Source organism: Salvia splendens, chromosome 4, assembly GCF_004379255.2.
Source record: "Salvia splendens isolate huo1 chromosome 4, SspV2, whole genome shotgun sequence".
Lineage (NCBI taxonomy): Eukaryota > Viridiplantae > Streptophyta > Magnoliopsida > Lamiales > Lamiaceae > Salvia > Salvia splendens.
In genome coordinates, this window is record NC_056035.1 from 16,078,540 (window position 1) to 16,150,628 (window position 72,089).

At 36.1% G+C, this 72,089-nt stretch overlaps 5 protein-coding genes and 1 pseudogene across 21 annotated transcripts; 2 read left to right on the forward strand and 4 right to left on the reverse strand.

Annotated features, from left to right (window-relative positions):
• Positions 1 to 11,596: 11,596 nt before the first annotated feature.
• On the reverse strand, positions 11,597 to 13,806 carry LOC121801191 (cytochrome P450 78A9-like). Its single transcript, XM_042200641.1, has 2 exons — positions 12,795 to 13,806; positions 11,597 to 12,356 (listed from the first exon to the last, which is right to left on the reverse strand). The coding sequence occupies exons 1-2, from the start codon at positions 13,749 to 13,751 to the stop codon at positions 11,724 to 11,726; spliced, it is 1,590 nt and encodes a 529-aa protein (XP_042056575.1). The 5' UTR covers positions 13,752 to 13,806; the 3' UTR covers positions 11,597 to 11,723.
• Positions 13,807 to 24,409: 10,603 nt separating this feature from the next.
• LOC121798855 (ubiquitin-60S ribosomal protein L40) lies at positions 24,410 to 26,166 on the forward strand. Its single transcript, XM_042198086.1, has 5 exons — positions 24,410 to 24,568; positions 24,652 to 24,738; positions 24,815 to 24,917; positions 25,790 to 25,856; positions 25,937 to 26,166. Exons 1-5 carry the CDS (start codon positions 24,466 to 24,468, stop codon positions 25,961 to 25,963), a joined length of 387 nt encoding a protein of 128 aa, XP_042054020.1. The 5' UTR covers positions 24,410 to 24,465; the 3' UTR covers positions 25,964 to 26,166.
• A 1,133-nt stretch (positions 26,167 to 27,299) lies between these two features.
• On the reverse strand, positions 27,300 to 27,772 carry LOC121798856 (annotated as a pseudogene).
• Positions 27,773 to 31,466: 3,694 nt separating this feature from the next.
• LOC121798852 (glucan endo-1,3-beta-glucosidase-like) lies at positions 31,467 to 33,199 on the reverse strand. Its single transcript, XM_042198075.1, has 3 exons — positions 32,100 to 33,199; positions 31,726 to 31,984; positions 31,467 to 31,652 (listed from the first exon to the last, which is right to left on the reverse strand). Exons 1-3 carry the CDS (start codon positions 33,165 to 33,167, stop codon positions 31,624 to 31,626), a joined length of 1,356 nt encoding a protein of 451 aa, XP_042054009.1. The 5' UTR covers positions 33,168 to 33,199; the 3' UTR covers positions 31,467 to 31,623.
• Positions 33,200 to 36,300: 3,101 nt separating this feature from the next.
• Positions 36,301 to 45,161, forward strand: LOC121798851 (putative lysine-specific demethylase JMJ16). Of its 8 annotated transcripts, none has more exons than XM_042198069.1 (14): positions 36,302 to 36,448; positions 36,989 to 37,046; positions 37,888 to 37,924; positions 38,005 to 38,431; positions 38,519 to 38,593; positions 39,096 to 39,173; positions 39,346 to 39,873; positions 39,990 to 40,214; positions 40,661 to 40,822; positions 41,412 to 41,780; positions 42,521 to 43,919; positions 44,012 to 44,115; positions 44,260 to 44,457; positions 44,623 to 45,161. In XM_042198069.1, the coding sequence occupies exons 4-14, from the start codon at positions 38,144 to 38,146 to the stop codon at positions 44,923 to 44,925; spliced, it is 3,729 nt and encodes a 1,242-aa protein (XP_042054003.1). In that variant the 5' UTR covers positions 36,302 to 36,448; positions 36,989 to 37,046; positions 37,888 to 37,924; positions 38,005 to 38,143; the 3' UTR covers positions 44,926 to 45,161. The 8 variants fall into 8 exon arrangements, with proteins under 8 accessions (XP_042054006.1, XP_042054003.1, XP_042054007.1 ...); XM_042198070.1 differs by having other exon boundaries at positions 36,337 to 36,448; positions 36,992 to 37,046; XM_042198066.1 differs by adding an exon at positions 36,557 to 36,612 and having other exon boundaries at positions 36,342 to 36,448; positions 37,888 to 38,431.
• A 179-nt stretch (positions 45,162 to 45,340) lies between these two features.
• On the reverse strand, positions 45,341 to 48,706 carry LOC121798853 (probable low-specificity L-threonine aldolase 1). 10 transcript variants are annotated; one of them, XM_042198082.1, is made up of 11 exons: positions 48,461 to 48,706; positions 47,555 to 47,631; positions 47,184 to 47,401; positions 46,703 to 46,814; positions 46,574 to 46,624; positions 46,330 to 46,401; positions 46,105 to 46,237; positions 45,949 to 46,025; positions 45,751 to 45,851; positions 45,571 to 45,637; positions 45,341 to 45,490 (listed from the first exon to the last, which is right to left on the reverse strand). In XM_042198082.1, coding segments are annotated over exons 1-11 (951 nt in total). In that variant the 5' UTR covers positions 48,462 to 48,706; the 3' UTR covers positions 45,341 to 45,448. The 10 variants fall into 10 exon arrangements, with proteins under 10 accessions (XP_042054016.1, XP_042054017.1, XP_042054018.1 ...); XM_042198083.1 differs by lacking the exon at positions 48,461 to 48,706 and adding an exon at positions 48,157 to 48,289; XM_042198084.1 differs by lacking the exon at positions 48,461 to 48,706 and adding an exon at positions 48,049 to 48,200.
• Between the last annotated feature and the right edge of the window lie 23,383 nt (positions 48,707 to 72,089).

Consider the following 72,089-nt stretch of genomic DNA (forward strand, 5'->3'; position numbering starts at 1 on the left):
TACGAGCAACCCAAGCAAGGAACATTGGAAAGCTCTGCGTAGGGTTTTGAGATACTTGAAGTATACTCTTAACTTTGAGCTACAGTACACAAGATATCCCCAAGTACTTGAAGGGTACTGTGATGCAAATTGGATCTCTGATTCAAAAGACTCGTTCTCGACGAGTGGTTATGTGTTCACTGTGAGGGGTGGTGCTGTTTCGTGGAAGTCGACGAAACAAACGTGTATAGCTCGATCCACCATGGAATATGAGTTTATCGCATTGGATAAAGCAGGGGAAGAAGCCGAGTGGCTCATAAATTTCCTAGAATGTATTCCATGTTGGAAGAAGCCAGTGCCGACAGTAGCGATATACTGTGATAGCCAAGCAGCTATAGGGAGAGCACATAGTGGCCTATACAACGGTAAGTCTCGACATATTCGTCGGAGACATAATACCGTCAGACAATTGATCACAAGTGGTGTTATCACAGTTGACTATGTAAGGTCAGCTGATAACTTAGCGGATCCGTTAACGAAAGGTTTAAACCGTGATCAATTGCATAAATTGCTAAAAGGAATGGGACTGAAAACCACATCTTAAAAGATGATTATAGTGGTAACCCAACCATACGATTGGAGATCCCATGGGCTTGGTTCAATGGGAAAACGAAGCTATATGAATCTAGTTATAACACTCGGAAGATTTTTTATCTTCGCCCATTCTTTAGAAAGCATTGAGTGTTGTAACCTGCATGTGGTAAGAGGCTAAGTTTTGACTTTTAATGATTCTTAGAAACCTCGAGGAGGTGGGTATTGCAGGATATCTGGAAAAGAATTACCTATATAAGTGAAGAAGTGTGGGCCGCTTCAACATGTGAATCACTTATGAATCCAAAGTGGTGTTCCATGGCCAGTAAAGGACACAAACGTGAGAACTGATGAGTTTGTAAATAATATTGTGTCAATATTATTGTCTCGGTATACACCAAGGAGGAATGGTTCAAGGCATCACGTCCACCAGGCCGCCGGTATGCCCGATAGTGTTGACTATGGAAAGTTCAAAGCCCCAAGCTACTATTCCAAATGCAATATTGTTTCTCGAGAATTGAGCATAGAGTCTGCATGCATGCATTTGTGTCTGGTGTTGGTTTGAGCTTGCAGCGCTCTAACCAATGTGGGGGATTATTAGAAACATGTGGAAAATGTGGGAAACCTTTGATGTGGCCAAGACCTATGGCCTTTCATCTTAGGTAACCCCCAAATGCATAATGAGGTACCTTAATGCCGAGACCTCTCGTGTGGTCACTCCTATCCTATAAATAGGTGTGAGTTTGAGAGATGAAGTACACACTACAACAAGCATTCTCTCTTCTCTAGCTCTCTACATCCTAGTTCACATTCTAGGAGCATTGCATAGCTCGATTCTCGGAACTCCATCAAGTTCGCCGGTGCCTAGCGGGTTTGAGGTGCTTCTACACGCTAGGAGGAAGTCGTTTTATCTTTGGGGGCAATACGCCATTCCGTGAGCACTAGTCGGGGCGTAATTTGTCTTGCGGAAAGAGGGCTTTCCTCGACTCGACTTATAAATTTGGTTTGCTTTATTTCCATTGTAATTTTCATTCCTCTTTTTGTTGCAAAGTTTCCTTTCGATTGTAATAGTTAGAGTACCGCCTGTACACGGCTTGGGAATTTCTTCCCATTATTTCTAACATCTTTTTCGGCTTGCTTTGTTTGCGGTGGTTGTAGGTTATGCTAGGTATGTTGTTTTTGTGGCATTTCTTTGCTTTTGGGGAGCTTTAGCTTTTTATCAAACTTTTCTACTCTTTTGCTCACCATGTTTGAATGGTTTGAGCATTTCTATTTATCAAAAAAAAAACAATTTGCTAATTATATCAATTTTATTCCATGGTGCGTCCTTAGTTGGTATCGGGGACAAATAATTTGTTTCCATCTAAGGTTCTAACAAATTCTTATATTTCTCAACAACCAAAAACAATACAAATTTGTTTGACTATTAGTAGAATAATAGAAATAAAATATGATAAGGTATTTTTGGAATTTCCATGACGTTATGATATCAATAATTTCAATCAACTTAGTAAATTTCGTTCTTTAATTATAACTGAATCATACTTAAAAATACAAATTCCATTATGTTTTAAATGCATCTTCATGGAGAAAGTAGAAGTAAAATACCAAGCTAGACTAATCTCATTGTAGATATATTCAAGGGGACACATATAAACATCATTATCTATATGCATTAATTGTATGTAATGTTAATTAATATGATGAGGTAGCAATTTAAAAAATACAGTCCACAAGTTCTGCAAGTAGATATTTGGGCTGGTCCCCGTTGTACTTGTACTACAAAGTAATCCAACATTTACAATTAAAGAATTAAATATTTATATTTGGGGCCCAAACCAGGTTCTAATTGCGCCTCATATAAGAGTTGAAGAGGCATTGTAATGTAATTACACCCTTTTAAAATTAGAGTATATCTCAAAATATTCCCTCCGAAATTAATTGACAGATTCTGAGTGTATTCGAAACCTACAAATAACAAGTCATTTTCCCAGCTGCAATTACAGCTTCAAGTTTTAGGAATTTGACTAACTGAAATGGCCTAAACTGAATTACCTACAAAGTCACAATAATTGGCCACCATCAAGATATAAGGTCACACTTTGGATATATATACCAGTAAATGCATTTCATAGTTAAAAGAGGGAAATATAAATATAGTTCATATCATCATATGTCCTATGTTTGGTTCATATGCATACCAACAAATATATGAGTTTTACTTCTGTTGTCCCTATACTAATTTATTGACATTAGATTTAGAAGTACTTATACTTGTGGAAAATATATTTTCAGATCATTTTGTATGTTTTTTACTTTTTTAGACGAAAATCAAATACGACCTCGTCCACAAAAAAATAGTTTTGGTTGTAAACAACACGGATTTTAATGCAAAACTAGTATCACCCCCGTGCGATGCACGGGTCATTTTAATTTCTTCATATTTATTTCATTATAATAAAATTTTTGAAATGATAAACAAAAGAATATTCGACGTCCTCTTACTTTGGATTATACTTTTTCAATCACATTAACCCCACATGACACAAGAGTGCGCTTAAAGGCTAACTTTTCTTAAAAATGTCAATACGGTCACATTAAAATTTCAACACATATTTGTGTTGACATTTTAATAAATTGTCTTGACATTTAAATATCCGACTTAAAATTAAAAATCATTTTAATTCTGTAAAAATATGAATTAACCGTTGAGTTATAACTGCAGGAGCAAGTTTACATTGCAATAATTTAAGATTGCACTGGTGAGACACTTCCTAGTCGTGCTTCATTTCATTGCAATATAGTGACCCTATACACTAAAAACTCAAACCTTGAAACCTAAATCATAAACCCTTAACTTTAAAATATACTCATCATGACCAACAAATGAGCCAAATATCAATAAAATTCTCCCTCTGCCCCAGTCCAATTTTACTTTGTTGATCACTTATTCAAAATATACTCATCATGACCAACAAATGAGCCAAATATCAATAAAATTTTCCCTCCGTTCCAGTTCAATTGTAATTTGTTGATCACTTATTCTATTTTGGGGGTTTTAGATCTGTATTTTATATCTTACATTGAGTCAGCCCACTTGATAATCCTTACTGATAGTGGAGGTTTTTTACCTGAATTTTGTCTGTAAATTTGTTTATATGCTCATATCAGCTTTTGGCTTGTCATTTTAAACAAATACTAATAATATTGTAACTGAAGAAATATTTTAAATAAATTTACTATCACTTCTAATATTTAATGTTTGATATTTCAATAGCCATTTATGTTATTTGATTTAAAAACCTTTTCATTTTAAAAATTTAAATCCTAAACCCTAAACTCTAAACATATATCATAACAATTGGGAAAACATTTGACTTTCCTCACTAAGACATAGCCGTATTTTATAGCAATTATATGCACGACCCATTGTATTTCCTTCAAAATTATATCATGAAATTATTATGCGTAAAAGTAAGAATATAAAAAAATCATTCATTAAATATAACCTATAAATAGTGACTAAAATATTTTTTATATCTAATGAAAAAACTACAAACACAACAATATATAATCAAGAACATGTGTACTTCAATAGTGAAACAACATTAATAAGAAATATGTGTCTCATTAATTTTTTCGGTACTAACTTCACATTATTGATTAATTAATTGAAATGGAAAATGATATAATTATACAAAATCTAAAACTATGAAAATGTATAAGAATTTAAAAAAAACATAAAACTCAATCAATTTGACATTTAAATAACGCAAATACATACTCCGGTATATTTTGACTATAATACTTTTGGATCTCTATTACAACTTTAAAAAGATCATGAAAAATCATGATCCCTAACTCATATATAGTGTACACTTTATCGTTTTATTTGCAAGTGAGTGAGAATGAGTTAGTGGGAAATTCATGATCCCTAAATTACTTAATAAAATAAATAGAATAGAGGTTATAATTTGTGTATCAGTAAATCACTCATAGAAAATGGATTTATGTATCGTTATTAAAGATTTTATTGTAACGCGTTATCATAATGTCACACATTTATTTAGCTTTTAATCGCAGTTACTTTACATTTATACTTTGCGCCAATTAGTCGGGATCTTATTGCCACTTTAGCATTTTGAGGTGATTTTCAATTAACTAATTTTGAATTCTTTATTTTTGTTCTCATAATTTCAACCGCCCCCTATTTTAGGGCGAATCATTATTTTCCCATTTAAATTCTCTGTTTCGTTATTTGATTCCCATTTAAATTCTCTAAGTTTGTTCTCATAATTTCGACCGCCCCCTATTTTAGGGCGTATCCTAAGTTAAACAATTTTTAATTATTGTATAGCCGTTACATTTTTTATTAATGGCTTCCTTTTTAATGGATGTCTGAATGAAATAAATTTAATTAGTGTATAACTGTTCAAAAATGTTGATTGGCCATTGAATCTTTCAAAATATTCACGTAAACTAATTATCTTGTCAATAAAAACCAATGACATCAATTACGAAGCAATCTTAATTATGTTGAAATTCTAATCTTATACTTATGTTTGATTTAATTACATTGTTCATCAATCCGTTTAATTATTAACATTCAATAATTTCACTAATAGAAAAAAATCGATTGACAATAAAAAAAATAATCAACTTCATTAATAAGATCTATATCAGAATGCAACCAAAAAATGAAGAAATCGGTAAAAAAAATAGTAGAATTCAGAATCATTTAGGCTCATGCAGCTCTGGCCCACCGCCCATCAGCCTCCATCTATCTCCAATAGCTTTCATCTTCTCCACTCATCGTCTCCAACACTTTTATTGTCCTGCGTCGACACCATCTTCTCCATCAGGTTAGTATGCTCTCATATGTAGATGAGAACTTCAAACAAAAGTCAACTAAATACCCCATATTACAATTCGATAAATATTTCATTCATGAACAATGCAAATACAACTTTGCGTTTTGTACTATAAAATTTTATAGATACTATACCAATTTCAAAACCAAATTTGGCAAGGGGAATGCTTCCATGATTTCAACATTTGATTGATAAAGATGTGGTAGTTTGTAGATCACTAAGAGAGATTAGTTCCATTTCCATAGTTTCAACCATCCTCTATGGTAGGAACACAACAACAAATATTAGTAACATAATAATCACACAAAAATAATGCATAAAGTGGTTAAATATAAAAAGATATTGTTGACAAAGAGCAAGAACCATACCGAAAATATTTTTTTTTTAGAAAATTCAATGATGCAATAGATTATAGGTGAAGGTAATATGAAAGTGGATAATAAGCTAGCAATGACACAAATATATAGACAAAAAATATAGGGAGTTTATAGTGTGTTATAATTTTCATTAAATTATTATTAACACAATTACTAATAATGTGTAATAATGTGGCGGTTATAAAGTTAATCTCTAGTTCGTGTAACCCCAATTCCATGGCTGATTGATATGTGGTGCTTATTATTGAAATTTGAAATTAAATCATAATTATTAAAAATTTGCAACTGCCAAAATCTTTTAAACCTGTATGAAGAAATTGCATGCCACGTTTATCACTCTAATTAGTGTAACCGCCTATTCTATTTTATGGACGAAATATTATTAGTGTAAGATTGAGATGAATTGATTCAAATGATGTTTATGATTGGTGAATTGTAACAGCTATATTAAATAATTGAATTATTTTTTTATGGACCAACCAAAATATCTAACGTTTACAATATAATCCAAAACTTATATATTTTTACAATTAAGGATAAAACTTTTCCACTTCCACTTCCCTAAATTATTAATTTATTATAATAACAATAAAAATCGTACACATTATAATTTCATTTAAATATTTATAATGGCACATTATAATCTCAAATCAAAATTTTTAATTTCCAAAATGCCCCAAAACTCAACTTTTATATATGTATAGATTGGTAAACTATGGAAGGAACAAAGAGAAAAAGTAGTTATAGTGTTGTTAGTGAAAAATAAGACACCTTATTAGAAAAAAAAAACTTAATATAAATAGATAGAGAGACTAATTTTGGTAGACAGCCTAAAATAAAAAAAATATGATATTTTTCATAGTATTAATTTTCAATTTTTTTATCTCATCATTTGTTATTCTAACATCATCCTACTCCTTGACATTCTTTCTCCATCTCTCTTTGTGATCTCATTTGCTTGTTATTTTTCTTCTTTCAACTCTATGCCCAAAGCCATCTATATTGAGAGAGTGGAGAGAGGAGGAAAAAAATTAAGTAGTGTAAATTAAAGATAATGAAAAAGGAAGATAAAAAAGAAATAAAAGGGCAATTTAGTCTAAAAAGCAACAAATGAACTCCAACGGTATTATATGTTACATTTGGACTTCCTCATGTGACTAAATTAAGATCGCAGAAGTGATCTCATGTTACTAAATTAATATAATAATTGCAGAAGTGATAAGCTAAAATATAGGGAGTATTTATTTTTATCATTCACTCTTTAAAAAAATACATATATTTTACTACTTGATGTTAATTCGCTAAACATCACTATTCACAAGTGTTTGATAGGAAAAGGCAAAAAAAATCTTAAATTATCGACTTATCCAATACTTGGCACATAAGAGAGTAAAAGGATATTAACTTCATTTCACTATTTTATCATTTCTTAGTTTAAGTATCAATCGGCCAAGCTGCAATCGAATTCATATCCTCTATTTTTTATTAACATATCGTACGCATCCTATGTTGGCTAATTTTATAATAGAGTCAAATACATTTTTATCCACACACATATCTAAAGTTTGATATAGTATCGCTAAAAGGCCTTTTGCAGTTTTTATCTATCTAAAATACCCTAAAGCTTCTAAAGGATATTTTAGTCTTTTTCGGTCTAACATAAAATTTTAATATGAACTTCATTTACCAAAAATAAAATAAAAAAATAAAATGGACAACATTTTATGGACGGACAGAAATGACAAAAGTGAACAACATTTCACAAACGAAGCGAGTACTTTCTTATATAGTTTAAGTGAACTATATTTTTTGTAGTACCTAAATTTTGCCATAATATCAAAAGCTTGATATGGACCTGATAGAGGGAAAAGATGAGACTATGACTGTGTGTGTGTGTGTGTCAACTGGCCAGGAGGGTACCTAGACCTAGCTGTGTCGTTGGGTCTGTGTCTATCTTCCCTATCAACAAAAAAATACCTCAACCCACTTCTATTGGCTAATATAGTGGAGTAAGGGTCGAATCCCATAGAGATGGATGTAGGCGAGATACACTTGCGATGACATTCTGGGAGCGGTTGGTTAGCTACCACGCTTTTTTGAGGTTGAGTTTTATCTAGTCGAAAAATGAAATGGAACCTATACCCCTCCTGACCAGTAGGTCAGGGTGGGCTCTAAATGCTGCGTGCTAAAAGAAATTAAAGTGCGTGTGTAAATTAGGGTACGAGTGTACATGTGAGAAGCTACTAGACGAAACTTACTAAAAATGGCTAGACAAAAGGTAAAGAGAATCAAAGGACATGCTGGCAGACTGTCTCATGGGTGTGCAGAAAAGCTGAAAAAGTGCAAGTACAAAAGCAAAAAGCAACCAAAGCAACACAAGTGGTCCCATTCTTTGATTGTGACATTATCTTCTTCACCAAGCTAAACAAATAAGATCTAACAAACTCCATTGATGAATGATCAAGCTTGAAAATTCGTAAATGCAATATTTAACTTGAAATCTAGAACGAAAGCTAAGAAAACTGAGATCTACGCAAACTGGTCAGCGGGACAAGGTGACAGAAGCAAGCAGAAACGATTCCCATGCATTTTTTGAGGAACTTAACTCGATTAAAACTTGTAAACACTCCAAGAAAACCTAGATCTAACTAAGCAAAGCAGATTCAAGCACTTAAACAACAGAAATCAACGTAAAACTACCAGATCTAGCTACTAGGCAGAAAGAAATAATAAGCAAGCTGAAACACAAAATAAAACCACAATAAACTTCATTGCATTCAAGATTATCACCCAAAAGATGTTCCAACTAAGTAGCTACTGGAATCCAAGTCAAAGGCAAGCAAAAAAAACAAGTACTTAAACTAAGAAATCTTAAAAAACAAAGCAAGTAAAAGATTGTTTGGCTCATTGGAAACTGAAACTAGAGGAATTTCTGGAACTACGGCGGCTGGAATGAATCAGGTATGATGCTCCTCGCCGGCAGGTGGCCGGAATCTTCAGGCTGCTGGATTTAGATGGAACTAAGAGCTAGTGGTGCTATTCTCCTCAAAAGTGATGTAGTAGTGATGATAAGTCCTAAGTGAAGTGGTGTCAAAATTTCCCCCTTTTCTTTATGTTCAGCTCCTATTTATAGGGTGGCTTGCCCTAATTTCTAGGGCTTTCTCTTCATGTGGAATGACAATTTTGTCCTTCTTTAGATAGGTGATTATTCCAAGCAAGTCCTTCCTTCTCGTGTCCAGTTCTGTAGCATCCATCCTTACCAGTTTGCGTATTTTCTGCTCATGCTAACCAGTTTGCACACTTTTCGCAGTTTTTTCACTCGAATTCCTTCTGAACCTTTCCTCCTGATTTAGTACTTCAACCTGCACACTTTAGGAGCTATTTTGCAGATATTATTCCAATTATGCATGTTATACTGACCAGTAACCAAGGCCGAGAACGAGACTCATCAGGACCAAAAGAGACAAATACTTATTTAGACCAAAAAAGAGTTCAAATAATGTAAAAGTCATTTAAATGATCCAAGTTTAGAGACATATAGAGACATATGATGATATTTTTAAAGAATGGTGGTCGTGATTGATTATGCCAAAGTTTATATGGAGTACTAATAATTTCTCTTTTTGTCCCAAGGTAGTTGAGTCGTATTCATTTTTTATTTTTTCTAAGATAGTTTAGTCATTTCATTTTTTGGTAAAAGTTTTATTTTTCATCTTACTTTACCACTTTATTCTTTAACAAATTAATCATGTGTACAAAAGAAATGTTTCAACTACCTTAAGACGGACGGAGTAATATTTTTGTCATTGAGACAACATTTAATTTGTAGGTATACAAAAGCTCAGTAGACCAAACAATTTTATTTTTGGAAAAATGAAAATTCTACTCATTAAATTAACAGTTGCCTACCATTAAATTAACATCAACCTAAGTTACCTTTTGTTTTATTCTTAGAAATGAGAAGTAGGAGTGTATGAAATAAAAACCAGGATTGGTTTCCAATTCAATCAAAGGCGACACGTTGACATGCACCTAATGAGCATGACAAGACAACATATATTAAGGTTCATTAAATTAATCATGCAAAATTAAATTCGGTAGATCTTCGTAATAATGTTATGGTTATAGTGAAAGAAAGTGCCTAAGTTCTTCTCCCTTCCCACAAAATTAAATTCCACATAAAAGTTAAGCTAATCTAATCTTGAATACGAAATATCAGAAAAGCACAATCACTAGGCTACAATCACCGGTGTTTATATACTTTATTAGACCCTTGCAACAATTGAATCCTCCAATCAAATTCAATCCAAAAATTGGATCTGATTAATGTAATCGTGCATATTGCGCACTTGATAAATTAATGATTTCATTAATCCCCTTGCGTAAAGTGACAAATCCATGAATGAGACACACAAATATATATGTTGGCAATCAATTAATAAATCCTTAAATCTCATTTTTTTTCTTGCCTTATCCGAACATGAAATTGTTTTTTGTATGTTTGTTTAGGTTTGAATCTAGTGTTAGGGTCGCAATCTTTCAACACAAACATCCAGAAATTAAGAGTAGTGTTTTTATTTCTCTTGCAGGTACCATGTCTCTTTCCAATGTCACACACTGGTGAGTGTACATGGTGATTGATCCACTAATTTTAAAATGCTTGGCTTTCAAGTATTGGTTCAATTTTAATATCTGAATATAAATAGAATTATTGTTCAAATTATCAGTTCCAAAGTTCATGGAAGTCTTAGATCGTGACCAAGGCGGTGTAAATAGAAAATCATATTGGGGATGCAAAAATATATAGAACAAAAAGGACATTCAATGAATACTCATATGTATATATATTTAAATTATATAAATATAAAGGGGAAATTATATATATTAAAATAATGAAAATTGAGAGGGAGGGCATTTGCCCTTGTGAGTATGACTTGTCTCCGCCTTTAATCGTGCTTGTATAAATAAATAATTAAAAAAGCAGTGGATAAAAACTAACTACAAGATGTGTGGTCAGTTGGAACAATTATTTTTCAAGCTCAAAAGAATTGAGAAAGGTGGTTAATTGTATAGCAATAGTTTGTCAAAGGGGAGGAATCTTCTCGCCTGCCGATTCTCTTAAAATGTTATGGAAAGAAATCGTGTACTCTAATTTCACAAATAAACATGGACTTAATGATTAGACTTGAGTCGTTTTGAGTATGAAATCGTAAAATTTTTTAACTCTAGTTTATATATATAGTAGTTTTAGTATTTTGATATATTTATTATTTTTTTATAATAAAAATGGTAAAAAAAAAGGTTAAGTCAAAAGATTCAAGGTTGGAAGCCAAACTGACTGCTGAACTTAATGCAGCCAATGGGGTTTAAGCCCTAATTCAAATCTTTTAAGAGTTGTCAAAATATTGTGTCAAACTGTCAATCTGTCAATCATTATATAATTATCATCGTCATAAAGATGAGTACTAAAATTGCCTACTTTCTTATGTTTTAAATTCAAAGTTTAGAGTTTTTATCTGTATTGATTATGGTTTTAGACTTTTACAAATCGGTGACCCTACTATTTCCTAAATAATGATAAAAAAAAATTATCGTGTAAAAATTTCTTTTTAAAAAAAATCAAAACATCCTATGAGTAGGCATATAAAAAATCTCATTAAACTGAAACTTGTGTCATTTTCCATTTTGTACGCATGTAGAATTACATTGCGAATTTTGCTCGACTATAAACTCTTTTAATTAAAATGTAAAAGAAAAAACAACTAAAAAACTATAATGTAAAGATTGCAATAGAGATTGACATTGACAAAGCACAACCAATAGCCATATACATGATATATATATTATGAACTTTCTTCAATTTTTTGTAAAAGCTAATAGATATATATTTTTTTATATTTTGAATCTAACCGTTAAAAGTTGATAAACAACGCCTTGATTGGACCTTGACCATGAGAGGATTAGCCATTTCACAAGACAACTTTAGGAGCTCCGACAAGTCAACATCTTGACCAGAAGACTCAAACTGAAATTGTTGCAATAAGGTAGCCACCCAAAAATTGACCGTGGTCATACCCAAAGTCTTGCCGGGACAAGACCTCCGACCCGACCCGAAAGGGGCTATTCGGAGGTCCGATCCGAAGACAGAGAAGTCAGTACTTGAATTGGGGCTGAGAAAGCGGTCTGGGTTGAATGTTAGAGGATCCTCCCAAACTTGTGGGTCTGTCATGATGGCCCACATATTAACAATGGCAGTGGTCCCGGCAGGAACGTGATAGCCATCAACGAGGGAATCCCTGATGGATAGACGGGACCAGGAGAGAAGGGGCCCCGGAGGGTGCAACCTCAAGACCTCCTTGACCACCGCCGTTAGGTAGACTAGCTCCGTTAGATCCGATTCGTTAACCGCACGTGACCTCCCGGCTACTTTGTCTAGTTCATCATGGACCTTCGATTGGACATCAGGGTGTTTCACCAGTCTCGCTAATATCCACTCCATCAGAACTGCCACCGTGTCCGTTCCCCTAAATATCATTTCCTGTATTATCCAATTATCTTGTTTAGCATTACCACGTGGCAGTCGCACCAACAATATAATGCGCATGCTTTTTTTAATTTTATTTTATTAACATAGGAATATTCTCTTCTATTTTTTTGTTTCTCTATAGCTAATGATAGCATATAAACAATTATGTCACGCACGCATTAAAACTCAGTCCCATCTCTCATCCTAAAAAAAATACTTTCACTCTTTTTCATATATTATCGTGACAAATTTGCAAGGTAAATAAGGTCGCGATCTAGCCATATAGTACTATTATATTTTATATACAATTAGTAATGAAAATAGTGTTTCTACGGCTAATTTGGCATGAGAAATATTCTGGTCAGACAAAAAAGGACACGAGCAAAAAAATAATTAAGGTTTGAATTAGTGAAAAAGACTGATGCAATAAACATTAAATAAAAATATTACCCAGAGAACGGCGATCATGTCTGAATCCGACAGCCTATCAGGCCCCCTCAGCGATAGCAGCACATCCAGAAAATCAGCGCCGCCACCGTCCTCCTTCCTCTGGGCGATGATCATGGAGACGAAGCGGTTCACCCTCGGCACGAGGCGGGAGCACGTAAATCGGATTTTCTGCAAGTCGAAATCAGCCAAGAAGGAGAGGTGGTCGGACCAGTTGACGAGGCCCAGCAGATGGTAGCCCTGCTCCACCATATCACGCAGCTCCGCCGCCTCGTCACTCACCGCCCTCACGTCGTATTCCCGCCCGAACACCGAGCACATCATGTTGTTCAGCGAGGCCAGCTTCAGCACGTCTCTCACGCGCCCGCCCTGGTTGGCTTCGAGCACCGCCGCCACCTGGTTGGCTATGCGGAGGCGCTGCTCCTCCGACGCCAGGATTTGCCTGGGGCAGAAGAGGTGCGCCGCCGCCATCTTCCTCAGCGCCGTCCAGTAGACCCCGTAGGGGGCGAAGCCGATGGAGCGGTTGAACATGAGGTGGTAGGCCGACTCGTTGGCCGGGCGGTCCGAGAAGGTGCTGCTGTTCAGGATCTCCCGGGCCACGTCCGGGTCGCACGTCACCACGGCCCGCGTCTGCCCCAGGGAGAACGCCATGAGGCGCTTCGCGGCGCAGGATGAGGCCGCGGCCGCGATTTTGCGGTGGGCCAGACCCGACATCAGCTCCATGCTGCCGATGATCGGGAGACCCTTTGGCCCTGGAATCGGTCGTGATTTTGATTTTGATTTACGCCATTTGTAGGTGCCCCAAGCAGGGCCGCCGGGGTGGGACCAAACCATGAGACTGATGATTATACATGAAAATAGAGCCACAAATGCTAAAGCGAAGGTGTTGAAGAGGGACAGAGATTCACATTTCGAAGCAAGAGCGAAGATCCATAGGCTCTCCACATTCGTGCTCATCATTTTTAGTGAAAACTATAAGAAGAAGAAGCTTTGTTGCTTTTGAGAGGTTGAAATGAGGATGGCATGCGCTCCTTTATATAGTGACGAAACCAGTAATTATCTTTTACTGTTGCCACTAATTTAGGACTACCCAATTTTTTTATTTATTTTTTCTACTTAATATTCTAGTGATATGTTGCATACGGTGAGCGTGCGGTTCAGAAAATTTTCAAGTATAATCTTTATTGATCTTTTACCATGATCGTGCCGTGGTGTATTTAAATAATAGTAGTACAACTAGGAGAATATTATAAAGTACTACAAACAGTTGGATCAGAAATATTACTATCATATTTGGTACTAGTAAAGTAAGTATTTACTCAGCAATTTAAAAGTGACTATTAACTAATCAGATCCTACCCTCTGAAACTCCATGCACCTTCTCAATGGATTTTGTCCCTGTTCAAACTTTGAAGTCGCCGACAAAATCTAAACAAACACCACTCAACAATAAGAAATTTCCCCCCCTCATAAACAAACATTAAAATGAATCACAAATTCTTAGTGTTCATGCCACATAATTAACACAATCTTCGATACTCTAGCTAGCTACAATTCTCTAATACTACTATATATTTCATCCACGTTATTTTTCTCACACAAAATTTAAGAAAATGGTAGTACTATTAGTTAACTGTACAGAGAGTAAAAAAATTAAAGAGAGGGCGTAAAAGATATTAACGTGGAATAATCCAAAATAAAGTACCCAAATAACTTGAAGAAATTCCCAAATAAAAGAGAGAGGGTGTGTGTGATATCTTTGTGAAGGGAAATTAACTTGAAGCTACTAGCTACATGGAAGCTAATAAAAATAACCAGTCCTAATTAAGTATTTATGTGGGCTCCATCCTAGAATAACTATTTTCTAATTTGCCAATCATTTAGTCTAATGGACTATTATTCTAGTGATTTATATACATATATACATCTGACATGACACACAAGAAAAAGAAATTCAAAATAGGGACTTATGTAGTCACCTTACTAAGTCTTTGTAGTAATTTTATTTTAAAAATGGTTAGTTAGGATTAAATAGAAAAGTTACTGGTAAGGATAGCAGCGCCGCCAGGTTTTATTGCATACAATACAAAGAAGAGGACATGTTTGCTTAAGACATCAGCCTCCTCCAATCGCGACTAATTGCGTGCTAATTAGACTTGTCATGCCATTAATTTATTAATACTACTATGTTGTTACTATTAAAACAAAATTGAAAAAAAAAGTTATAGTACTACTATTTGCAACTTGAAATGCTTCACATTATCATTTTAGAATCTAGTTCAATTGTTAGTAGCGAATGTTACTAGTCACCACTCTCATTCATATTTCATTAACTTTTTTTCAATAACTTATGTATGTATTTTTCTAAATTCACGTCAAGTCAAAAAGAGATATTTAATCTCGAATAAAAGAAGTATTAGTTAACATATATAAGTTTACAATTCGATCTTAGAAAAAGATGCAAATACACAATAAATTTAGTTGGTCAACACTTTAAGATCATTGAGTTCATATCTTTTATGACACATGAATTGTTGAAATATTGTAAGCAAATTAAACTTGAAAATACATTAATTTTCTTGACGCGATAAAAAAAGATGATGCAATTACTATATATTGACATAACATAAACAGGATGTTGCACCATAATGTAGTAGAGTATTTTATGTTTAGATCCTTGATGTATAATACCTTGGATTCTATCCAGTTCTTGATTTTGAGATGGTCAAAATCTATGAGGTCGTTTTGTGTCGGCACTATTTGTCATTGAATCTAAATGGTACCTTTTTTTGACTTTATTAATATCAACCTTCAAAATTGTAGTGGTTAGACAGAAACAAACATAAAATGTTTCTGTTATACTTTAAAATTTGAAGATATTTAAATCTCCAACATCTTAATTAACGGAAACGGTCTTTTAATTATAAGCTAGCTATCAAAGCTAAAAACTGTTGGGTGGGAATTACATAAAAAAAAAATAAACCCGTTGTTTTCATGAACCGTTTATTAATCAACAAACTGAAAAAATAGCTCGGAGTTGTCCTATCGGCAAGGAACTTAGACATTATTGTAAGAGATGTGTAGTTCGAGGCCTCATGACATCATATGTAAATTCCTCCTTTATATAGGAGTTTATTTTTTATTTAAAAAAAACAATCCATATAAACTTATTTTTATAAGATGCTTATTTTGATAAATCAATGAATTTACCAGAAACAACCAATTAATACTTCCCGCGAATTTCAACAGGATATGCTTATAGACATGCTAACGTGTCATCTTATAAAATGTCATAACTTAATTTAGATATTAAACAGAACTTACCAAGCTAATTGCCAACTATTTTTAACTATATTTTGGTGTAGTGCTTGCGTCGGTGGAAGTCAATGGAAGAAATGTATTGGTAAAAATTAATCCCACTTGGTAATGTATAATCTATAAAACGACTTAGTTTATATTTGTCCGAAAATTTAGAGTTATTAATTTAGGATGAATAATCACATTGTACGAATTGAAAATGGAACTTAGCCGGAAATTGCTGCGTGCATTACTTTCTGTAGAGGATATTTTATTACAAGGTCGAAATCTTGATGAGTAAGTTCGATTCAACATTTTCAAGGACTGGTAATGTAACGATAGTGATGTTATGGAGATTTATAGGTGTCCCAAAATTTATAATTAAATGTGTTAGAGTTATGGAGATTTTATGTGTTTTTATGAAATATTCTAGTTAAACTAGAGCTCTTAATTAATTGAACGTTGAAATGAAGTCTGTTTAACTTATTTAGTTAGTGATGGCAGGTGCATACAGAGTAAGTTAATGAATAATGATGATATGGTCAAGTAGTGAGACTGCGAAATTTAACATGATTTTCATTTTCAAGGTAATAATAATTAAAAAAAAAAGTTGATTATGAGGAAAAGAGATGGAATTTGATCCCTAAAATTATCTTTTCTGTTGGAGAAACCGCAGGGAATATTCTTGTGTGTAAGTGAACAAGAAATTGCTTGTTGATTTGAATAAGAAGAAAGAGTTGTGATTGCGGAGACTTCAAATCCAGATTAAGTTAAATAAAATGCTCTAATCTAGGGTAACGGCTAACGGCTACCGGCTACGGACAAGAGATAGGCGATTTCTCATAGATATTGTCAAGGACTTTCCCTTTTTTCCCCAAGATATTCCTGTGAATAAACCAATTTTAAATTCCGTCAATTATATTAATTACCATTTGAAGTTGTATAGTACTCCGTGGATGAAACAAATTTATTAAATTATTGATATATGTGTTTTGAGTGGAAGATGCAATAAAAATATAGTGATTTAGATATATTGTTATTTGGTGTGTCCAGTCAATCAGAATTGTATAAATATATTTTTTTCCTTTGTTACTTTAATTGCGGTTATATTTAGAAGTCAGAATACTGAATTTTTACTCGGAAAAATGAGTCTTGCACAAGGTATTGTGTAATGAAATGTTGGGGTGATTAATACCCTTTCGTCGACAAAACATAGTCTCATTTGTGGATGACATGAGTTTCAATGAGAAATTGGTAAAGTAAGAGATATGATGAGAAAAAGTGGGTAAAGTAAGAGATATATGGAGAAAAATTAGGTAAAGTAAGAGATATAAGGAGAAAAAACATAAGAGTAGAGACACTTTCCATTTTAAGAAATGAGACTATTTTTTATAAATATCTCAAAATAATAAAATAAGAATATTTTTTTATAGACGGAAGGAGTAAATATTGAATGTGAATGGAGTTTAAAATATAGAGGGATGGATATGGTGGTGTACTAAACTAGAAAGAATAGTGTTATTATGGATGGAATTATATTATTAACGTGGGATTTTGGTGATCTTGAATTATATTATTAACGTGGGATTTTGGTGATCTTAGAGTATTGGTAGCTAGGGGCGGACCTACATATAAATGGGGTAGGGCTTTAGCCCCTAATGAATCTAATTTTTTAAAAATTTTCTATTATAAAGTTTCAAAATGTATCCATATTTTACACATATTATAGTATAAAAGCCCCTATTGATAATTTAAATTACTTGTAAATTTATTTTTAAATAAAATTTTGAAAATTTAGCCCCTACTTGTATTTATTTCTGCGTCCGCCCCGGTTGGTAGCTAGTACGTTGATGTATAAAGAATAAAAAATGATGATACGAAATATGAATGTATCCATATGAGATAATATATGTCGGGACAGATTTCACGTGATGCCCATACCATGCCATGCACCTGGCCTTAGCCATGTGAAAAAATAAAAATCCACTTTGTAAAATTCATGCTGTTGTTGGGAGGGTAGATTTGTAATTATAGATAGGAATGGCGTGAATTGCAAGCTGAAATAGTATTTATTTAACGGCCACAAATGTGCTGGCAATTGGAATAATTCCCCGCCGATAGTGATACGGATCTCCCGAATATTTTGCTCCCTTTCTTCTCCATTACTTCTTCCACCCATCTCATTTCCTTTTTTCATGTTTCATCAAATTTTACATTTCACATTTTAATAGTGGTAACTTTTACACAGGTTCAAATAATTTATCATGCTAAGAAAGAAAAAATATTTTTTTTTTGAGGAATTAAATGAATAATGTATCATACAGTGGTCATGATTGAGATTTGTAGTATTAATAATACTCCGTGTTAATGATGATCAAAGATGTTCAGATTTAAATAATTGTTACTCCACAAAGTAAACTAGGAGAATATTATTTGTCCCCTATTTATATGCGGCTGTGACCTGACTAAATTTCAGATAAATGAGCTTAATTTAAGAGGCATAAATATAAATTAGAACAGGTGGCAGCTGCACCTTTTTTCCGCCATACTAAGATAGCCTTTTCTTCGTGACGAGATCAATAATTTGTGTATGATATAAATATGTGACGTTGGCCTAATTTATATATGTTGATGGTGTTTAAATCCGGCCTGAATGAGTTAAATTCTCCACTCGTTGAACTAAAAAATCTCTTTCAATAAATAGAGTAACATAAAGTTGGCAATCATCCGTACCATCAAATACTATTCGAGCTTGACATTATTTGATTTCTATTCCATAATTAAGGTTACTTATAATCAACCAATCACACTTATTCATTTGCTTAGGTAGGCGACTTGTTACAAAAGCAAGCTTTATGTAATGGGCCACATTTCCAAACACATGACTAGGAAAAATATTGAAAACATGATATATCGCTCGTATCATATTGAAAAATATTGAAAAATTATCGAATTTTCGATACGATATGGTACCGTATCGTAAGTTTTCGATACGATAACGATATGAATTTTCTTATATCGCGATATATCGTTTTATATCGAATATACGATATATATCGATATTTTTGATATATCGTTTTATATCGAATATACGATATATATCGTATATATCGAAACATATTGAAATTCAATACATATTAAATTTAAAATTATAAATATATATAAATCCATTTAATTGTACTTGGTTGTGTTGTATTTTGATTATGGAGATAAGAACACTATTAATTTTATTCTGTTGAAGTTTTATTAATTTTTGTGTGAATTTTAAGTTTTGAAATTATAATTTTCGATATACAGGTATTCGATACGATATCGATATTGATATTATCCATATCGAAAGTTCGATATATCGAAATTCGATATATCGAAACTTTCGATACGATAACGATATGAAATTCTTTCATATCGATATACGATATACGATACAACGTTTTCGATACGATACTTACCCACCCCTGCACATGACAATATACACAAACACTACTATTAGCTAATATACGTGACACTAATCATATATATTTGATTATGTATATAGTAGACGATAACATGTTTAAAGAGTATGCTACTATGATGCATGAAATGACAAATTTACAAAGTGTGTGTTTGATATTTCGACACGTTCTAGGTTTCCTATGCATGCCATTGGAATTATGATTAGTTGTAAATATTTATATTAACCCTTGAATGATGGAAATTGGATTAATAATAATGGATATTGTCGCTTGAGTACGACCTCCGATGCCCCAAATGATAACACAAAATTCCCACCAAATCCTACCAGAAGTTGACTTGCTAATTGGCGAGCTTACTTAGCATGTACTTAATTATTTGTTTTGGCACAATTAGCTTCATCTAAATCATGATTGGTGGATTATGTGTATAGGCGTGCATGCTTAGGCTAACTTTTTAACTAAAATTAGTTACAATATCAAGTACAGGCTATATCCAACATTTTTTACCAAATAAACCTTAAAATCAAGAGGAATCGGAATATGATTACCTTAATTAATTTTGTTAGCAATTTTGACATTGAATAGGATGAAGTGGGCAAAGCAATGACCTAACGCACTCGTTCTCAATCGTCAAAAAATAACATAATAAGGATTCGATATATATATGGTGAGAAACATATAAATCTAATTATATCTTGGACTAATCTTTTTGGGTGGGGAAGGTGTAAAGATTCTTGAGTTATATAATTTTATTTGTTTGTTCTTTCGCAAAGCCAAAGTATGAATCTTTGAAGAAGAAGAATATGTGCACCGTGGTCCTGTGCGTGCAAAGCTTATATTGCTATTGGAATGACCCTTTTTTGGCCAATTATTCTTTGACTTAAATAGTTGTTAATGAGATTGCAATTAGTTTTTGTTCTGATTTAATTATATCCATGTTGCACCCTCAACTTGATGTACCATGTAAATCTTTCCAATTCGGGAAATATTCAGCCTATGCTTCATTGGTTCATTAAATTAGTTGGAGAAGAATCTATATATTACTAATTGTCTATAAAATAAATATAAATGGGCGTGGGTGAATGTTGCTACTTAGTGAAGAATATATGGTTGGTGGGCCTAAAGCCAATGCTAATAGTGATTTAGATCAGATATGACAATATCTAATAACATATATTTATAGTGTGCCTAGATCATGATCATGATCATGATCATGTCATACATGTTAGCTAGCTCCTGTGTTTATAGTCAGGCTCATGTGGATTTCAACTATTTGATATGTATGCCTAGAAGTGGAGTCTATATATGTTGTAATTTACAATTTCATTTAATTTGTTAGACAGACGACAAGTTAAATTAAAAAGGACTTTGTTTAAATTAAGTTAAAACTGAATTTAGTAGGAGTATTATTGTTTGGTTGTTCTATTTAAGATAATTTTAGTAAGATGCTAACAAAAAAGATTAAAAATAAGATAATTTACATTTATCTTATAACAAACTGAAAATAATTATTTATTAGTTGATAATAAGTATTAGTAATTTAACTTTAGAGATATATCAAATCGAATATTAAAAATAATTAATCTTAATTGATGAATGAATTAATTAGTGAAATATGGATCAATTCACTAATTAAATCAAATATTATAAATGTTCGGCTAGTTTAATGAAACCAAACATCAACATGCCATCGACAACCGAAATATGATCATCCAAAAACTATTAACAATCACAAAAAAAAAATCAACAACAACCAAAATCATTAACAATCAGCAAAAATGAAGAAGCCATCAAAACAATTGCCAACACCACCCAAACAACAACCATGGATGGAAGCTAATTAAATATGGTGTTACATAGAGGCAAAGAGAAAAGAGATATGAAACAAGTAGCCATATCATCATAATATTAATATGAGTAAAGGTGAGGGATACGATCCAAAAATACATTGTCACGAACTTAACTTCTGAAAAAATGAAAACCAAATAAAATATAAGAATAAATAAATATATTATAAATATAATAAATATATGTGAAACTTAGAAATGACTCTACAAGCAGTCATAGGCCTATATGTTAGATTAATAAAATGATGCACGCATAATCTCTAGTGAATCATCATAATCACAAGAAGGTAAAAATATGAAAAGCACTATGAGCTTCATATTCCCTGAGTCGTAAAGAGATTTGATTCGAGCTGCACATACTGATTCAGATAGATAATTATTAAGCAAAGGCTAAAACATCTTTTTCATCCCATCATAACATGCCGCTTTTGACTAATAATATATGTTACAACATGATTTTGAATAATATAAATACATACACCTTTATACATAAAACCTGAATACTTGCAGCAAAGTTTAAGTAATTAGGAATTTGTAGTTTTAACTAGGAGGTACTATAAAAATAGGGTAATATATCGGAAAACTCACTAAGTTTGGTCATTTTCTGGTTCGTTATGCAACTTTATAAAATCAATCAGAAAATTATGAAATTTGAATATGTTTTCAATTTTCCCGAGCCAAAAAGATTAGATGAAATTGTATCAGACATGAAAGTCGAAAAATCAAATTTAAACGTCACTGCCAATGAATTAAATGATGTTATTTATTCATCAACAAATTATGTTATTTTGTTGAAAAACATGATCAATATATTACAAGTAGACAATCATATTTTTTTTTACTTGATCAGATAATTATTCTTTTTTTTGGTACGTCCAAATCTAAGTGAGACGTACTCACTTATCTCTCCTACTTTACCTCTTATCATCTCTCTTACTTTATTCTCTGTTTTTTTTTACTTTATTTACTTTTTCTCTTCATTACTTTATTCCCTCTCTTACTTTAATATTAATAATTTAATTAACTAAACACTACTATCTAAATTCTTGTGCCAAAATAAAAACGTCTCGCTTAGGCCTAGACGGAATTCTGGCTGATTTTTAAAGTTGTGGCCACAATTACCAAACATAGTGATTTTTATACCTGAAACTTCTAGTTCGGACAATCACGCAATTAACCAATTAATTGTAGCAATTAAACTCATATTAATTCAACTCTTTGGCTTGTACGATAAAAAATGCTTCATATAAAACTCATCCAAACAAATGAACAACAATAACTTGGATATTAAAATAAAACAAATTGATGAATTGCATGAATTTTTATTGTAGATTCACGCCATCGTATTCGCTTAATTGTTGATATACTTATAAACCTAATATAAATAATAGAATTGAATTGATGTTTGTTGATTAATTGAAAGCGGAAATGCGGCACAGAAATTAATCCCTAAGTATTGACTCAAAGCATGAGGTCAACTAAATAACAGCCACTTAATGATATTATAAGCCATGATTAGTGGAAAGTTGGTGGCAACGTTTTGTCTCGTGGGTAGGTAATCGGCAATGGCATCTTGAAACTAAATAAATCAAAATCACATAAATTATTAGGTTGATGTTTACAATTAAAATACGTAGTTTAGTTGTAAGTCCAAGTGGATTAAAAATAATTAGTAGTATAAGATAGTGAGGTGAAGTTGATCATTTAGAACAAGTCAAGAATGCCACTTTTGCACTAGGGGCCAGAGACATTTATTATGCCTTGTAATGCAATAAAACTCGCAACAAATCTTAAAATCAGTTACAACAGGTATCTTGGTCGGGGATCAATTATTAAATCAATTTTTTTTTAAATTAAAATTCTCTTATCTTCCTCTCCATTACTCCACTTAATGGATTATCGTTTCGTAGATTGATAACGACTTTTGATAAATGATTATTATTCGCCTTTGACCGCTCACATTTTTTTGCTCCACATTATCATTTTTTTTGTTCATCTGTATCTCCGTTTTTTCTTGAAGATACATGATTCATAACATTGCGGCAACTTAATTTATTCATCAGGGTTTACAATAATTGAGTTCTGGTATATAAATATAGTATATAACAAGATTAAAGAAATTGAATCTTTTATCAAATTTCATAAGACGGGTTGGATAAGAATACAAAAAAAAAACAAAAAATTATAACCGGACTATTTAATGGGGGTTAAAAATTACTCCTAATTGATAGAGATGATATAATATAGTACTCCCTCCGCTCCACAAAAGTGTGCATTTTTGGTAGAGCACGAGCTTTAGTGCACAATTGGTAAAATAAAAGAGTGGTTGAAAGAAAAAAATAGTAATTAAAGTATTATTAGTGAAGAATAAGTCTCATCTCATTAGAGAAAAAATATTTCTAAAATTATAAAGTGCATACTCGTGTGGGACGAATGATAATGGTGGGATAGTTATAAAATGTAAATGTATAATGTTTTGAGGGACATATGATAAAAATAACTCACTTTATAAGGGATAATAACATATATTAACTTTTATTTAACATTGATTGAATAAAATATGAAACTTATTTAACCTTGATTGAATAAAATAATAAACTTTTTGTCTTTTATTATGGGTATAGTTTTTCATTTTGGTCTGTCTCATATTAATTATCCCACTTTCTTTTTACTAGTACTTTTGATAATGGCCTTACATTTCACTGACTTATTCTCACTCATATTTTATTATAAAACTAATATATAAAGTAACATTTTACTAACTTTATTAACTTATTTTATATTGTATTTTTTCAAATTGGTGTTGGGTCAAATTGAAAAGTATTGAGAAAAAGAAACAGATTCTCGTCTATATCAAATGATTTGATCTCTGGTAAAAAGCATTGAGTTAGGTGGATTCTAGACAATGTGTAGATAACCCAAAACAAGGCCCAATTACGTTACTAAAAGCCCAATATAGAATGAAAAAGCCTTGCTACTCTAAGCCCAGCCAATTTCGAAAACCCTAGTTCTTAATGCTAGTACATAATTAACAAACAGCCATTTGATTATCGACGACTGCACAATTGGTGGGAGAAAATGCAAATCTTCGTGAAAACCCTGACCGGGAAAACTATTACGCTCGAGGTCGAATCGAGCGACACAATCGACAATGTCAAGGCCAAAATCCAAGACAAGGAAGGTGCGGAAACTGCCTCTGACTTTTTTTTATAATGAAATTACAGTTATTATACATGTTAACATGTGATTTTGTTCAATTATTAGGAATTCCTCCGGATCAGCAGCGTCTGATCTTTGCTGGAAAGCAGCTGGAAGATGGCCGGACCCTCGCCGATTACAATATCCAGAAAGGTGAGGAATTCTTTTGAACTGTTTACAGTGTTAACTGCTGAGTTGTGCGTTCATTGAAATATTGTTATTTGTTTAGAATCGACGTTGCATTTGGTTTTGAGGCTTCGTGGAGGAATTATCGAGCCTTCCTTGATGGCTTTGGCTAGGAAATATAACCAGGACAAGATGATCTGCCGCAAGTAAGCCAATTATTTCTATTATTTGCATTTTGGTTGTGTGATTTATATGGAAGTTGTGATGTACTCCATATTGATTAGTAAAAACATCATATCTAGAGATACAGTTAGTAGTAAATGTTCTTATACTTGAGGCGTGAATGAACTATAAAGTCGAGTTTGCCCTGTTCTTTTAGGTCTTAACATAAATTCTATCCTAGTATGTAGAAGTTGAGCATCTGCCGTGTAGTCTGCTATAACTCAATCTCACCAATTATGCACTTGTTCATTCCACTTCTCAGTTATAAGGATTATCAAATCTCGTTGCTTCTTTAGTAGGAGTAGTTTTCTAAACTGGTGTGCCGATTTATCTGTAGCATATATGTAAGGCTTGCATGATTCAATGTTCGTGACCTTATTTGTTGAAACTTTATCATCGATTAATTGTAAATTTGCTTAGGAATTGTTATATAATACAAGATTTTGTTGCCATGGAGAAGTTTGGAAGTGAACAGTATGTATTGTTGTAATCTACCGCGACAAGCACACATTTTGTTGACATGAAAAGATTTCCAAGTACTATCAAAACTCTCGTTATTTCTACGCAGCATGATAGCATTAAATAAGAGGGTAAATTAGAAAAATATTATAGCTAATCTCTACAATTTGATGGCAATCCCACAATTATTGTGATCTCATGAGTAATTTTAACTTGCAACTTTTGAGCTTCATTTGCGAATATCCATGTTTGGTACTTGCAACTTTCAAGCTAATAAGTGATGCATCATCAGATTAATGGCTGATATGTTTCTCCCATTCCATTAATGTATCTGCATTTGACACTGACACTTTTTGGTCTGAAAACTTGGTTAAGATATATGTGGTGACTTTTTCAGATGTTATGCCCGCCTGCATCCCCGTGCTGTTAACTGTAGAAAGAAGAAGTGTGGGCACAGTAACCAGGTGATTGTTTGGCTGATACATTATTCTCATTGTTAATACAGAGGGGGATGGATCCAGCTGAATTCAAATTTGTTTTGCAGTTGAGGCCTAAGAAGAAGATCAAGTAGGCATCCAGTGTTTTGCAAGTTATCAACGGTTCACCTGAATTTTACTCCATTTGCAACTGCTTTTATTTGCCTTGTATTGGGTTTCTTTTTGGCATGGTTAAGAATATTAAGATGTTTTGGATACTTTATAGTAGTTATTACTGCATTGTGTTTAATGTCAGATGAAATTGACATCAAAGTAACTAGTTACCTTTTTCTATTTATTTGTTCTTCGGTTTTTATGTTTCTGCTGTTAGTATTGAAATTGGTTATATGTTGAGCACATATTCCTACCTACAGATTTCTGAATTGACTATACAATTTACAACTCCATCGGTTTGTAGTTTATGTATATATCTCTATAATCTCGAGTTCATATCCTCAGATCATATTTAGAACTTATTACTTGCAAGCAGATCATTTGATGTTGAGGACAGTATTAAAAATGTGATGACATGGTTGTTAATTTGTTAGCTAGACAATTAGTCACCAACTTTTTGAAACGATGAAAATTTCAACGCTCTACTTGGAAAACCATTTCATTCGGCTCAACAATCATCACCAACTGAAATGAAACATTTGGTGTAGTTGAGACACAAAGATGAATCACATCACACTATGAAGAAGCTTGCTCGAAAATGCTCGATGTTTTGGGTTTTGCTCACTAAAGTTTGTTTTTCTAGTGCTCGACTTATATTCCACTACGTGTGAACGAAAATTAAACACCTTTTTTTCTTTTATCTCTCTTTCGTATTCATTTCGCTTGCTTCATAGAGTTATTAATAACCGCATGCAGTTTCACTTATGACTAAGACTTGATTATTCCATTTTATATTATATTTGACTAAGGATAAAAAGAAATTGCAAATTATGTTTAGATTTGTTTTATTACACTAGGACAAGATTAAAGAAATGAAACACATCAACAAAATGTTACTTACTAGATTAGATTGCTATTCAATTTCTAGAACTAAACCATTGAGGTTCGAATTTCGAACCTAATTTTTTAATGAACGATAAGTGTGTTAGTGATTGAACTACAACTCGACCTTTTTTTCTATCCCCTTGTGATTAGGAATATGTTAAAAATATACTCCTACATAAACTTGTATAATATGTTAAACATATACTCCTACATAAATTTACCAAAAACACTAAAATAGCATCAAGCCAGGTACATGCACAAATTTATTCGCTGTTCGATACCGTAAATCCATTTTGTTTTTGCTTTTAACTTAAATTATATAGTGAGATATATACGGAATGATACATAAAAATAAAAATGAGATGGATAGAAGTATAGTCAACTCTATCCTATATTATACTATGTTTATGCACAAAATTTAAATACTGTATATGATGAATTATTTTGTTCTCAATTTATATTGTAATCGATTACATATATCTGAATGAACGAAAGAATGTATAGAAAATTGAATAAAAAGTGAATGCTGTGGTAAATCAAAGAAATTTAAAATCCTGATGAATGATGATCCTAATCAGAAAAAAACAATTAACGGCAGGAGCGATGTTGGCTGAAAGAAATTTATTTTGAGAGGGAGTGAGATTCAAATCCAAACACAAAAATCTCCTGCTATTCACAACCGGTTTCTCACTGCTGGTGGATCTGTGCCGCCTCATGTGCCCCCCTAGCGCTTGCCCGATCGGGAACGACGGAAACTGCCTGTTGCACGACTTGCACTCGATTTATTTCCGATTCTCCCCCGCGGCTGCCGGATAATAGCATCAGCCAATTGGCCATCGTATGTATGTTAATATCCTCCACATCGGATCCTTCTCTATTTCTCTTCATCACCATTTTGATTTTGCCGTGTGAATTGTTTTTATGTTGTGTAATGGAAAATGACTGCCTATTGAGGATGTATATATATCGGAAATTTAGAATAAACAGTTTGACTTGATGCAAACAATTGACCTTTCATGTTGAGGAAAACAGATACTAGAGAGTTAGAATTTGGACGATGCTTCATTGCTTCTTCTTTCAGAAAAAACTCAAGTATGTACTATGAATTCTCAAAATCTGGAACATCTCTCTCTTCTAGTATTCTTTAAATTTTCCATTTATAAATTTACACTTTAAACTGATTCAGAGAAGTGCTAATCGTTTTTGTGTAAATTGACTAATTTCTTTTAACCATAAAATTAAATTAAAAGAAATTATTATAATTGAGAAAAATCAGTATTTGATGTTAATTTGCAGATAAATAAGTACCGTAACATAGATTTTAATTTCATTTGATATTTCTAGAGCTTTAGCGCACAAGTTGTTGACTACTAAAAAGAATAAATATGGAGTACAACAATTACTATTATTTTGGAAAATACCTAACTAGATTTAAAATAAAATGATAAGTGTGAAAGGAAGTGAGAATGCGTAAGCTAATTAAGCGTGTAATAATTTATTACAAGTCGAAGTTGAGTTTAGTAGGAGAGTCGTGTGTGGCCGGCGAGCATATATAGTAGAAAAACTACTACAACTTCTACGCTTTTTTTCCATGTATACACACTATATGGAGTACTCTATTATTTATGCGCTACTAAATTACGTCTCAATTAAATTAACCCCTACAATATTCAATTTCAAAACCCAAAGTAAAAGCTCCTATCGCTACAATATTCTATTGTTTCAATCCTTGAGTGAATAAAATCACAATCGTTTAAGAATTTATGAGATGGATTATTGCACACTGAGGGACTAGTTGAAAATGTGACTCTGACTAGTATTTTTCTACTAAACATTATTAGTCATAAATAACACAATAATAATGCGTTTTAGTATGAATGATTACATTTGAAGTCGTGTGAATTAGGTGACGGAAAAGATACTAATATAATATCAAAGTTGAATATACGTAGATGTTGAGATATATATAGACCGTAGAACACAAGTTATGAGTTGGGGATTAGTTTGGTAATCCTATTTTACTTGTTGCACAAGTAGTATATATATATATATATGTCACTTCTTCTGGATAAATCACACCTCTTCGTGTCGTCCTACGTTTACTCAATACCTAATTACCAATTAAGAATTTGCCCTAAACAAATCAAATACTATAGGAGGATAATACGGTGTAATTTGGTTGGTTATCAAGGCCAAAAGTTCAACTTATTATATTTGCGACTAAATGTAGAACCATTGCTGTGCTGACTCGATAAAACTTTTTTAATTTTGTACACTCCAAATAAGAAATAGTTATTACAAAAAGCTTCTAGCGGTCATAACTTCATGGCTTGCATTTTTGAGAGATCTAAGAGTTTTCAACCTATTGTTCGGATGCTTTCATGGTTTCATGAGGTTGTGGTAGCGTAATTACTTGTTCCTAGTCAGATATAGGGTTTTACGTTGTATCACATGTATCAATGATCGTGCGTGTCGGGTCGTTATCGTGTCGACACGATAACGACACGAACACGATAACAACAAACACGAACACGACCCGTTAAGAAAACCTCAAACACGAACACGACACGAACCCATTAACGACACGAACCAATTCGGATCAACACGACACGATAACAACACGTACACGAGATCACACGATAACGACTCGATAACAACACGACCTAATAACAGTTAAACCTATTAAAAATGAAAATAATAAGAATTAATAATATTAAAATATTATTTGTTAACGGATAACACGAACACGACACGAACACGTATTGTTAACGGATAACACGAACCCGACACGACACGAAATTTTCGTGTCCTTAATGGGTCGACCCGATAAGGACACGAACCCAATAAGCTCTGACCCAAACCCATTATTTTCCTGCCGGTTCGTGTCGTGTTATCGTGTCGTGTCAAAAATTGACAGCCCTATGTATCATTATCACTAGTCTGCCCTTTAGATCTTCGGTAAAAGTGTAGCATAAAAGACATGTATACGTGATGCGCTTTTAATTAACACTAATAATTGACTGTACTAATAATTGACCGTACGTAGGTATACATAACAATTATATAGTATAGTTTAAATTAGTAAAGTTCGGGTTTGAATGTAGCATTCTGGATTCTTGTTCATTATTGAGTCGAACAGCTGTGTCTTTGGATTGTTATTAGTGTACCCAATAACAATTCGGAATTCTTATTAGATTTTATTTCTTATATTAATGCTTGATTGTCGATGGGTGGTTACAATAAAAAAAAAGCTTATCAAAGGTAGAAAATGAAAGAATATGAAACTTCAAGGTAATTAATAGTATAAATTTTGTTAGTTAAACAATAAAAATAATTATGAGTTTTCACTTATTTATTTATTTTGATGATGACCACTTAATTATCCTCGTAACAATTCATATAATTACTTAATTCATCCTAGTTATACTGGAGGATTAGATTTTGGAGTCGGTGTTGTGCTTATTGAAAAGTTGTACTCTATCTGTTCGCCATTAGGAATCTCATTTGAATTCGTCACGGGTTTTATGAAATATGAAGAAAAGTGGGTGAAAAAATGTGGTGGAATGTGAAACTCAATTTTATATACTATTAGTTTTATAATAAAATATGAATGAAATAAATTAGTGGAATGAAGTCTACCCACAATTTATAGTAAAAGTGAAATGAGAATCCTAATCACGGACGAACTAAAATGGTTTATCATAACTCCTAATACCGGAAGAAGGAAGTTTTATTATGAAAGTATTTGTTACCGTTACGTAATGTCATTTGCAATTTCATTAGTGAAGTATAGGGTGAACATAAAAATGAATGTCAGCCACAGAACTTTCTTGAAGTATAATAATGGAGTAGTATTATTTATTTTGCTAAGCTATGTCGATCGGAAGAAAAATAGTAAAACGTCTTACTCTATTAAATGATCGTTGAAACAAATTCACAGAGTTACTTTATTAAATGACCGAACTCATTTATTTTACCCCTTAATTAACTCACACGACCGTGAATGTCCTTTTGAATATGGAAATTAACAACCAAGTAACATAGTAATGGTTGTGCCTTACCCTTTTGAACTCGTTGATATACTATGAATTTGGCAATTTAGGGTAAAATAATCTTTTAGGCCATTTTTAATTACTTTTGTGGCTATTTAATTTATATTTTACAATATGAAATCGACCATTTTAATATAGTAACTCTATATATTAAAAATTACTCCCTACGTCTCACAATATGAGTCACATTTGATGTGAGCACGATTTTAAGAAATATAAAGAATAGTTATTTGGAAAAATTAGTGGAATATGAGGCCCATTTTTTATATTGGTTTTATAATAAAATGTGAGTGAAGTGAGTTAGTGGAATGTGAGATCTACTTACCATTTATAGTAAAAGTAAAATAGAACTCTTATTATGGGACAAATCGAAATGATAAAATAGAACTCTTATTGTGGGACGGACGGAGTATAATTGCGATCATATAACCAGAATCGGTGATTGTTTACAATTAGATACATATAATCGAAAATAAGAATTTGTGTGTAGCATGTTAATCGTTTGAAAACAAAGCACGCATGTGGTTAATTTGATGCAAATATAATTGAGTGAATAATGAAATATAGCAACAAATATATATTGTGAAAAATATGTAGTTGTTTGGAATGAATTAGTTAGAGGTTGATCCCTCTTTCTGGACTTCAGGCATATAAATACAATTAATTGAAGTCTAAATCTCACCGCCAACAAAAATGGCTTCTTCTCAAGCGACGTATTTGCATGCAGGTGTACCTGACAACACAGCACACAAATATTAACATAGATTTCATAAGAAGAGTGAGAGAGAAGGTTACTAAGTACTTACTAGGATCAGTTGAGATAACTACACCGGTGCCGGCGAAGTCACAGCTGTGTGGATTGAGACCTTGCGCGTGAAAGTACGCATTCATAGCGTAGGAAGCGTGAGCTTTAAGAGTGTTGGGTGTGAAGCACGCGCCACCCTCTTGAATAGGCTTGCAGTCTATCCCTTGGCTGCACGCGTAGTTTATGTTGCTCTGAAGCACTGCCTCGCTTGCGTCCGAGTTGCTCACGCACCACCTTTTACCCATCCCAATCGGAATATTCTGCACCACCACCATATCATACAGAAATAGAAACAACATAATATATTTATTATGTTAGAACATCCCAAAAAGGAATACAGACTTTATTAGCACAACACAGTATTGCTAATATTACCTTAGCAGGGGCAGCACCAGCACCACCTCGCATGATTCCTACATCATAGACCGGAGTGAAATTGGGCCTGAAAAGGCCCAAGTTCTTCTCCGCCAAAGAGCCCGTCTTCTGATTCTCATTGAAGAGCGCAAATATGTAGGTCTCGAACCTCTTCCGTGGCATCAACGGGGTCCCTCTCCCGGAGTTGAAATGCTTCACCAACGCCCCATTGTACGCAGCCGCGTTCTCCACCGAGCACTTGGGCTGCTCGAACACCTCCCCCTGTGACGCCCACCCGGTCTCCCCCACCGAAATCGCCACGTCCCCATACCCAAGCTTCTTCATCGACACATACACTGAATCCATCAAAAAGTCAAAGAGGTTCCCGTAGGTGCGGCGCGTGTATTTGTCGAAGAGCCCCTTGTTAGGGCGGAAGAGCGCCATGTCGGCCTTCTCCGGCGAGTACATGAAGTAAGGGTAAGGGTTGACCATGAAGGGAGTCTTCGTGTGGCGGTGGAAGTCCAGCATTGGGGCGAGGACGCCGACGTCCCAGCCGGCGCGGAAGCGGGCCAGGCTGGGGAGGTCGGAGGGCTCGAGGATGGCGAGGGAGTGGGCGGTGGTGACGGCGATCTCGCCCATCCCTTCCATGTGGAGGGCCTTGTGGAGGGCCTTCATAGCGGCAACAAGGTTGTCTATAAGGTTCTGTGGGCCCCAGTGGAGGACCTCGTTGCCCACGATGAGGTAGTTGATGTGGGTGTCCGGGTAGAAGGGCTTGATGTGGGCGGAGACCCAGCGGCGGGCGGCCTTGGGGGTGGTGAGGGAGGGGATCCGGTCGTTGGGCACGGTGACGGCGACCAGGATGCCGGTGTTGGCGAAGGCGCGGAGGATGTCGGGATTGGCGTCGAAGAGCTTTACACGGTCTATGGTTGTTTTGTCCTTGAGGAACTGCGCCACCTGGGCTGGCGGCGGGAGGTTGTCGCCGAGGGTGCCGTAGTTGACTCCGATGGACTCAACGGCGCTGGCGGCGGCGAGGAGGAGGAGGAGGGCTACGGCCGCCAGCCGGGGGGCATCGTGGGAAGCGAAGACCATTTTTGTTGGGGTTGTGATCGAGAGGATGATGGAAAGAAATCAACAATTTGGAGGGTTTTTATATACGGTAATTAATATTGGAAAATGGATAGTCCTTGTTTTCTTCGATATTTATGGGAATTGTGCGATGATGATTAGTTTATGCGTAGGAGTATTTGTATTTGATGGGGTGGGTAATCTTGATTAATTTGTGTTCAACCTTGACCGTCCAATTACCTATAAAAGATGGATCTATGTCTCCTTGCACATACGTATTTTGGTAGCTCACTAGCTACTTAGCTGAATCACTTTTCCAACCCAATAGCGTAAGAATCCGTTTGGGTTGTTTGTTGATTGCATGGTACGCCGTGAGTTCATGCCAAAATTGTTACCCATTTATAGTTCTATTTTGATTCTGTCACATATTTTAATAAATTATTTGATTTTATAAAGAAAAATGGTAAAATAAGTTATTAGAACGTGAACCTCACTTTTATATATTAATTTTATAATTAAATATGAGTATAACGATTTAGGTAAATGGTGCAGCTTATCCACACTACAAATCCATAATTTATTTTTGTACAATTAATTTAGTTCTAATTCAATTAAAATATACTAATAATTAAAAAAATATGAGGCGTGACTTGATAAGTTTTATGTGGCTGAGGAGGCATGACTGTAATGACCAAACATATAAGCTTTTTTTTTTGTGGCTGAAACATGGTTGTTCCACTATTGTGAGGTGGAAGAATGAAAACTAAATTAACTAGTCGATCTTTTTTCGTTTATATGAATATCTCTGAGTTTAGGAACTACGAGTATATAAATATAAGTAGTAGGAGTAATGATTAATGTGAAAATTGGTGAAAAAAATACAGCGGCACTTTATTAATGTGGTAACATTAGAGCATCCACAACCGTGCTCTTGCCAGCGGCACGGTTGTGGGCCCGGCCCCACTTTTTCTGTCTGCTCTCTGGCAAGAGCACAACACCCACAGCTGTGCTCTTCTGCAAGGACGAGCACAATTAATTTAAAATTCAATTAAACAAAAACATTTCAATAATACTAAAATTCATTAAAAAAACTAAATAATATTACAAATGACAAATAAAATAAAAACGACATAATTAAAATCCTAAAAATTAAAAATTACATAATTAAAATACTAAAAATTAAAAAATCCACTAAGCGTTGCCGAATTTCGCCCACATGTGTTTGATTAGGTCTTCTTGTAGTTGATTGTGGACTCGGGTATCGCGTATTGTGTGCCTTGTCTCGATTCTCTGGCCAACCGTCGTATGCTCGCCTCGGCGTGGGGGAGACCTCGCTGTTGAGCTTCCGGCTTCGTCCTCGTCGTAGAAGCTAGCCGCCCTCGGCCCTTCGTCTGCTATAATCATGTTGTGTAAGATAATACACGTGAACATGATGTCGGCGATATTATTCACGTACCATAGCCGAGCCGGGGACTTAACAATATTGAATCGGGCTTGAAGGACCCCGAAAGCTCTTTCGACGTCTTTCCGTGCGGACTCTTGACGCTGCGCAAAAAGAACCCGTCTCGGGTCGTGCGGGTTGTTGAACGTCTTCACGAAAGTCGACCACCGTGGGTAGATACCATCGGCGAGATAGTAACCCATGTGGTATCTATTTTCGTTGATGGTGAAGTCGATCGCCGGTGCTACACCATTCATCACATCATTGAAGAGTGGTGAAGAATATAGCACATTCAAGTCGTTGTTGGATCCAGCAATGCCGAAATATGCATGCCAAATCCATAGGCGGTAGTCGGCGACCGCCTCAAGGATAAGCGTTGGGCCGCCGCCTTTGTCACCGCTCAAGTGTTGCCCCCCTCAAGCAGTCGGACAATTCTTCCACCTCCAATGCATGCAGTCAATGCTGCCAAGCATTCCGGGAAAGCCATGGACTGATTCGTGAAGACGAAGCAACCGTTGGCAATCATCGGTGGTGGGTGCCTGAAGAAATTCATCCCCGAAAGCTGAACGAACGCCCTCGCAAAAATTCTTTAGACAAAGAATTCCAGTGGACTCATCGATATGCAAATACTCGTCGAAGATGTCGGCCGTTTGCCCAGTAGCGAGTTGTCGGATGGCACACGTACACTTTTACAACGGCGTGATACTTTGCCGGCCGGCTGCATCTGGACCTGTTTGGAAGAATTCAACACGTGCGGACAATGTGTTGACAATTCGCATGAACAAGCGCTTTGACATGCGAAAACGGCGCCTGAAGTAATCTGCCGGAAACCGCGGCTGGTCGGCAAAGTAGTCGGCAACGAGCCTTTCGTGGGCTCCCTCCCGGTCACGATGGATGTAGCGGCGATTTGATCTGGTTCGTTGAGGAGGAGGAGCGAGGGTATTCGCCGCGACGTATGCTTCGTAAGCGGCACGATATTGTTCGTAGTATTCTTGTTCTTCGCGCTCCGCTTCCGCCATAATATGGGTGAGATCCATTTGAGGTTTTGAGTGATGGATGAATGTGTTGATATTTTGTATGAGAATTATGAATGAGAGATGATTTGATGTGATAAATGGATGATGAATGTGTGTATTTATAGATGATTTTGGGGGAAAAAAAATAAAAATTCAAAAAAATTCAGAAAAAATGGGAAAAAACGGCCATATTTTTGGGATTTGGAAAAAATATATATATATATATATATTTTTTTTATCATTTTATATAATTAAAAATTGAATTTTAAAATAAAAAAATAATAATAATTCAAAGGCAACGACTATGCCGTTGCCCAATCGTAAGCCGCCACGTCGCCTGCTCGCTGGCACGGCGCGAGCGCAGCGGCGGCGGTATGCGTCTTCGCCGCTGGCACGGACGGACGCGGGGCCGCCGTCCAACGTTGTGGATGCTCTTAGTGAAAAAAGCAGCGGCACTTTAAATGTATCGCCTTTTCGGTTACTAGTGGAATCAAATGTAGGTACCAACATAATGTAAGTACCATATTTTCTATAGTTGCTTAAAAAATAAAATACTAGTACCATATTTGTAATAGTCCACTTCGATTCTAGATAATGTATTTTATGGAATTTTTTATCACTATCCGCGAAAAAAAAATCTAAAATGTTATGAAGAAATCCCCCTTTTTACGACACGAAGAAATCTTTTGGAAAAACATGCTATAAACGTGATTTGGCTATGAACTTATTAGCTAACAAAACATATGGTAGTACTACAAATTAGTTTTGATCTTAAGCAATAAATGCTACAAAGATAATTTTAACCAGAAATTGATGATGACGGGCACATGGTTTCATTGCAAATCAAGGTCCGGTAACTGCTACTGTCTATTTAGGAATTAGGGTTTTATTTCCTCTCCTTTGCTGTGTTTGATTCCTTAGTACTACTATTGAAGGGGCTAATGAAATTGTTTTAGGCAAGAAAGTTGGACCTTTATTCTTTCCATATTTTAAAGAGAAATGAATTGATATGGTATGTACCCTTATCCACCTTCGTGTGAATTGAGAACTAAGGTTGAAGCTAAATCAAATCTGGGCTTCAAATATGAGTACTAGTAAATTTTGCTCTGGTTTTATCGAACTGAGACTGTTCTTTAATTTTTCATCAAATGCTATCTGGGTACAATCTGTAAAATTGGTCGATGTTTGCGTGACTGCAAGTCAATTGGAAGGTTGAATTAGGGTTAGATCCGCTTATTCATATCACGATTTGATCCACTTTTTCAATTTGAGTTTTATAGCTTATTGAGGGCGTTTAAATGTTGATCTGACATATGATTATTAGGGTTTGTTTTATTTGATTATCCGTTTCTGAACTGTACATCTGTTTCTGGGTTGTCTGTGTTCAGCAGGGGGTTGGCAATTTGAGGAGCTAAGTAAGGAGTATCACATAAATTAGTCAGATATGTGAGTCTATTTTTTGTATACTTAGATCTAAATTATCCGTTTATATATTCAGTCAGATATATGAGTCTATTTTTTTAATTCTTAGATCTAAATCATCCGTTGTGATATGTACTTTTTCTCGTCGCCAATGAATTTTCCCCCCACCCCCATTCTTAAAAGCTGTTAATCTGATGGGTTATTCGATGTCTTCTTAATGATGGAGCTGTTGCTCCTGCAATATGAACATATATATTATTAAATTACTTTGACCGGAACCAATGTTTTCGATAACGATAACATATGCTAGAAGCTATCATGAAAGTCAAAAATCATTATTAAATGAAGGACTTGTGTTCCCTTTACAGTTTTCTTTTGCGTGATTGGGAAGAGCAAAAAATATGATCCAGAAAGCATTATTGACGTATTCTTATCAGCTGCATGATCTAATTAAAGAATGATTTGGGAGTTAAAGTCATGTGAGATTGATAGATACATTGAGAGAATATGATGGATTTGCTAATATTTCCACCCAGATAGTGCATTATTTGCATTTTGTCTTTTTTTGGCGGCTTCTGCCTCACAAGCTGCTATAAGATGCCTCTAGAACTGTTAAGACTCACTGGGATCAACTTAGTATAATATGCCATGGTAGCTTCATAGTGACATTCCTATGGCATTTCCTTTTCTCTTATCCTTGTTCAGTTTCTTATCTCTGTAGAAGGTAGATCAAGATCGAAGTTCATATAAGTATTTAATCTTAATACAGCCCTGTGAATTCGAATATTTTGAAATATGTTGGTGTAACTATCTTGATTTATGAAGCTGCATTTACTTTCCAGATAATAGTAATCTTTTTGTGCAGGTGTTAAGCAAGATTGAGAAAGTGCAGTGTTGAATAGGTTATCTGGATTCATTTGATTGGTCTATGAACTCAATTCTGCATATCTTGTGACTATTGGAATTTTTGTAATACTTTCAGCTTCTAAAATCAGATATCTGTGCCCTAAGAAAAGTAGCTTCAAGTCATCTGTTCACTACTTCTTTTCGGGCGGCATCAATTTATCATCTTTGAGAAAAATGGACTTTAGTCTAAGTTTTGTCACTGTTTATCATCAGTAATGGGCACAGAACTTGTTGGACCTTGCATCAAAGACGACAGTATGGAGATTCCCTCAATCCCCCCTGGTTTTGAGTCTCTTGTGCCCTTTACTTTAAAGAGGTCAGAGGATAATCAAGTTGGCAGTTACTCAAGCTCTGGTAATGCTTTTGAAAAACAAACAGTCAAGACAGAGGTGGACTTTGACAGTAATGATGACTTAAAAGCTACGAAGTCCATTACGCGTAGGGTTGGAATAAAGTATAGCCAGTTTGATTACAGTTCTGGTGATGAACACGAATCTCAGCAGGTTGATCCAGCGTAGTTGAATGTGATATCTACACTTGCTCTTCCATGAATCGATAGTATAATTCATTACATAATTTACATTCTACAGGTGCAGCATGTCTTGAGGCACCAACTCCCAAAAGGGATCATTCGTGGGTGTGAATCTTGTAAGAACTGCCAAAAGGCAAGTCTCTCAAAACTTATTCATTTCATTTCTAAAGAAATGCAAGGTACAAGCAGTTAAGATGTGATCATGTAAATACTTATTATGCAACTACATTGTAAAATATATTCCTCTCATATCATCCTTAATCAACCAGGGTTACTACACAGCTTATGAATGTTAGGGGATGCTCGCTTTTGTTTCCAGCTATGATTTTCTAGCTTCATTGTTTCAAACGCAGTTTAATACATTGGTTTTTGTAAATTGTAATGGTTGTGGTATGATGGATGAGTTGATATTTAGAGATATATAGGTTTGGAAGATGAAAATATGTTTGTTTGATTATCTTTAGCAGGCATAGGTTCCAACTCCAAGTGCTATTTACATTATCGCTTATTGCTGGTGTGTTTATAGTTTATACTGTAGTTGTATACTTGCTGACCTAATTAGACATTTAAACTTTGTTTTGACTTTGCATGCTAGTTGCTACAAATGTAAATATGTTTAAATGAATTTGAAACAGGTAACCGCAAACTGGCGTCCAGAAGAAGCTCGCAGGCCCGATCTTGAGGCGGCTCCTGTGTTTTATCCTTCTGAAGAGGTCCGTATGTCCCTTGAATTATTTGTAACCCATAACTTTTAAACCTCAGTAACGACCATTGGATGTTCACCTTGTTGATTTTGATATTTACTATGTCGTTCAGTTTGCTTTTTACTTAATTTCTTTATGATAGTTCATTATTGTAATTATTATTATTATTTCTATTAAATAGGAGTTTGAGGACACCTTAAAGTACATTTCTAGTATACGTGCTAAAGCAGAAATTTATGGGATTTGCCGCATAGTACCACCTCGTTCATGGAAGCCTCCTTGTCCTCTAAAGGAGAGAGAGATATGGGAGAAGTCCAAGTTTGCTACTCGAGTTCAAAGGATTGACAAGCTTCAGAATCGGAATACAATGAGAAAGATATTGCAAGTTAATCATAATAAAAAGAGGAAAAAGAGAAGATGCATGAAAAATGGACTTGATAATGAAACCAATAATGAGGAAATCAAAATCCCAGATGAATTTGGACTACATGAGGCTGATAGGTTTGGCTTTGAACCTGGTTCAGAATTTACCCTGGATGCATTCCAGATATATGCCGATGATTTCAAGGTCCAGTACTTCCGAGGTAACAATAGTTCAGAATCGGGAGGTAATGGCTCAGTGGTTCAGCGGCAGGACTGGCAGCCTTCAGTAGAAAATATCGAGGGAGAATATTGGCGGATGGTGGAGAAACCAACTGATGAAATTGAGGTAGTTCTAAATTTTTTCTTCTGTTGCTTTTAATGTTCTAGATTTATTTTTTTCTGATCGGTCTGGAACTTATAATCCATGCATTTAAATTCTGATCTTTTTAGCTTGCTTTTTAGGTGCTTTATGGGGCTGATCTCGAAACAGGAGTATTTGGCAGTGGATTTCCTAAAACTGCTGAGCAAGTTAGTTCAGATTCTGATATAAAGTATATTAACTCGGGGTGGAACTTAAATAACTTCCCTAGGCTTCCGGGTTCTGTTCTCTCATTTGAAAGCAGTGATATATCTGGTGTTCTAGTTCCTTGGTTGTATATAGGGATGTGTTTCTCGTCGTTTTGTTGGGTAAGGCCTGTATTCTCTTTATTAATCTGGTTGTTTTCTGAGACAAATATACCTATGTCGAACACACTAATCTCTTAAATTATACTTCACTCTGCATATAACTGAAATAGTTAAATATAATCTGTAATTAAGAACTTGTGTATAGTTAAGCTCAACTAATAATTTGAATTTAAATAAAGCATATTTTTCTTCCCATTGTTTAGGCTTTTCACTTTTTTTCTTCTTTATAGAGATACTTTTGGTAATTTGGAGTATTAATTGTAGTTATTTGTTCGTACACTTGCCTAAAATTTTCCAACGCTTAGATCTAGGTTCAGCATTATGAATGATTATTTTAACTAATCTGGGTCAATCTGGTTTCCTGTTGACCGTCATCCAGTGTTGATGCTTTGTGGTGATTCCGGTCTTCTTCTATTCCTTACTTTTGTATTGTTAATTGGTAACAGCATGTTGAGGATCACCACTTGTATTCATTGAATTACATGCATTGGGGTGCTCCAAAACTGTGGTATGGTGTTCCAGGATCGGATGCCCTAAAACTGGAGGCAGCCATGAAGAAACATCTGCCAGACCTCTTTGATGAACAACCTGACTTGCTTCATAAGCTGGTATGAACTATAATTGCTATTGATATGGAATTAAGAGCTGAGCTATGAGGCCTTCTTTGAGATATGTTTATCCATTTAATTACTTCAACAATGTTAAAGTTGCTTATCTGGCAAAATATGAGCAATTGGTTTTGATATGCATGGAGTTAGGAGGTCTCTTTATTTCTATTCTTTAAGCATTGAGGTTGATTGCTTCTAAAATCACAAACATTGCCCATGAATTAGACCAACTTAAACTTTCAGCGGATTGGAATTTAGAGCACTGTCATCACATATGTAATCTACGAATAGAAGGTCTTAACATATGCTACAACATTTTAGAATTTGATTTGGCCAACTTTCAGGTTTTGGGCAAGTATGGGTCAAAAATCCAATTGTCTTGAAAATGCAATCATCCAATCACTGGAAATTATATTTGCTGGAAACAATTTGTTATATGAAAGTTCTACAGTTGTCAATATTAAATAGATTGGTTTTCCCTTGATAGTTAAATTATAGTAACTGATACATAGGTGTTTGTTCTGTAGCCATCCTGTATTTTGACAATAAGTCATTGGCAAGTTCAACTAATATTCAATATATTTTGCAGGTCACTCAGCTTTCCCCCTCAATCCTAAGATCTGAGGGAGTGCCTGTTTATCGGTGTGTCCAAAATGCTGGGGAATTTGTTTTGACATTGCCTCGAGCATATCATGCAGGATTTAATTCTGGCTTCAATTGCGCTGAAGCAGTTAATGTTGCTCCTGTTGATTGGTTGCCTCATGGGCATAATGTTATTGAGCTCTATCGTGAGCAAGGCCGAAAAACATCCATTTCACATGATAAACTTTTACTTGGTGCTGCTAGAGAGGCCGTGAAAGCAAATTGGGAATATAATTTATTGAGAAAGTCTACTGCAAATAATTTACGATGGAGGGATGTTTGTGGGAAGGATGGGGTTTTATCTAAAGCGCTAAAGGTATTGTTCTTCTGTCTCTTGGTTACGCTTGGTATTATTGCTTGCTCAAACTTATAAAATTTCGAGTTTGCCATGCGTTGCACTGGTAAGTTGTAAGTATTTAAATGTACTAAGGACTGAAAAAAATATTGCTAATTACAATTTTGAAATTGTTAGCATGGTTCTGTTATATTACCAGTGGTTTCAATTAAGTTCCATTTTGAAATGGTAGATATTGCGTTTATTCATAGTATAATTTTAATTGAATTAGATGATTGGAAAATGTTAGTATATCACATAACATCCTGGAATTTGTTCAAATTGATAACGGCCCCTTTAGGTTATGCAAATAACTAATAAGTGCACTTTTCAAATGAGAAATGATCAATGCATTTACAAACTTCAAGTCTCTTTTTGTTAAGGAGATACTGCGGGATTCATTCTTGCTAACTGCTACAGATAAATTATTTTTTTGGTATTGTAAGGGATTAGGTATAGCTGCTTGTGATTGTTGCTTCTGTTACTCCCCATAGCCTTGCACACTGTACAAGAATGTTCTCTAGGTCATAGGAGTAACCGTCTGCTTTCTAGATGGATTTGCCATAGCTTGGACGTTCTTCTTAGCAAGAATTATTCAAGTAGTTTACAACAATCGCTAATTACATGAAGTTTCAGTAATTTTATGGGTCTCTTGTAAAGTTTAGCTTTTGCTATTCAATTATGATTCTGAAGAACTGAAGGAATTTCTATATTATGGGTAGGCTCGCGTTGAGACAGAGAGGGTCCGGAGAGAATTCCTTAGCAGATCCTCAACGGCGCTGAAGATGGAGAGCACTTTTGATGCTACTAGTGAGAGGGAATGCAGTGTATGCCTGTTTGATTTGCATCTATCTGCTGCAGGTTGCCACCACTGTTCACCGGATAAATATGCATGCTTGAACCATGCTAAACAGTTATGTTCATGCTCATGGGGTGCTAAGTTTTTCCTTTTCCGTTATGACATCAACGAATTGAATATCTTGGTTGAAGCTCTAGAAGGGAAACTAAGCGCAGTATATAGGTGGGCAAGACTTGATCTTGGGCTTTCTCTAAGTTCTTATGTCTCCGGGGAGAATAAGCAATTACATGGGGTCAGTGGTAAATTATCCCATGCCTCTCAAGGATCGGCAGGGAAAGAGATGGGTTCCCAAGTCACCGCCCTATATTCAAAAGAGCAGAAAGGCAAAGCAGATGGAGCTATTCCGAATCATACCAAGAATGTTGGCAGCCCAAACTCTTCTCCAAATTCGAAGCCACCTGTGGTGGTATTGGCTCTGCAAAATATGAAGGAAACAAACTCTTCTTCCCAGAAAGCTGAGGTATCCAGTCCTTCTTTGGATTGCAAGAAAGAGAACTCTTTGCAGTTAGCTTCCAGATACAAGGCCTTGTCAAACCAGCTTCCATCCACAAAGGAAAACTTAGCTTTGGAGAAACATGAAGGGAATCAATTGTCATGTCCTGGCAGTAATGAAGTTGTGCTCCTCAGTGATGATGATGCGGGAAGTGAACCAAGCGAAGAACCTTCTGTTGTAAAGGAGGCATCTGAGAAGCATACAGTAGGAATTCAGAAGCAAGTTTGCCGTGAAAATATTGGTTCTGGTCATTTTCTTGACAAACCAGCCTCAGCAACTGTCGCTGTTAACCATTCTGCAATGCTTGAGAGGATGAAGAATGGTTCTGGTTTAGAGGGGGTAAAAGTTGAACACCATGCAAAAGGTGAAACGTGTCCTGATACCAGTCCACATAGCAGCCCTTGCTTTAAAATCTCCATGCCAGGTAAAGGTTCCAGTAGAGATGTCCCAAGAAAGGAGACTCCGAAATGCAGTGATGCCAATGTAGATGGTGGCCACAAACCACAACAAATTTATGAAGAAAAATCATGTAATGGAGATAGTAAAAAAAGTGGGGAGTTAATTGTTGATTCTGGAGCAGTTGACAACAGTTTAACTGTGCCATGTAATCAGTCTGGCTCCCCAAACATCTTGGACAGATATTATCGCCAGAAGGGGCCTCGCATTGCAAAGGTAGTTAGGAGAATTAATTGTAATGTCGAACCCATGGACTATGGGGCTGTGTGTGCTGAAAAGTTGTGGTGCGACAGTCGTGCTATTTACCCAAAGGGTAAGTGTTGGAAAAATGATGCTGAGTACTTAGATGTTCTCATAGCTTTTATTTGTATTGATCATAATGAAACGTTTCTCAATTTAATGCAGGATTTAGGAGTCGGGTCAGGTACATAGATGTCACAGATCCATCTAACATGTGCTACTATGTCTCTCAGATTCTAGATGCTGGGCAAAGTGGACCTCTATTTATGGTAATCATATTTTATTCCAAGTTTTTGTAGTCCATTGTGCGGTTCAGAAACATGTTTGTCTGTCACCCACTCCCCCTCTCCTTAATACCCTGTTGATTTGAGTTCATTTCTCATTGTGGTGGTTCTAACTTGTTGGACTTGTAGGTTTCTGTGGAGCATTGTCCTAGTGAAGTATATTTTCATGTTTCTGCTGCTAGATGCTGGGAGTTGGTTCGGGATAGAGTAAATCAGGAGATTGCAAGACAACATAAGTTGGGAAGACAGAACCTTCCCCCTTTGCAGCCTCCAGGGAGTCTGGACGGAATGGAAATGTTCGGCTTTTCCTCTCCAGCTATCGTGCAGGCAAGCCATTAAATTTGTTCTATTTGCAAGATAATGTGCTTCATTTCCGATTTATGTAGTATAATCTGTATGATTCTTGATTCTGGGCAATTGACGTATCGCTCCCTCTCTCTCTCTCTCTCTCTCTCTCTCTGTGATGCCTGCATTCTGCCATTACTTGTGCAGGCAATTCAGGCTCTTGATCACAATCGTGTGTGCTCAGATTACTGGAGATCGCGGCCGCTGATGCAGATCCCTCAGCAATCTCAGTATGCTGGAAGTAGCAGTGTGAAGAGTGAAGATGATGAAGGCAGGAAAAGGGAAAGGCATGCTGCTGTTGAGAAAATACTTGACGGTCTACTAAAGAAGGCGAGCTCAGAGGAACTACAAACCCTGTACAGTATTACACATAACAAGAATCCCACCAGCGAGGAGCAGAGCTTATTAAACCGGCTCCTCAACGACGCGATTCACAAGCACCCCTTGTAGACTTCCTGCCTTGCTGGGGGCTGTATTTGTAAATGCTGAGCTCCATTTTAGGTTATCATACAGATCTGCCGAAGAGCAGAATTTGGTGGGTGACTAATTTTGATTCTCATTCTGTCATTCATTCCTGTGCCAATAATAGTAATTCCATTCTTTCAGTCGACTAGTAGTTATCTGGAAATTATGATGTTGTAGATATTCCAAATTTATTGAAATACATTACACCAGTTTATTATTAACATGTGTTTTAATAATATGGATGACACGAGTTTTAATGGAAAGTTGATAAATTAAGAAAGATAAAGGGAAAAAAAGGAATTGAAGTGTTGAGTAAGAAAAGTGAAATGAGTGTCAATCTCATTATAGAGAAATTTATAAGACTAGTTTTGATGGACAAACTAAAATAGAAAAATAAGAGTTATAGAAAGATTAGATTTCATTTAATAATGCGGAGTTTGATAAGTAGTGAGGCACCACTTTATTACAACATTTAGCAAAAATTAAAACCCATGGTTACATAGAAGCTTCAGTTGACACCATTTTTATCAGGGAGACCAGTCACAATTTTCTGCAAGAGAGACATCAAATCATCATCAATAATAATATCCTCGCCGTATATACAGATATAAGAAACATAAGTTAAATTACCTGGATGCAACTTATGGTGTACTGCACGTCATGTTCTGAGATCTGATGGTGAAGGGCAAGCCTAATTCTGACATGTAACGGTTTTATCAGAATCGTATGAACGGAATCATGCCAAGATGATTTTTGTCACTGGTAAATGTGGAACGTAATAGTGTTGAAATGGTAATAGAAGAGACATACTTGCATGGACCTTCCGGCATTGCAAGTACACCGTGTGCTTCTAGCTTTTTCATTAGTTCGTCTCCATTTGTCCCAGACTCCTTAAGAATGTCAAAGAAGACCTGATAATGAAGGAACATAAGATTATGTTATTCTATAAGAATTTGCAGTCTGCATTCAAATCATATAAGCATAGTCACTAAACAGAAGGATACTCACAATATTGGTCTCGACAGAATCGAGGTCAACTTTCAATCCTTTGATATTGTTAATCCCCGCTGACAGAGAATGAAAAACATGTGCCAAAAAACTAGAGGTGAGCATAAGACTTGTAAGACTGAAGGCTAAAACACCGTAATGGATGGCAACAGGTACCTGCCAAAATCTTAGCTTTCTTATGATCGCCTTCGAGCTTTTCAACATTTTCTTCCACTGCAACTATAGCAGCAGCACATAGGACACCGATTTGTCTCATACCACCGCCCAATGTCTTCCGAAGAATCTTTGCCTTTTAATTAGAACAAAATTGAGGGAAGTTGGTAGAAAGTTGCATGGAAGCAAATTTGACTGTAAGTAAGAACAAACCAAGATATTGTTCACCTTGTTAATGAAGTCCTTTGAACCTGCAATAACAGTTCCAGCTGGAGCACCAAGCCCTTTTGATAGGCAAGCCTATAGACATCACATATCAATTTTTGTTCCACAGTAAGTCAGTGAGGGTGGGGGCAGAACTCAACCAAGATAACTAATGAACTAACAATGTACTAACAAATTATAGGAGTACTTTTTTATAAAATAATTTCATAGAAATTCTTATGGATGATGCAGAAACGATTGAACCTACCGTTACTGAATCAGCAGCCTGCACAAGTCTATGCACTGAAACCCCTAGAGCCTGGAGAACAAGACATATCCAATCATACAACTAGCTACTCACAATTTTTATACTTGGCAAGGACATTATTTAACTCACCACAGATGCATTAAAAATACGAGCCCCGTCAATGTGAAGTTTTAACCCATATTTCTTTGCTAGCTCGCCAACTTTGTCTGTATATTCAGCAGAAAGACATCTACCACCGGAGCTGGATCAACAAACATTTTGTCATAGGCTCAGAAGCACATTATTAAACATAAATCACTACTTCTAATCAATAGTATAGCTCCAGAAAGGAATCAATATTTACAAGTTACAGAGAATTAGATTGAACTATTTATCCATCAACAGCGTCCTATTCTTAAGCAGATTACAGATAGATAGTGTTTCTGAAACAACTACTTCAGAAATACATATTCCCTGAGATTATCCACTTCATTGAGTTCACAATTTCCAAAACATAGCCAAGAAATTTGTCATATCAGTTCTTTTAAAATATCTTGAACTAAAAATGTATACTACAGTAAGTGATAAAGCAGTGTATATCTAGCAATTAAGTAGCATGTCATAAACTTACTGAGCATGTGAATTTTCCAAGCAGATGAGCCTAGTTGTTGGATAACATATTTCAAAGCTTGGATCTCGGATAGATTCTTCAATTCGGTCAATATCCATTGTTCCATCTTCGTTGTTCTTCACTGTCCTAGGATGTACGCCTCCAAGCGTGGAAATACCTCCATTTTCATAAATATGGATATGGGAATAATCTCCAAGAATGACTTCACTTCCCCTGATCTGACAGTGAACGAGCACGCAGATTAGGTTAGCCATGGTGCCTGATGGGACAAATAATGCTGCTTCTTTCCCCATGATCTTGGCCATCTTTTTTTCGAGGGAAGCAGCAGTCGGGTCAAAACCAAGTACATCATCATCAACTTCAGCATTTACCATTGCCGCCCGCATAGTTTCAGTTGGTTTGGTGACAGTGTCAGATCGAAGGTCCACTCTTCTTGTCACCATAGTCACTAATTAAAACAAAACAAAGTGAAAAGGTTAGAAAACTTGAAATGGAGAAACAGAAATGGCAGTGCACTAAATCATCTTAAAACCAGACGTTTAAACACCCAACTAGTTTTTATGCTTAAACATATTTAACCTGATCAAGCAAGTGCCCCTGTTTTCACTCTCTTGATAATAAGATCTCAAAGGGAACAAATATGACACAATTATACAGATCACCACTCATGCATAACTCAATATTTATGATCAGTTAACTATGAAAAACACATTTTCATCCATCCTACCTATCTAATTATTTGAATTCACATACATCAAGATTCAGAGATATGAAAGGAGCAGATTCTGACAAAATTCAAGAAACACAGGAAATCCACCAGAATATACTCGATTCACAAACAAAAAGGATAAAATCTTCTCAATACCAAATCAGACTTTCTATGGTGAAAACAATATAGGTTGAAGAACATGAAAACAACCGATTGAGATACAAATTAACCCTCAAGTAGAATCAAAAGATGTTGAATTAGTACTTGGTGACTTGCAAAATTAGCACTTGTCTACAAAATAACTGAGGGTGCGCAAGAGAAAACACTAGAAGAAATCAGATATGTAACTCTCTGAATCTAACCCCACCACAACAGCTGCAAAGTGGGAATCTTTTTTGCTTTTGTCATGCAATACATCGAACACTTTTGGATCAATCAAAAATGTCCAAAATAATCTGCTCACATACATACATGCATGGGGCAAATTCACGGGGTGTTAAAGTGACACGTCAAAAATCAAGTAATTGGAAATTGAAAAAATCAAAGGAGTTTAGTTTCTTCAACTCACTTTGCTTCTGTTAGGTAACCTCTCTTTTTGCCCAAATGCTTCAACTGTTTTGCGGGAAAGAAGAGATGATCAATGGGGTTTGTGAATTGTGATTATTTATGGAGAATGAATGGGGTTTGAATAGGAAAATAATTTGGTTTTGGAATTTGCCAAGTCTGCATTATGAATGTAATATTAATCCAAGGTGGAATGAATATGAATATGATTAATACGAATTAAAGTTGGTTTTGGAATTTGCGAAGTGTGCATGATGAATGTAATCCGAGGTGGAAAGATAGAAAGAAGCATTTCCAATTGGAATGGAGATTCAATATTCTGTATTTGTAGTATTAATCATCACTAACTTACCAAAAAGTCTAAATATAATAACTTATATTCCACAATCGTATTAAACTTGACTTTCATTTTTCACCCTTTTATGTAACTTCTATTTTATATTTGCATTAAATCAATTTAATATTAATCCAAATACAGTAGCTTTACTTACTTTTTCTATACATATAATTGGAATTGAATATATGCGGGATTCCCGGTTGGGAAGTACTATTTGTTTTGTTCATATTTGGGATGTCAATCTAGCTAGTGCAACGGGTTTCTGCTAGTCCGTTACGGACTAATCAGACTAAAATTTTATCAGCTAACCCTAACCATTCGGATTTCGGGCTAGCCCAAGGGACTAATTGGGTCAAAAGCAAATAATTGATAAAATTTCCAAGTTTTGCATAACATAAATTTAATGATAAAACTCCACCCACTTATTTAACTAACATTTTACTATAAAATTAATAATATATAAGTGAGACTCACGTTCCACTAACTTATTCATTCTACTTTTCTTTACATTTCTTAAAACTCGTGCCCAAACCACCAAATATGACTACTATTGTGGGACAGAGGGAGTATAAAATTAAAATATAAATATAATTTAATAATTTAAAAATGATACTATTAAAAAGTAAAATTTTATTGTCAGAATCCTTACAAACAAGTAATTGATAAATTCAAATGCAATAGCAAAAAAAGCTAAAATCAAAAAATGGAAAACTTGCTAAAAAGGTGGTTAATCATCTTTTAGTAGCCAAAAAATCCTAATACAATAACTTATATTCTATATTTGTATTACTCTTTACTTTTGTTGATATGCTCGATTTTCATTCAACTTGAATAATTTTCAGGATTTACACTGCTTTATATAGGATATAGGATATGAACTATACGAAGTAAGGTAAAGATTTACCCTGGTTTCTAACTTCCTATTACATGGTAAGTATAAATCACAATATCAATTCCATATTTCCCTGATTTGTTTCCTTGTGACTTGATTTCTTTCCAACAGTCCCCCTCAAATTAAGTAAGAGGATCGTCCATACTTAACTTCCCAATACTTCATGAAAATTTATTGAGTCCACAGCCTTAGTGAGAATATCTGCTAGCTGATCTTCGGACCTGACAGACGGTAGTTCCACGACCTTTGCTTCTATGTTGTCTTTGATGAAGTGTCGATATACTTCAACGTGTTTCGTTCGATCATGTTGTACTGGGTTCTCGGATATACTGATGGTTGCCTTATTGTCGCAGAACAGTTTGCAGGGTCCAAATGGCATCAACTCCAACTCGGTCATTAGCCTTTTCAGCCACAGGATCTCTGTTAATCCACTTTTGATCCCTCGAAATTCCGCCTCTGCACTTGACAACGCTACCACCTTTTGTTTCTTGCTTCGCCAAGTAACCAGGTTGCCCCCAACAAATGTAAAGTATCCTGCAGTTGATTTTCGATCATTCCAATTTCCTGCCCAATCCGCATCTGTGTATCCATATATGTCCATGTGTCCGTGCTTTTTGAACATTACTCCATGTCCTGGCGTTCATTTCAAGTACCGGACGATACTCATTGCTGCTTCCCAATGGGCTGCCTGAGGCCTATGCATAAATTGACTCACAACTCTGACTGCATATGCTATGTCGGGTCTAGTGTGGGACATGTAGATCAGCTTTCCAACCAAGCGTTGGTATCTTGTACGATGAGTGGATTCTGCTCCTTCTACTATCTGCAAACCATGGTTCTGGACCACAGGAGTGTCTGACGGCTTGCAGTCCAACATTCCAGTTTCTGCCAATAAATCAAGAACATACTTCTTCTGATTTATGAAGATAACCTGTCGGGACCTTAGCACTTCTATTCCTAGAAAATACTTTAGTAATCAAAGGTCCTTGATGCGCTATTTATTAGCACTAAAAATACCTGCAAGTTTACAGGGTAGATTTAGTATAACTAAAGGTCAGTACTGAGATATCGAACACAGGGAATAAGATTGCAACTGGCTATCATATACTAAGCATCATATACTATTTAGAGACACGGAGTTTTTGATTTTGAATTTTATAAACTAGACAAACAAAAACCACAGAAAGCATAAAAATAAAATAATACAAAGCAGACAAAAGAATGTAGAATTTTAGGATCCAACTACTATCACACAGTGATGATTAATCTTATAGAACCTTTACCTTTATGTATCTCCAGGATTATTAGGAAAGTCGCGATTCTAGAATAAGCCCTCTCTCGAGTGCACCTATTTAGTAGATTAGACTCTAACTATCAAAGTCTACTTCCAATAGATTAGATTCTAACTCCTTGAGTTCCTAAGACTCAAGCCCTCACAAAGGGTCCCCTCTCTCGAGTGCAGATAAACCTATGTGTTGTACTCGTTCCTTTTACCACGTAAAACTAGCTATCTCTCGATTAATCTAGTTAAACAAACATAGTTCTCAGGTTGGCCAGATAAAAGAACAATAAAAGCACAAGAACAAGCAAAACAATCACAAGAGCTAGAAAAATGTTCAATTCAATAAATCAAAATATATTCATAATAGTTTTCACCAAAAAAATCTACAAATGATGTTTAACTACTCATAGACAAGTAGTAAAAACAAAAATAAAAGTACTAGACATGAATGAAATTGATAAAACCCAAGGTTGAATCTTCAATCTTCAGTCTTTTCTTGCCTGGATCTGCAGAGTTCCGCTCCAATGGAAGATGGATGAATTATGTGTGGAAGATGGAATGGAAGAATGTGTAGAGGGGGAATGATTGGAGGCTGTGAGATGGGGATTATGAATTAGGTTTAGGAGTATTTATAGGCTAGAAAAATGGTTAGTCTTGGTTATTTTCGTGCCCTACAAGAAATGAGAGAGATTTGGTTTCACAATTTAATAATTTATTCTCTTTCTTGAATTTCCGCCCAAATTTCCATCAGCTTTGACTGCATTGCGCAATGTTCGTAGAATTGTAATAACTTTCTCTACAGAACTCCGATTGAGACGTTTAAGGTATCCACGCGAAGCTCTTTCGAAGACGGAGATAATGACATGTAGTAAGCACTGATTGGACTTCAAACTTGCTGGCAGAATGAGCTCGAGCAGAGGCTGCTACACCTTGGCCTTTTTGCATCTTTTTTCTATCTTTTTCTATCATTTATCAACAAACACATTCAAAATACCAAATGTATAATATATGCAATTTAAGAACATAATTTGCATGATTGACATTTAAAACTAGTCAAATCTAGCCCTTAAAAATATGCAAAATCTGTGTTTGTCAACTCCCTCAAACTTAATTATTTGTTTGTCCTCAAACAAAACAAGAGAAAAACTAATAAAGAAACACGGATTCTAAGAACTAGAATTCATAGTTGCCTCAAAAATTGTAACAAGAAATAAAGAGTTTGACAAGAATACAAATCAAATCAAGCAAAGCTTATTAGTGCATTTTCATTACTAGCTCGTTGATCACCTTGAAGTACATGCGCTCACAAGTGTTTAGAAGTATGTTTATCACTCACTCACAAAGTGTACATTGGAAAAAGTGTATGCTCTCAGATCATGCAACATGCAAAGTTTACCATAAGCTTGCTCGAATAATCCCTCCTCTACTTTATGTGATTAAAATCAAAAATCCGAAAGGTCTTTATTTTAGGTTATAATGTAGGCTCTTTGGTAAAATGAGGAAATATGGCTAAAAAGTGACTAAACCCAAACATAGCAAAAGTGATCAATTTCTACTACATCAAACTTAGCACCCCACCAACAAATCAAATCGCAGTAAATTCTAGACTTTGTCTAAATTTCTTCTCACTTCCCAAATTCCTTTGATTTTTTTTTCTTTTCATTTTTTTTCTTTTGTACATCCTTTTTTTTTTCTTTTATGCACAACCAAATATCTCATTCAAACTACATGTGTCTATGCACTTTTCACAAGTAACCACACTATTTTTCTTTCTACCTCATCTCTCCAACTCTTTTCACAAAATATGAACTAAAATTCACCGAAGAGCGTATGGATATTCCCCTTTATTTAGCTTCCAAAGAAAAAGGCTTTAAAGGCTCAAAGTGGCTAGCTAGGGAAAAATATTTTGAATAAGGTCATAAATTTGGATATATAAAGTAGCTAAGAAGGATGGCCTAACGTCCTCTTTTATCATTTAAACACTATGTAAACTTAGGCAGACTAGGAGCAAGTTCTAGAAATAAATACATGAATGCAGATAAATCACACAAGAAATAAATTTAAGGCTCAAGTCTTACAAGGTATAAGCATGATTCAAGGCAAACAAACAATTCATTATTTATGCACCTTTTCACTAAACCTTCAAATCAATGCATCAAGTCAACTCAACCAACACATAAACGAAATTTTTATCATAGGCAACTCGGTATGATGTTCCTAAACATGAGTATTTCTAAATTTTCTATGTTATGTTCATGACAAGATTCACCTCGGGTTTATTAAATAAAATAAAACTAATAAAAATAAGAAAAAATAACTAAACTCACGGTCCACCACTTCATCCCCCCAAACTTATTCAAAACTAAGTTAAGAATAAGTTTGTAAAGTCAGTAGGGACGTGAGTAAACTAAGAAAACACATTAAACTAAAACAAAATTAAATATAAAAAAATGATACCGATGTTGGGTTGCCTCCCAACAAGAGCTTGGTTAACGTCTTTAGCTTGACGTTCTTTGAAGCTCATAAGTTAGCCCCCATTCTCGGGACTTCCTTTGGGATGCCTTTTGTACCGGAGCGGAGGGTAATCCATTGTTGTGCTTCGTGCTCTACTCAAATAGCAACCCTTGTAAAACAGATAAAAAAAATCAAAATAAAACTATACAAAATATTATACTCTAAATTAGTATTATCAACCGTTCTACAATATCAGCTTAAAGCAATAATATTCCCCGGCAACGGCGCCAAAAACTTGATGCGCTATTTATTAGCACTAAAAATACCTGCAAGTTTACAGGGTAGATCTAGTATAACTAAAGGTCAGTACTGAGATATCGAACACAGGGAATAAGATTGCAACTGGCTATCATATACTAAGCATCATATACTATTTAGAGACACGGAGTTTTTGATTTTGAATTTTATAAACTAGACAAACAAAAAACACAGAAAGCATAAAAATAAAATAATACAAAGCAGACAAAAGAATGTAGAATTTTAGGATCCAACTACTATCACACAGTGATGATTAATCTTATAGAACCTTTACCTTTATGTATCTCCAGGATTATTAGGAAAGTCGCGATTCTAGAATAAGCCCTCTCTCGAGTGCACCTATTTAGTAGATTAGACTCTAACTATCAAAGTCTACTTCCAATAGATTAGATTCTAACTCCTTGAGTTCCTAAGACTCAAGCCCTCACAAAGGGTCCCCTCTCTCGAGTGCAGATAAACCTATGTGTTGTACTCGTTCCTTTTACCACGTAAAACTAGCTATCTCTCGATTAATCTAGTTAAACGAACATAGTTCTCAAGTTGGCCAGATAAAAGAACAATAAAAGCACAAGAACAAGCAAAACAATCACAAGAGCTAGAAAAATGTTCAATTCAATAAATCAAAACATATTCATAATAGTTTTCACCAAAAAAATCTACAAATGATGTTTAACTACTCATAGACAAGTAGTAAAAACAAAAATAAAAGTACTAGACATGAATGAAATTGATAAAACCTAAGGTTGAATCTTCAATCTTCAGTCTTTTCTTGCCTGGATCTGCAGAGTTCCGCTTCAATGGAAGATGGATGAATTATGTGTGGAAGATGGAATGGAAGAATGTGTAGAGGGGGAATGATTGGAGGCTGTGAAATGGGGATTATGAATTAGGTTTAGGAGTATTTATAGGCTAGAAAAATGGTTAGTCTTGGTTATTTTCGTGCCCTACAAGAAATGAGAGAGATTTGGTTTCACAATTTAATAATTTATTCTCTTTCTTGAATTTCCGCTCAAATTTCCATCAGCTTTGACTGCATTGCGCAATGTTCGTAGAATTGTAATAACTTTCTCTACAGAACTACGATTGAGACGTTTAAGGTATCCACGCGAAGCTCTTTCAAAGACGGAGAGAATGACATGTAGTAAGCACTGATTGGACTTCAAACTTGCTGGCAGAATGAGCTCGAGCAGAGGCTGCTACACCTTGGCCTTTTTGCATCTTTTTTCTATCTTTTTCTATCATTTATCAACAAACACATTCAAAATACCAAATGTATAATATATGCAATTTAAGAACATAATTTGCATGATTCACATTTAAAACTAGTCAAATCTAGCCCTTAAAAATTTGCAAAATCCGTGTTTGTCAGTCCTTCATCTCGAACTCCGAGAAAAGATTTTGTCTCAACTGCTTGATTTCTTCTTCATCATCACCAGTGAGGATCATATCATCCACATAGATAATAAGACATGTTATCTTTCCTTCCCTTTTCTTCAGAAACAGAGTGTGATCAGAATCACTCTGTTTATACCCGTACTTTTTCATCACCTCGGTAAATCTCCCAAACCAGGCTCGAGGTGACTGCTTTAACCCATACAACATTTTCTTAAGCTTGCATACTCTTCCACCTTCAAAGTCTTCAGGGAAACCTGGTGGAGCCTCCATATAGATTGGTTTTGTGAGTTCACCATGCAGGAAAGCATTAGTGACATCAAATTGGTGTAGAGGCCAATCCTTGTTTGCCGCAATGGATAAAAGGACCCTGATCGTGTTCATCTTGGCAACTGGAGAGAATGTCTCGGCATAATCGACTCCATACGTCTGAGTGTACCCTTTTGCTACCAACCTGGCCTTATATCGCTCAATCGACCCATCTGGTCTCCTTTTGATGGTGAAGACCCACCTGCACCCCACAGCTCGCACTCCTTCTGGTCTGGCACATACTTCCCATGTCTTGCTTTTCATCAGCGCTTTCATTTCTACCATCATCGTCTTTCTCCAATGAGTTATTTTCATAGCCTCCTCCGCTGTTTGAGGAATCTCTTCTTCTTCTTCTTCTTCTTCTTCTTCATATAGAGCTGTCGTGAATGCTCTAGCCATTTCTGTGAGGTTAGCTTTAGCAAGATTTGCCATTGAGTATCTGCTTTTACCCCCTACCTTCTCCGGGCTGTACCTCTTGGGCGGAACCCCTCGAGTGCTTCGTGGGGGAAGAATGTATCGGCCAGTGTCCCCATCAATAGCGGTGACCTCATCTGTCTCAGAAAGGTCAGAAGTAATGACTGTACTCTCAGGAGCGGGTTCGGAGTTTACCTTAGATATCACTGGAGGAGGATTAGGCTGAGGCATGGCTGGCTGAGGAGGATCCACAGTAGATGTGACCTGCTCGGCGGTGGCACTAGCTTGTTTTGTTAGTTCCGCTTCTGAGTTACTTGATTGAGGCACCAACCAACTTGGAGGTCCACTCATATCCCTTAGGGTATTCCTACTCTCCCCATGACCGCTAAGTTGGGTTTGATAGAAGTATTTACACTCGAAGTTACAATTTATAGTAGTGATTATTTTCCTAGAGGACGGATCATAACATCTATACCCCTTTTGATTAATCCCATATCCCAAGAAGACACATTTCACGGCGCACGCTGAAAATTTTGTTCGCTCATGTTTCAGTATATGCACATAGACAGAGCATCCAAAAATTTTTAGTGGAAGAGTAAATAGTTCAGGGATTTTTGTTAATTTTGAGAGAACTTGAAGAGGTGTTTTCATATCAAGAAGCTTTGTAGGAAGACGATTAACTAGGTACACCGAGGTAGCAATTGCTTCAGGCCAAAGAAATTTTGGAACATTTGAGTCAAAAAATAAAGCTCGAGTTATTTCAAGAAGAATTCTATTTTTTCTCTCGGCTACCCCATTCTGTTCCGGTGTATAAGGGCGGTGGTTTGGTGGATTAACCCATACTTCTTAAAAAAGTCTTCCATGTCTCTATTAACAAATTCCCTACCATTGTCAGACCTAAGAATCGAGATAGTTTTGTGAAACTGTGTCTGAATCATTTTGAAAAAGATGGTAAACTTTTTGAAAGCTTCAGATTTATGTCGCAAAAAATATACCCAAGTCATTCTAGTGCAATCATCGACAAATAGAAGGAAATATTTAAAACCATGATCACCAGTAATAGGCGCATGGCCCCACACATCAGCATGAACAATGGAAAAAATATCTTTAACGCGTGTATTACTGGATTTCAAATATTGTCTATGATTCTTAGCCAAAACACATGACTCACAAGAGATGTCTTTAAGATGAGAAAATTTTGAAAAAAGTAATCTGAAATAACCCGCGGAAGGATGATCCATTCTCCGGTGCCACAACCAAGCTTCTCTATCAGCAAATCCGTGAGCAAGCATCACGGCGCCCCCTTGATGAGCTATCTCATCCACATAATAGAGTCCCTGACGCTCAGTGCCACGCCCAATTATCCTTCTCGTCCTGATATCCTGTAAAACACAGAAATTTGGATGCATCAATAAAGTACAATTCAGTTCCTTCATCACGTGACTAATAGACATTAGTTTGTGAGATAGTTTGGGCACATAGAGACAATTCTTAAGTTTCAGACTAGGGGATATTTCAATAGTTCCACTTCCATTCATAGATATCAATTCCCCATCAGCAGTTTGAATTTGGCTTTTCGTTGCATCATTAAAAGTAGAAAAATCTCTCTTATCATAAGTCATAGTATCTGTAGCCCCACAATCAAATATCCACTCACTTCCAGTATTACCCTGTAATTTTTTTGCCATGCACGCAATATGGGTATTTTCAAGGGTTGCAAAATAATTAGGGTTAATAAATGATATTTCTGAAGCTGGGGGGTTAATTTTTGCACTTTAACTTCTATAGGACTCAATTGCACATTAACTTTATCATGGGGTGTATCATGTAATAAAGCAAAATCGGGGGCATGTCATGGGGTAAGAGGGGTGATTTAGCAGACTTCGGGCGTTTAATTGCAAATAACAAAGTAGGGATAGGGTTAAAAAACTCTAAACCTTTACCTCCAAATAACCCGCCGCCTCGTCTAAAATCGGCGATCGTCGCTTCCCCGATTGCACCACCCCTGTTCTCCTGCCGACCGTGGGTGTCGGCGGCCTCCTGGTTGCCCGCTCCGGTCGCTGTGAACATTCCCCCTCCATTTTCGATCATCCCGATCGCCAATTTAGCCTTGGCCTTCTGATTTTCATCCCACCACTCCGGGAATCCGACCATGAGAAAGCACATCTTATTGGTGTGCTTGTGTTTTCCGCAATGTGAGCACCAAAGCTTCGATTTGTCCGGTTTGAATGGCCGGCGATTTGAGGGGTTGGGTGTCCCGGTTCGGTGCGGCGGTGGTCCACCTAGCTATTGATTTCGAGCCATGAATCCAAGTCCGATACCGCCCGATGATGTGACGTTGTTGGTTGCGCATGCTGGTTCAACACTAGTTGCCGGCATGATTTTAAGCCGGGCGGTCTCCCTCTTTATCTAGCCGTATGCGACCTCGGCTGAGGGCCATGGTCGTTCTTTGAGGACTTCCCGCTTCATCTGATCGTATCTCGGGTTGAGTCCGGTTAGAAACTTGAATTGCCGCCCTGTTTCAATATATTTTCAGAATTGGCCTACCCCTTTATCACAACATGTGACCGGTTGTTCTTGGCATCGATCTACATCTATCCACGTTCCATGTAAGTGCCGCCAATATGTCTCCAGACTCTGTTCTCCTTGCTTGACATTCTCTGCCTTCTCCTCCAGGTCGAAAAGTAAGAGGGGATCGGATGTGCTTTCAAATGTCACGGCTAGGCTTTTCCACTAGGCCTCTGCCGTTTGATGATGGGCGAAATCGATAACAATATCGGTCTCGATGTTGTCTAGAATCCATGAGAAGACAATTAAGTTTGTCTCATCCCACTCCGTGTAATCAGCCGCCCCTGGTTCGGGTGGTGGCGGATTGCCGTTGATGTGTCGGAGTACCCTTCTACTCCCGATCTGGATCTTCATCAGCCGTGCCCATATCGAATAGTTCGTTCCATTGAGCTTCACGGCAACGGTAACATTTTTGCTAACTCTCGGTTTGTGTTCGTCTGAGAGGCTGGGTTTGATTTCTGTGTCTTTGTCGGCCATGGCTTGATTCTGCCTTAGGTCGAGAAAGGTTTATCTAGGCTATGATGAATTTATTTCTGAGCCTTTGCTCTGATGCCATGTTGAAATGCTCGATTTTCATTCAACTTGAATAATTCTCAGGATTTACACTCCTTTATATAGGATATGAACTATACAAAATAATGTAAAGATTTACGCTAATTTTTAATTTCCTATTACATGGTAAGTATCAATCACAATATCAATTCCATATTTCCCTGATTGGTTTCCTTAGTGACTTGATTTCTTTCCAACAACTTTCACATTTCATCTCTTTATATTTAACTTCTATTCTTTATTTGCATTGAATCAATTTAATATAAATCTAAATACAGTAGCTTTACTTTTCCTATACAGAATAATTGGAGTTGAATATATGTGGGATTCCCAGTTGGGAAGTACTATTCGTTTTGTTCATAGCTGGATTAGCTGTAAATTTATGACTTCAAATTTCACACATGTTTTGTGCACAAAGGGAAAGTCCGAAAGAGTGGGGGATGTACGTACCTCCACTCGCCCTCCACACCCAATGGGATAAGGCGATGATAATACGAGTAGCGAAACATTTGGTGTATCAATTCCTTTTTCAAAAATTAATTTGTTATCATTTAATGTTGTTTTTCTTAATCAAAATCAATTAATTTGTGTAATCCTACTTTTTAGGAAAATATTTATAAGTTTTTATGTATCTCTTTTACTAGTATATTCGATGTAGATGCCACTTGCTGCGTGGCGGGACATCCCACCCATCTTCACTTGATCTTGTGCCAGTCCCTCCCACTCACATCGCGTCTCGTGATCGTCCCATTTTTATGATATTTACGTCTATTATCATATAACAATAAATAAATTTAATTTAATTGTATAATTTTTATGTATCTAGGTTTATGCTATTGAAGCTATCAAAACAGGCCATTAATGCACTTGAAATTTGGATGTGCATTTTATAAGCGAAAAAAATACAAAATGCCAGTTAAATATAAAAATATGGTTGTCCGAAATAGTGTAATATGATTATATCGTCACTTATATATGATTGTCCTTTTGCCCTCTTTTTTCGATACCAAAAATGAGTGTTATCTGTTATGTGATTGATATATATTTGATATCATCATTTTTATGCTATCACTATCATTGACAAGGAGTTATCTATCATTAGGTTATGAGATGTTCACTCTGGCTTCGATTAATTTAGTAGTGTTTCCTTTTCACTTTTAAAGCCATAATATTGTCAACATCAATATTAAATGATTAAATCAATACATTCTATAAAAACAAAATAGTGTTAAACTAGAAGAAATTATAAGTCGCTTGCGACGCTCGGTGCTGAAATTCCGCTGCCTAATGCTTTTTAGAACCATTAATCATTGCATGCTTTATATATATAAACGGTATTTATTGGAGTAATATAAATAAATTATAGTAATTACGTAGAAATTGTTGGAAAAATAGGAAAAATAAGCCGTGTAAAGCACTCCGGCCGAAGCAGAAATGACAGTGAAAACAAGCAAAACTAAATGGTAAGTTGACTAGTATAAGAAACTCTATTTTCGCATAACAAATTACGTCCCGGCTAATGCTTTTGGATCGACGTAACATCTTTAAAGAAAAAAGGAAGTCCCGGCTAATGCTTTTGGATCGAGCGTAACATCTTTAAAGAAAAAACTTCCTTATATTGTGGAGTGATGTATGCATGACAGAAGAAATGAACATTGAGAGAGACTATTTGCGTTGGGAAGTATGCTGGTGTGTTTTTATCTCTCAAAGTACATGTTGCATCAGCAGTGGGGCGCCCTAAGGCGCGTCTTAAAGCCCGCCCTATATACAACCACGTCAGCATTTTATCCTCCTACCCTTTCACCTGCAGTGGGGCGCCCTAAAGGGCACCCTATAGATTTTACTATTGTTTTGTTAATTAATTTAAATATTTTCAAATATATAAATGCAAACTAATTAAAAAACACAACGATTAACTAAAAAATGGCAAATACTACATTGATTAAAAAAATTACACGAGTTAGAAAAAAAGATGACTACTCTACAAAAGCCCCAACTTCTGGCGCAGCTCATCGATCAACCCCGGCGAGTTGGAGACGACTCAATGTCAGACAGACCGTACGAATCCGCACTGAATTCGGGATCGTACTGCGTGTCGGGGTCAAACGACCGATATTCGTCAGGTTGTGTACCAGGCCAACATGCACCACCTCCAAACATCGGACTATTGGGACTTGAGTAATCACCGGAATCCATTTTCTAGTGTAAATTGAGAGTGAAAATGCCTATGAAAATGTTACAAATGAAGGTGGGGTAGTGGGTATTTATATAAATGAAATTTTCGAATAAAAAAAACAAAAACAAAAACGCGTTGCATCGTCCGCGCCATCGTCCGCGTCGCCCACAGTAGGCGGACTATGGCGCGGACGATGCCCTATCGTCCGCGCTTCCTCCGCGGATTATCTGTCGGGCGAGGACGACGCATCGTCCATCGTCCGCACACCCACAGTGGCGGACGATGGCGCGCCCGAGGCATCGGGCGGCCTATCGTCCGCCCCACTGTGGGTGCCCTTACATACATAAGGGAGCATTACATACAACTGAAAAACTTTTGGAAAATGTAGGATAAAAAATTGACTGTCAAATGTAATAATGAATGTTGTCAAATAAGCGACTTAGAGAGAAATATGATAAATATAGCGGTCTTAGTTGAAATTTTGATAGAATTGTTCGGATATAAAATATAGTCAATAGATTGGCAACTGATTTGAACTATTAATAATTTATTTCGTTAGTAGAAATTCACAACACTCTTTTTAGTGTAATCTACATAAAGAATTTTAACAAATACACCTTTATACAAGGCTAAATTGCTAATAATTTTGAAGTTTGATAAGTTGGTATAGTGATAAACATGCACAATGAATGAATTATCTACTCAGTGATGACATGTTACCAACCATCACTTGTTCAATGGTATTAACGTGTTGGATAATGACAAATCGATGATACAGACACAACAACACTATTTTTAATTTTCTAGTATTATTTTTAATATTTTCAGAATTATATTAATGTACATAATACACGTGATTTGTAAATTTACCATTAGAACTAGGGGTGTCAATCTAGCCCGAAACCCATGGGTTGACCCGAATAACCCTATAAAATCATAGGGTTAGGGCTAGAAAATTGTAACCCAAATGCAGAACCGGGCTACACGGGTTAACCCGTTTAGGTCGGCGGGTTATGCGGGCATGCCCGGGTGGGTTGCGGGTTAGCCCATGGGTTGAGCATTTAAAATAAAAATATAATTAAAATTTTTGGTTATATACTTATACGAAGTATGTATGGTAATATCTATATTAAACGCAACAATGATATGAAGTATATATAGTAATTATGTCTTCTCTTTCAAATTGAAAGTTAGGGTTGTATGAAATGCATGATTTCCACTTAACTGCAGTCAGATGCACGCGTGGTACCAATTAAGTACTAATATGTTTATATATTTTGTTTCAAGTTTCAATTGCTATTATTTTCTCTATTGATCACTTTGATAATACTTTACTATCTATGACAATCTATTTTTTTTATAACTTGGAATATTGGGTTGGATAAAAAACAACACATATATCACTTTTGATCCGAATAGCCCGTGGGTTAGCTCGAAACCCAAAGATTTAGGGTTAGGGCTGAAAATTTATAGCCCAAAAAATTCACAGCTCGAATAACCCGCACTCAAATAGCCCAATGACCCGAGTGGATTGGCCCGAACCCGAGCGGGTTAGCCCAATTGACATCCCTAATTAGAACATAGAGATGTATTCATACGGATGTAATTAAATGAAAACTCTAAATATTGGACAAACTCTAAATTATGATTAGGATCGTTAAAAAATATTAACATATAACAAAATAATAATAGCAAAAAAAATGTAAATAAAGTGTAAACCATTGACTATCGCTTTGACATTTTTTTGTTGTTATTATTATTTTAATAAACATAAGGGTTGTGATTTACTGCCAAGATTTGTTGATGGAAGATGATAGCAACTTTGGATGTGTATCTAGTCTCTTCAATTTTCACTTTATTATTTTAACTTTTAAAAATCTAGTCCATTAGCCGTAGTTGATGAGGCTGCCACGACTCTTGGAGTAGGCCACTTAAAACTGTTAGCTAACAAATAAAATCAAATTAGTCAGCTAACACATTATTCAAATCATCCATTTGGTGGACACGTCATTCTATTTCTTTCTTCTACTATATCATTTACAAACTAGTGCTTATATACGACATTTCTTTATAAAAACTTAAATTAATTATATTTAGATGCGTTACAGCTTTTATATTTCTTGCATGCAAGTGATTAGAAATTGTGTACTAGCCATAGCAAAAGTAGTTAATCGTCGGTTCAGCTTCAATCGTCGGTTCGGAACTGCCAGTCCATAATCGAACCGAACCGAACCAGTAAAACTAGACATGTCCGAACCGAACCAATAGTTAATCGGCGGTTCGGAACTGCCAGTCCAGAATCGGAACCAGAGAGTCGGTTCAGGTTCAATCAAATTCCGAAATGTAACTAGTGGTTAACCGGTTCAAAAGTATGGTTTCGGCTAGGCATGGACTTTTTCAGATTTTTCAGATAGAGTTGCAGCAAAATCGGCAATTTTTTTCAAAAACCACTGGTTTAACGGCTGGTTCAGGTAGGTGTGCAGGTGGAAGGCGTAGGGCGGCAAGTGTACGTCTGCAAACCAGTCAGAAACCACCGATTTTTCATCGAAAACCGTTGACTAAACCGACAGTTTTTGCCAGTTTCTAGCGGAAAACCACCGAAATTTTGAAATTCAATTTTAAAAAGCTAATCATATTTCTCTCTATTTTTCATCTATAAATATCCAAGTTCCCCATCATTTCTACTCACCTCATTCTAGTGTTGACAAGGATTTCTCTTCTAAATCTCAATTTTCTCTATTTTCTACTCTCGTTCTCTTACTTAGATTTCAATATATCTTCTTCTTGTGATGAGGACATGCATCTCCCTCCACCCGTACCACAAAGCAGTAAAACGTTTAAGTTATCATCAACTATGTTTAAATTTGTTAAACATTACAAGAAGGTCTCAATAACGTCTAGAAGTGATGATCCGCTTTCTCAAAGTCCACAAATTTAAGGATAGTGGGGATATCATACTCTCATCCAATATAGAAACAATTCATCCGATCAAATATGAGCATGCCCCTACCACCAACTACTGCGTAAGTCAGGTAAGAGAACTACGTTGGCTTTGATTTCCCAATACAGTTGAGTATTGCGAATACGTAAGCACCTAAACTTAAATTTAAAATTTAAGTTGAGCTCAAATTCTTTTTCCTTTATATCTTTATTTTCATTTGTATAATTATATTTGCATATACTCTAGTTAGTGATGGAGACTTCTCTATAAATCTGGGAGACTTTTGACAATTCACCGTGATTGTTGATTGTTAGACTAAACTCAACTCAACATTTAAGGTTGAATTGCTAAATGTATCCTCAATTTAGTCATCTAGAAATATATCTTTCACCGACTAAGAGTATATAGTACTTTTAAATTAATTGTGAAGTCTTTTTTGTAATTTGTAAATAGCTTCGTTGTAGTCTCGTTGAAATTTACTTTCAAATATATTTAAATTTATTGTTCAAGACTTCAAGTCTTTTGTAAATTTTAAATAGCTATCGTCGTAACTTGTATTCTTGTTGAAATTTATATCAGTAAATTGCAATTGTATTCCTTGTTATTTGAATTTTATTTATGCATCTTTTAGTTTCTATTATTCTATAGTTAACTAAATTCAAAATAAAAAAAATGAAAAACAATTGAACTGGCTCGCGAATAGACCCAAAACGGCCAAAAAACCATCGGCGCCGGAAAACTGGCCAACCATAATCCGGGCCTGTTACGGTTCAAATATTTTGTAACCGTTAACCGATAATTTCAAACTGGAGCTGGCGATTTTTGAACCATGCACATGTCTAATCCTAATATTAAAGTAAAAATACATGATATTCAAAGCAATTTTTTATAATTAAAAAGTTAGATGCATCAAGAAAAAATATAGTAAGCTTTTCTAGTGAACTTCGGAATTTGTGGTTTTTAAACCGTGCACATGTCTAATTGTAATATTAAAATAAAAATGCACGATATTCAAAGCATTTTTTATACTCTATATGGTCCGCATTAAATGTCTCATATGCCCTTATTTGTATGGTCCTAAATAAATATCTCATTTCACTTTTACTATTTTTAGTAAATGGATCTCACATTCCACTATTCTACTCACAATTATTATAAAACTAAGTATATAAAAGTGAAATTCACGTTTTACTAACTTTTTCCATCCACTTTCCTTCATAAAGTCAAACAATTTATTAAAACTCGCACCGGTCAAATATGAGACATATAATGGAGACCGGATGAAGTAATTAAAAAATTAGATGCATCAAGAAAAAATATAAGCTTTTCGAGAGAATATGTTCCAACTTTATGTCACAATAGACTTCGTTTATGGTATGTGTTGCAGTAGATTCTAATCTAGACGAACTATTTGTCCATCAACAACGTTGATTCTTAAGCAAATAGATAGTGTTTATGAAACAACTACTTCAGAAATACACATTCCTTAAGATTAACCGCTTAATTGAGTTCACAATTTCCGAAACATAGCCAAGAAATTTGTCATCTCAGTTCTTTTAAAATATCTTGATCTAAAAATGTACTCCATCCGTCCCTAAAATAATGTCACAGTTGGACCGAGTACAAATTTTAACAAATGTAATAAAAAATGAGTTGAAAAAGTTGATAGGACGTGTGTCTTATTTTTAAAGTATTTGCGATGGGAAGTATATTAGGTGTGTTTTTATCTCTCGAAACACACGTCTATTTACATTCATAATACAATATATATATATATATATATATATATATATATATATATATATATATATAGGTTAGTGATCAAGATATAACTAATCTTAAGTGTATAACTAGAGAACAAATCTCAGCCACACATCTTAATACTCCAAATTAATCCTATGGCTTAAATAAACTTTCAGATTTTTATGAAAAAAAACTTGTCCAAGGGCATTTTTGGGAATTCAATACATCAATGTGAATTCATGAATAACATATAATCATCGTGAAATCCATGCGCCGCGCCAGCTGTCTCTGTGGCGGAGCTGCCGCAGGCTCCGCCCACTCCGACGCCTTCTTAGACGGCTCCGGCGGCTGCACCGCCGCCGTCGGTGGTGATCTCGTCGACTTCTTCGGCTCCGGCGCTGTATGCATCGTCCGTCGGTGGCTATACCTCTACGTCGGACTCACCGGGATCAGCGTCGGCGGGAAATCTCTGAGGATCCAGCGCGGCGCGTTTGTGATTGGGCTAAGCCGACAACCAATCCGATCACCAAACCAGCTACGAAGGACATGTGGAAGAAAATGAGCTAGCTCAGCAGCGTCAGATTTATGAATTCGAAGCTGGTAGTGAGAGAGTGAGTAATGTGGATGGGGACTTGATTCTGACTGTCTTCAACGTTTTCTGATTTAATGGCGGATTATAGTTTGGGATTAGTGATTTTTCTGTAGGCTTTCCGCTTCTAATTCTGCCGTTGCAATCATGCTAAGGCAAGAAGTTAAAACAAGGGGCAAATCATTTATTTCCACATGCCTAGTTTTCAACCTGAAGTTTCAAAGTTCTGGTCTTATTTTCTCCTTTAAATATTAAATCCACAACTATTTGTCTATTGAGCAATCAATAGGCCGAACATTTTTAAATTATTTATAATTGTGGAAAATAGTGTTTAGCAATCAATCGGCCGAACTTTGCAATTCTCTTAAATTAGTAGACTTTCTTGGTTTATTATTTTTTAATTGTAAAGAAGGAAATACTAATAATTGTTATTTACAAAACACATCACTCTGAGCATGATTTTACTTCACTGTTGTTTACAAAACACATCACTCTTAGCATGATTTTACTTCACTCTTATTTACAAAACACATCACTCTTATTCTGATTTCACTTCACTCTTGTTCAGAAAACACTTCACTCTTGTTCAAAAAACACTTCACTCTTGTTCACAAAACACATCACACTTATTCTGATTTTACTTCACTCTTGTTCACAAAACACATCACTCTTATTCTGATTTTACTTCACTCTTGTTCACAAAACACTTCACTCTTGTTCAGAAAACACTTCACTCTTGTTCACAAAACACATCACTCTTATTTTGATTTTACTTCACTCTTGTTCACAAAACACATCACTCTTATTCTGATTTTACTTCACTCTTGTTCACAAAACACTTCACTCTTGTTCAGAAAACACTTCACTCTTGTTTACAAAACACATCACTCTTATTCCGATTTTACTTCACTCTTGTTTACAAAACACGTCACTCTTATTGTGATTTTACTTCACTCTTGTTTACAAAACACATCACTCTTATTCTGATTTTACTTCACTCTTGTTTACAAATTACATCACTCATATTCTTATTTTACTTCACTCTTGTTTACAAAACACAAAGAACAACACATAAATATGAAGTGATCTAATTCCAAACACAAGCACCATCAAGATTCAAGAAATCAAATTCTCATAATAGCAGTGATCAAAAATATACGCCAGTGCAGCAAACACAAAATTGAAGCAAATTAAGTGCATTATTTAGCAACAATTATCCAAAACTGAAACTCTAATCAACAAAAATCAATGATTTCTTTGAGCATGGAAGTAGAATATGACAGCAGCAGCAGTGGCAATGGCTGTGACCATCCACCTCCTTCCACCGCCGATCTCCCTAATCACCATCTCCTTCTCATCAAAGCACATCTGCATTTCCTACTCCGTCAAATCTTCCGATTCTAATTTCTCCACAATCCTTTCCAAAACCTGGATTCGCTCATCTCTAGCATCCAATTCCACCATCAGCAACGCCTTTTTCCTCCAATTCAACGTCCGATTCCTGCAAAACGTGATGACGGCGACGCCAACATCGACGAGAAGGTTGAATCGCACGAATTTTGCAGAAGAGAGAAGAAAAGGTTGAATCGCACAATGAGGTTGAATCTCCTGCCACCGCTGCAACAACGGCAGGTACAAGGCGGTGATGAGGATGGAGAAGAGAAGATGAATTCTAATTTGCCGACTGATAAGTCGTATTCTAGGCCTTGGTTACTGGTCAGTATGTTGTGCAAAATTGATTATATCTGCAAAACAGTTGCTCAAAGTGTGCAGGTTAAGTGTTCTAGCCAGTAGGGAAGTTTCGGAATGTTCAGGTGAAAAAGGGCGCCAGCATGATCTCATACTGATCTGTATTCGTGCTGAAACGGCTTGAGATGGAGAAGACGGATAGCTGGGACGGATTACCCATAATTGAGGGCAAAGAAGTCATCTCACCGCAAGGTTTTACCCTAAAATCAAGGGTAAGCCTCCCTATAAAAGGAAGTCACTTGGAGAGAGAAAAGATATACACATTCACTCATTCACCACCATCTTTAGGTAGAGAGTTCTCTCGGTAATACCAGTCTTTCAGCCGTGTCCCGCTTCTTGCCTCGCCGCAGCCATGATCACCTGACGCCCAGATGTTCCCAGATGTTCCCGGAGTACCAGTCATCCTTGTTCCAGCCAGCAAGATCATAGTTTAGAGATTCCATCGCCCGGAGCGGCAAAACACTTTTAGTTCGCTTTCGTAGTTTAATTTACTTGCATTTTCCTTACGTTGGATCTTTGTTGCTTTTGGGATATTTTCTGCTTTTGAAGTGCTTGTTGAAGATCCGAACGTGTTTATGCTATGAAGTTGATTTCCATTTCGTTTATGGTGTTGTTTTCTTTTCCTTCCTTGCCTAGTTAGCCTAGATCTAATGTTTCTTTGTGTTTTAAGTGCTGAACCTATAATTTCTGTTTTACGTAGCAAGTTTCTCTAGGATAGTATAATCTGGCACTGTTTGATTGTGAAGTAAATCGTTGCATACAAAGCTTAGTTTTAATTTCCGAATCGTTCGTCCATGTTGACCAGTATGCAGAAGTCCAGCTCCAGTGTTTGATTTCAGATTTGATTTCGTTGTTTTAGATCTGTGTTAGCGAGTTGATAATCTGTGTTTTTCGTGTTGAATCTGGATTGTTATCTGAGTTTTGGATGTGTTTGTTGAAGGAGATGGCGTCTATTTCAATTGGAGGGGACCACTTTTGCTTTTTAGAAGCTTTTTGCTTTTGTCCTTCACCTTTAGTACACCCTGCAGATCTGTCAGCCTAGTCACCACAACTACCACTTATTCTCTGCTTTTCTGTTTAGCCTTTTATAGTAACCTAGTACTTTCCGCATATTTTTTGTTACACCGCATCCACCATAATTCCACGTACACTACTACATGTCGACCACCATTCACCCTTCCTAGTCAGTAGGACACCATCTTAATTTCCAGTCTAGGTAGAGACTCAACCCAAGCGTGGTAGCTAACCAAACCTTCCAAAATATCACCGCGGTAGTTTAAACGCACCATCTCTGTGGGATTCGACCCTTATCACCACTATACTGATCAGTAGGAGTGGGTTGAGGAATCTTTGAAACCAGGGTCTAGGCTTAGTTAGGATCTCTATCCTGACCATTAGGATATATCCTTGCTTGAACGACACCTACGCACCCCTGTTGTCCTTTCAAATGGCGCCGTTGCCGGGGATGGATGGCATTTTTGAGTTGCTATTGTGTGTGATACTTTGGTGTATATATTGTGTATAATTTTCCTTTTGCTTTTCATTTCAGTTTATGAGCAGTAGCTCGCCTCCTGATCAGTGGAGGCCGAAAATACTCAAGCGAGGAACTATACTCGTAACCACTCGTTCTGGCCTGTCGACCACCTTGTCTGACCTAGGCACGAGTAGTGACGAAGAGAAGGGCACCATAGAGGGACCAATCCAGAAGAGAAACCACTGTTGGAAGGCATCCCAAGGGAAATGGCCAACCAGGGAGATGAAGACCCGGAGATCGGGACGCTGAACGCACATACTGAAGGAGAGCCCCCGCAAGCCATAGTCGTTACTCCAGGGCAAACCGCCTGCGATGTGAAGCCTCATGTGATCGCGATCCTACCTACATACTGTGGAAAGAGCTATGAAGGACCGTATGAGTTTCTCCATGAGTTTTGTAAAATTTGTAGGGCGCAGAGGAGACCAGCAGGAGCGACTGAGGATGATTATAGGCTGAAGGCTTTGCCATTTGTGCTCAAGGGGGAAGCTAACACCTGGTTCATGCGCCTGCCCCCTAACTCTATTGAGACTTGGGCCGATTTCAAGTCAGCATTCCTGGGCGAGTTTTTTCCATCATCCAAGACAAGCGCGCTGAAGAGGGAAATAACTAATGTGAAGCAAAGGTATGATGAACCCTTGAGTGATTATTGGACAAGATACATGGGTCTTTTGGAATCATGTCCCAACCATCGCATGGCGGACATTGAAGTACATCATACTTTCTACGAAGGTATGAACGCGGTAACCAAGGACCTGGCAAATTCATCGTCAGGAGGAAGCTTCACGCAGCTACGGGTCAGCGAAGCGAAGAGAGTCCTAAGGAAGCTACTGAATGCAAAGAAAGAGTATGACCATTCAAGGGAAGGATACAACCGAGAGCGGGCTGCTGTTGCCTCGTCTACAAATCAGGAAAATAAGCTGGAGCAGAAAATGGATTTGAAAATGGAGGAGCTGAAGAAGTCACTTCTGAGTGTGATCGAGAAGAGCACTCCATCACCTCCTCCAGCTGGGAGTTACAAGGGCGCAGAGCAGGGAAATCAAGGACCAAACTATGATCAACCTAATGACTTTGGGAATATGGAGCAAGTTAATGCTGCAGGGTACTTCAATTCTAGTGGGCATTGGATTCAAGGTAGACAACGGGATGCACCATGGAGGGATCATCCAAACTTCCGATGGGGTGACGGAAGCCAAAATCAGAACCAAGGTCAGAACCAGTACAACCCCCATCCGAACCAAAACCCTAACCGTGGAACAGCAAACCCAGACTACCAGCCCAACTGGTCAGAAAGAAACCAACAATCCCAAAACCAAAACCCACAAAACCAGAACCCGAACCCTATCTATGTGCCGCCCCACCAGAGAAACTTCCAAAATTTCCAAAATCAGCCGAACCCAGGACCCCAACACCATCAGAACCAAAATCAATTCCAAGGCCAGCACCAGAATCAATATCTTCAAGATCAGTACACCCCTCCTGCCCAGTATAACCAATACCCGCCTAATCAAGGCCAGCAAAACTCCCAGAACTATCAACACCAAGGGCCGAGTCATTTCCAAAATTCGAACAGGCCAAGGAGATCCGTCGAGGACATGATGGGTGAAATGCTAGCGTCACAACAGAGTATCAAAGGAGAATTGCAATCCCATAATGAGGTCGTGCAGGGGATGCAAAATGCCCAGAAGGAACATAAGGCGAACATGGATATGATGAATAGGCAGTTAGCTCAACTGGCCAGTTCGGTGGGTGATTTGAAGGGAAATGCGGGAAAACTCCCATCTACAGTCCAAGTGCCCGAAAAGGCAAATGTGAGTAAGGTTACGTTGAGGCCAGGAACTACTTATGACGCGCCTCAACCGAAACGACCTAGTGGAGGATCCAATGGAACGAAGATAGGAGGCGATACCATTTCAGCGGAAGAATTAGGGAGACCTATGCCTCGGATGCAGGATCCATTCTTCTTGGATGATACACCAAGTGTAAGAGGTGAACCCGACACCCTACTGACCAAGAAAGAACCCCCTCAAGAGGAAGAGCCCAGAATGGAGGCCCAGACCCAGGAACTACCCAAGAAAGACTCCAAGAAGGTTGCTGAGGGACCAGTAGAGGAGAAAAAATGGGAGAAACCATTCCCATTCCGATTTGTTACGAAGAGGAAGAAAGAGAACCCGGTTGACTACTTGTCGATTTTTGGGAAGTTGGATGTCACCATACCATTCCTCCAAGCCGTGAAGCTACCCCCTCTCGGAAAATTCATAAAGGACTTCATAGCCGGAAGAGCCCAGAAGGATGGCAAGATTATGGTGGAAGGGATAGCGTCAGCAATAGTGCAAGAGGAGTTACCACCCAAGAGAGCCGACCCAGGTATGTTCACCCTACCCAT

Bases quoted from the DNA above. Each gene is read 5' to 3' on its own strand.
- LOC121798851 (XM_042198069.1), top strand. From the start codon at position 38,144: ATGGGCACAGAACTTGTTGGACCTTGCATCAAAGACGACAGTATGGAG. The intron at 41,781-42,520 runs GTATTGTTCTTC...TATTATGGGTAG, and splicing joins TTTTATCTAAAGCGCTAAAG to GCTCGCGTTGAGACAGAGAG. The intron at 44,458-44,622 runs GCAAGCCATTAA...TTACTTGTGCAG, and splicing joins CCTCTCCAGCTATCGTGCAG to GCAATTCAGGCTCTTGATCA.
- LOC121798852 (XM_042198075.1), bottom strand. From the start codon at position 33,167: ATGGTCTTCGCTTCCCACGATGCCCCCCGGCTGGCGGCCGTAGCCCTC. The intron at 31,985-32,099 runs GTAATATTAGCA...GTGGTGGTGCAG, and splicing joins CTGGTGCTGCCCCTGCTAAG to AATATTCCGATTGGGATGGG. The intron at 31,653-31,725 runs GTAAGTACTTAG...CTGTGTTGTCAG, and splicing joins AGTTATCTCAACTGATCCTA to GTACACCTGCATGCAAATAC.
- LOC121801191 (XM_042200641.1), bottom strand. From the start codon at position 13,751: ATGATGAGCACGAATGTGGAGAGCCTATGGATCTTCGCTCTTGCTTCG. The intron at 12,357-12,794 runs GTAATATTTTTA...TGGATAATACAG, and splicing joins ACATGATCGCCGTTCTCTGG to GAAATGATATTTAGGGGAAC.
- LOC121798853 (XM_042198076.1), bottom strand. The intron at 46,026-46,104 runs GTACCTGTTGCC...TTTTGGCACATG, and splicing joins GAAAGCTAAGATTTTGGCAG to TTTTTCATTCTCTGTCAGCG. The intron at 45,638-45,750 runs GTATGTCTCTTC...GTTACATGTCAG, and splicing joins ATGCCGGAAGGTCCATGCAA to AATTAGGCTTGCCCTTCACC.
- LOC121798855 (XM_042198086.1), top strand. From the start codon at position 24,466: ATGCAAATCTTCGTGAAAACCCTGACCGGGAAAACTATTACGCTCGAG. The intron at 24,918-25,789 runs GTAAGCCAATTA...TGACTTTTTCAG, and splicing joins GACAAGATGATCTGCCGCAA to ATGTTATGCCCGCCTGCATC. The intron at 25,857-25,936 runs GTGATTGTTTGG...TTTGTTTTGCAG, and splicing joins AGTGTGGGCACAGTAACCAG to TTGAGGCCTAAGAAGAAGAT.